The sequence below is a fragment of the Malaclemys terrapin genome, chromosome 13, assembly GCF_027887155.1.
Source record: "Malaclemys terrapin pileata isolate rMalTer1 chromosome 13, rMalTer1.hap1, whole genome shotgun sequence".
Classification (NCBI taxonomy): Eukaryota; Metazoa; Chordata; order Testudines; family Emydidae; genus Malaclemys; species Malaclemys terrapin.
This window is the reverse complement of record NC_071517.1, coordinates 37048306-37120394: the sequence shown is the minus strand read 5'-3', so window position 1 is coordinate 37120394 and position 72089 is coordinate 37048306. Positions and strand designations below refer to the sequence as shown.

The 72089-nt window shown below is 43.8% G+C and overlaps 4 protein-coding genes across 4 annotated transcripts; all 4 read left to right on the top strand.

The window, feature by feature from the left end:
* Positions 1–492: 492 nt before the first annotated feature.
* Positions 493–1428, top strand: LOC128848389 (olfactory receptor 14A16-like). Its single transcript, XM_054048350.1, has one exon. It carries the CDS (start codon positions 493–495, stop codon positions 1426–1428), a length of 936 nt encoding a protein of 311 aa, XP_053904325.1.
* A 19494-nt stretch (positions 1429–20922) lies between these two features.
* On the top strand, positions 20923–21888 carry LOC128848091 (olfactory receptor 14A16-like). Its single transcript, XM_054047864.1, has one exon. The coding sequence runs from the start codon at positions 20929–20931 to the stop codon at positions 21886–21888; it is 960 nt and encodes a 319-aa protein (XP_053903839.1). The 5' UTR covers positions 20923–20928.
* A 14996-nt stretch (positions 21889–36884) lies between these two features.
* On the top strand, positions 36885–37844 carry LOC128848146 (olfactory receptor 14A16-like). Its single transcript, XM_054047945.1, has one exon. It carries the CDS (start codon positions 36885–36887, stop codon positions 37842–37844), a length of 960 nt encoding a protein of 319 aa, XP_053903920.1.
* Positions 37845–54729: 16885 nt separating this feature from the next.
* LOC128848100 (olfactory receptor 14A16-like) lies at positions 54730–55695 on the top strand. The gene has a single exon (XM_054047882.1). The coding sequence runs from the start codon at positions 54736–54738 to the stop codon at positions 55693–55695; it is 960 nt and encodes a 319-aa protein (XP_053903857.1). The 5' UTR covers positions 54730–54735.
* The last annotated feature ends 16394 nt before the right edge of the window (positions 55696–72089 follow it).

The window sequence follows — 72089 nt, the reverse complement described above, 5'->3', positions numbered from 1 at the left end:
AGAGTAAACAATACAACATAGCAGTGATGCAGGGATGCTGCTAGTCTATGCTTTCACACATTTAAAATGTGTTGGCATTTTAGTCTATCCGTTCCATGGCCAAGCTGTGAGCTTGGTGATGGTCGCAACACAAGGACGTCCTCTGGAAGAATTGTTGGATTTGTATTGTACTTTGTTCCATCCTTCATACTGCATTTTAACAGGCCACATCTTGGGCCAAATCCTCAGATGATGGAAAGTAATGAAGCTCCATTTACTTTAAAGAAGCTAACCGAATTACAATAGTGTGATAACGTGACTGAGTGATTGTCAGAGGCGAGGAGTGCTAACAACACCTAATCATTGTAAGTGACAAGTGCTGTGCACCTTTAACATTCATATAATGAGATATTAGACAAAGGGGAATCAGGGCTATTCCCTCTGTCACTCTAATCCTGACCATTGTCTTTCTCATTACTTCCACAGCCATCACACAGTGTAACGAGGAGGAAAATGTCCAACCAAACCACCGTGACCGAGTTCCTTCTCCTGGGATTCTCTGACATTCAGGAACTGCAGATTTTTCACTTTGTGGTGTTTCTAGTTTTTTACCTGATATCCCTGCTGGGGAACCTTCTCATCATCACAGCCATAGCCCTCGACCGCCACCTTCACACCCCCATGTACTTCTTCCTGATGAATCTGTCCATCCTAGATCTCGGATCCATCTCTGTCACCATCCCCAAATCCATGGCCAATTCCCTCATGAATACCAAATCGATTTCTTATTCTGGATGTGTTGCCCAAGTCTTTCTCCTCGTCTTCTTTGCTTCAACAGATTATGCCATACTGACCGTCATGGCGTATGATCGATACGTCGCCATCTGCCAACCACTGCACTATGAGACAGTGATGAACAGAAGAGCTTGTGTCCAAATGGCAGCCAGTGCCTGGATCAGTGTCATTCTCTACTCTGCAGTGCACACTGGAAACACGTTTGCAATATCCTTCTGTGGAGGCAACATGGTGGATCAGTTCTTCTGTGAAATCCCCCAGCTCCTCAAGCTCGCCTGCTCTGACTCAGACCTCAGTGAAGTTGGGTTTCTCATCTTTAGTTTATTCTTATGCTTAAGCTGCTTTGTTTTCATAATTGTGTCATATGTTCAGATCTTCACCACAGTGGTGAGAATTCCCTCTGAGCAGGGCCGGCATAAAGCCTTCTCCACCTGCCTCCCTCACCTCAGTGTGGTCTCCTTGTTTGTTGGCACTGCCACTTTTGCATACCTGGAACCCATCTTCAGCTCTCCATCAGTTCGGAATCTTTTGGTGGCCCTTCTCTATTCTGTGTTGCCACCAATGATGAATCCAATTATCTACAGCATGAGGAACAAGGAGCTCAAAGGTGCACTGAGTAAAATGATAGGTTGGAGGTTATTTATTAAGAATTAAATGTCAATAGTTATCTTTTGATCAAGATTTCATTCTGTGTTTCTTTAGAAATATAATTATCTGATGGAATTATTGTCTTCATGAGAACATAAAATGCTATCTCTTCATGCCCAATTGGGTATTTACACTAGTAAAAATCCAGACAAACTTGACTGAAAAAAACAAAAAAGTGTTATTAAAGGTTTACACCAATGTAAATAAGATCAGAATCTATCTATCTATCTATCTATCTATCTATCTATCTATCTATCTATCTAGTAATTATAAAGGATTACCCATCACCATACTATATGAGCACCTTGCACATAATATCAGTAGCCATACCAAAAGTCTCTAGTGGGGTCTCTGGCTCTTCTTATTTTGGGGGATGAGAATTCTGACTGAGATATCAATGCATTTGTTGTTTGTTTCTCTGTTTTTTTAATTTATTTTTGTTTAGCTGGTTGGTTGGTGGTTGATTTGTTTCTTTGTTCCAGGTGGCTTTGGAGGTGGAAAGGCGTGGGGAGATGGTGAGTGTTTGGTTCGACCTGATTTTCAATATTTGTCCTCTCTTGGGAGTGCCCATATGTCATCTCTTTGATGAGGTTTTTCTGAGCGTGCTGAAAATTTGCTCCCCACACTGATAAAAGGGTGCAAAAGAGGTTTCTTCGTGGTTGAATTCCTGCTGAAATGATTATGTTTATACTATTGGGGTATTATTGTATTATTAATGATGTGTTGGGGAACAAAGAGCCTCAGGGAGGCATCTTTTTATCTTTTTAACTTAAATGATTATGTAAATGCTGTGTCATTGGTGCTCTGGTGGAAAGGCTTTTCTGAAGAGAAACTTTTTCAAGGGTTTCCTAAAGAAAATCTGATTTTGAATAATGAGGCCAAAAACTGGATCCCATTGAAGTCACTAGGGTCTAACCCCTCACTTCTAAGATATCATGATTTGGACAATAGCCAGTGCACATAAGGATCAAGATTTGGCTCACAACACCCTGGAAAAAGTGAAGGTGACAGCGATGTAAGGGTCACATTTTCGAACACAGGTAGACCAGCACCAGTGCAGAGTAGACTCACTGACTGAACCAGTATAATACTGATGTTGTTTTGGCCCAAAGTCCCTGGGATACACTTAGTAGTAATATAAACACTGATGTAAATTAGTTGTCTGGGGTCATTTTGTTCTAACCGTGGTGTATTTCACTAGGGGGGTGGTGAAGCACCGGAATGGATTACCTAGGGAGATGGTGGAATCTCCATCCTTAGAGGTTTTTAAGGCCCGGCTTAACAAAGTCCTGGCTGGGATGATTTAGTTGGTGTTGGTCCTGCTTTGAGCAGGGGATTGGACTAGATGACCTCCTGAGGTCTATTCCAACCCTCATATTTTATGATTCTATGAAAAATGCCATCTGTTGTTCCATATGCAATCCAGTGTAGATCTACCCACATTCAAGCTGAGAAAGAATCTCAGAAATTATTAGTTTTAGAATACCATCTTTGTGCATGGCTGTGAACACTACATATGTGATAGTCAAAGGCAGAGCATGTGATTAGATAGACAGACGTAGAGATAGGACCATTCCCTGTCCTAACACACAACCTCTTTTAGTCATAAAGATGGATTTTTTTTATTGTGAATTATGTTAGATAGATTAGATTAGATAATTTATGAACATTATTGTGTTTCTTTTCCTGTTAATGATTGTCTATGTCCAGAGCATGATTGTCCTATAAGTAGTCCTTATTAAATGTTATTTAGTAAAGATTTTTATGACTACATCTTACACCATCGCTCATTTACAAACAACTCCTCATATGTACTCTGTGTTTGAACTTTTAGCAGTTTTGATTGGATACATTTTTAACATGATCTCCTTCGTTTCTCTGAGTAAATAGAAGTATCACACTCAGGTTCCTTAAGAACGAAGGAGCCAGTTCTCAGCAGGTGTACATGGTTCTAGCTCCTCTGAAGCCAATAGAAATCTGAGAATTTACATCAGCTAAGGATCTGCTCTGAACAAAACTCACTTCCTTTGAAAATTCTGTACAAAGGCCCTGATTCCACAAGCCGCTTCAGCACATTCTTAACATTAAACACATGAGTACGCCCACTGAAGGTTTAAAAATAAAGCCATGTTTAAGTCCCTGTTGTATATGGGTTAGTATTATGGATAGGACTTAAGGCTAATACCAAACGGGTGTCAGACTCTGAGACTTCCTCAGTTTCTCTCCTTTCCAAGTCAAACAAAGCCCTACAATTGATGCACTGAAATTACTCTCCTCTTCTGGAGTCTAGATTATTAATGTAAAATAATAAGTTTATCTCAAAGCCAGAATCTCTGGGTCTTCTTCTCCAGACTCACCAGTCCATTATGTCCTTCATCACCAACCTTTCCCTCCTGGAGGGCCTGCTCACCAGCATACTCATCCCCAAGATGTTGACCAATATGGTGAGTGAGAAGAAGACCATTTCCTTCTCTAGCTGCCATGCCCAGGCCTAGTTCCTCTTCCTGGTGGGCTCCATGGAGTTTTTCCTCCTTGCTGTCATGTCCTTTGACCACTATGTGGTTATCAGATAACCACTGCAATATGCCACCATTGAGAGCACTCATGTCTCCCTCGTGCAGGTGGCTGTTGCATGGAAATGGGGGTTCCTGGCCTTGATTCTGCCCACTCTCTTGGTGGCTTGGCTTCCACACTATGGTCTCAACCTCACTGACCATTTTTTCTGCTACGTGGAGACACTCTCAAGCTCTCCTGCTTCAACACAGCTCTCTCCTGGACAGTCCAAATATATTAAGTCCGTTGTTTCTTTAAGGGAATAATATATCAGCTTATTATTTTAAATAGTTTTGCAGACACTTCAATTTAAATACACTGGATTAGATAAAAAATAAAACAAATTTATTAACTACAAGGAGATAGAGTTGAAATGAGTACCAGTAACGAGGTATAAAAGTTGGAAATGGATACAAGAAAAATAAACATAAAATGCTGCCCAACTTCACAAACTTTATTAAATTTGAAGCAAAGTTTTCTCCTCACATGCTTCCAGCAGTCTGACTGACCAACCCCCTTAAGTCAGGATCCATCCCCCAGAGTCCAACAGCAGCTTCCTTTGTTTCCTTAGGTGCTTTGAATGCTATGAACAGGGAGAGAGAGGTGTCTTGGGGTGTCTGATCCTTCTTTTTATAGTCCTGTCCCCTTTTTGAGAAGCATTTCCAGTCAGGAGCAAGGCAACACGCAGTCTATGTGGAAGGGAACTCCATATTGTTTCTTTGCTAAAATGTAGAATTTTGCCACTGTCTACTTTCCTGCCAAAGCATGGCCACATTTCAGATAATGGCACATCAGCTTTGTTGACACCTGGCTGAGGCATTGGCTTGTTCTTTGTCTTTGAGAAACTGGTTTGGCCACTCCCCAGTCTTATATGGAAAACATCCTTTAAGACATGAGAGATAAAAAGCCATTTTTTAAAAAGTAGTAAATAGAAAGGAGCATAAACACTACCAAATTAAGTGTAAACATGTAATAAGAAAAGACAAAGAGGAGTTTGAAGAATGGCTAGCTAAAAACTCAAAAGGTAATAACAAAATGTTTTTTAAGTATATCGGAAGCAGGAAGCCTGCTAAACATCCAGGGGGGCCACTGGACGATTGAGACACAAAAGGAGCACTTAAAGATGATAAAGTTATTGAGGAGAAACTAAATAAATTCTTTGCTTCAGTCTTCATGGCTGAGGAAGTTATGGAGATTCCCAAATCTGAGCTGACTTTTGTAGGTGACAAATCTGAGGAATTGTCACAGATTAAGGAGTCACAAGAGGAGGTTTTGGAATTAATTGATAAACTTAACGGTAGCAAGTCACTGGGACCAGATGGCATTCACCCAAGACTTCTGAAAGAACTCAAATGTGAAGTTGCAGAACTATTAACTATGGTTTGTAACCTGTCCTTTAAATTGGCTTCTGTACCCAATGACTGGAAGATAGCTAATGTAATGCTAATATTTAAAAAGGGCTCTAGAGGTGATCCCAGCAATTACAAACCGGTAAGTCTAACGTCAGTACCGGGCAAATTAGTTGAAACAACAGTAAAGAATAAAATTGTCAGACACATAGAACATAAATTGTTGGGCAAAAGTCAACATGGTTTCTGTAAAGGGAAATCATGTCTTAGAGTTCATTGAAGGGGTCAACAAACATATGGACAAGGGGGATCCAGTGGACAAAGTGTACTTAGATTTCCAGAAAGCCTTTGACAAGGTCCCTCACCAAAGGCTCTTACGTAAATTAAGTTGTCCTGGGATAAGAGGGAAGGTCCTTTCATGGATTGAGAACTTGTTAAAAGACAGAGAACAAAGAGTAGGAATAAATGGTAAATTCCCAGAATGGAGAGGGGTAACTAGTGGTGTACCCCAAGTGTCAGTCCTAGGACCAATCCTATTCAACTTATTCATAAATGATCTGGAGAAAGAGGTAAAAAGTGAGGTGGCAAAGTTTGCAGCTGATACTAAACTGCTCAAGATAGTTAAGACCAAAAGCAGACTGTGAAGGAACTTCAAAAAGATCTCACAAAACTAAGTGATTGGGCAACAAAATGGCAAATGAAATTTAATGTGGATAAATGTAAAGTAATGCACATTGGAAAAAATAACCCCAACTATACATACAGTATGATGGGGGCAAATTTAGCTACAAGTAATCAGGAAAAAGATCTTGGAGTTCTCTGACGACGTCCACGCAGTGTTCAGCAGCAGTCCAAAAAGAAAACAGGATGTTAGGAATCATTAAAAAGGGGATAGAGAATAAGACTGAGAACATCTTATTGTCCTTATATAAATCCATGGTACGCTCATATCTTGAATACTGCATACAGATGTGGTCTCCTCATCTCAAAAAAGTTATACTGGCATTAGAAAAGGTTCAGAGAAGGGCAACTAAAATGATTAGGGGTTTGGAATGGGTCCCATATGAGGAGAGATTAAAGAGCCTAGGACTTTTCAGCTTGGAAAAGAGGAGACTAAGGGGGGATATGATAGGGGTATATAAAATCATGAGTGGTGTGGAGAAAGTGAATAAGGCAAAGTTATTTACTTGTTCCCATAATATAAGGACTAGGGGCCACCAAATGAAATTAATGGGCAGCAGATTTAAAACAAATAAAAGGAAGTTCTTCTTCACACGGCGCACAGTCAATCTGTGGAACTCCTTGCCTGAGGCTAGTTTAAAAGAGAACTGGATACATTCATGGAAGTTAAGTCCATTAATGGCTAGTAGCCAGGATGGGTAAGAAATGGTGTCCTTAGCCTCTGTTTGTCAGAGGGTGGAGATGGATGGCAGAAGAGAGATCACTTGCTCATTACCTGTTAGGTTCACTCCCTCTGGGGCACCTGGCATTGGCCACTGTCAGTAGACAGGATACTGTGCTAGTTGGACCTTTGGTCTGACCCAGTACAGCCATTCTTATGTTCTTATGAGCTCATCTTATGTTTATAACTTCACATATTACGCTGCTACGTGCATTTTGCCATTATATTATTGGCCATCAGATTATGAGTTTGTAAATGATAACTCTCAAGGCATAACTTGTATGGACTTTATCACAATAGTGTGTAGAGTGTGAACAAAGGGATATATTAAGAACATAATAACAGCCACCCTGGGTCAGACCAAAGGTCCATCAAGCCCAGTATCCTATCCTCTGACAGTGGCCAATGGGAATGAATAGACAGGTTATCATCAAGTGATCCATGCCCTATCACCCAAACCCAGCTCCTGGCAAGCAGAGGCTAGGGACACCATTTCTACCCACCCCGGCTAATAGCCATTGATGGACTTATCTTCCATGAATCTATCTAGCTCCCTTTTCAACCCTGTTATAGTATTGGCCTTCACAACACCCTCTTGCAAGGAGTTCCAGAGGTTGACAGTGCGTTGCGTGAAAAAATACTTTCCTGAAGGAGTAAATAACACTTCCTTATTTACTTTCTCTATACCACTCATGATTTTATAGACTTCTATCATATCACCAATTAGTCACCTCTTTTCCAAGCAGAAAAGTCCCAGTCTTATTAATCTCTCCTCATACGGAAGCCATTCTACACCCCTAATAATTTTTGTTGCCCTTTTCTGAAACTTTTACAATTTCAGTATATCTTTTTTGAGATGAGGTGAACACATTTGCAAACAGTATTCAAGGTGTGGGCGTACTATGGATTTATATAGAGGCAATATGATATTTTCTGTCTTATTATCTATTCCTTACTTAATGATTCCCAAGATTCTGCTCACTTTTTTGACTGCCACTGCACATTGAGTGGATGATTTCAGAGAACTATCCACAATGACCCTTTACGGCTTTAGCTGTCAATTAAGTCAGAGAGCTAGAGCAAATGAGAAAAAAAATCAGTGCAAAACTTTGACTTTGCCTTTGCATCAGATACCCAAAATTAGAAAAAGATTCGGGATTTGGCAATGAAACGTATTTGTTTTTAGCAAAATACTAGTGTTAATTGAAAATGTTACATTCCAACAAAAGAAAATTGAGGTTTTCAGTTTAAAAAAAAATTGTTTCAAGTATAGCAGAAACTTTTCTTGGACATTTTTGCTTAATTTTAAATCCCATTTTGAAAACAAAAATGGGCAGAAAATCTCCAACCGCTTCTAATTGGAAATTGAGCTTTAAACAAAGTTGGGAAACATTATTCTTATATTTAATAATACAGCCATTTCAAACGTGTTTCTTCCATTGCAACCGTGTTTATTTCTGTTTCAAAGAAATAGTTATGGAAAGGTAAAAAAACAGCATAGCAGCAAATCCTGCAGATTGTGTTTTGTACACACTAGCACCTGTAAACTCAGAGTCAGCATTGCACCAGCCACCTGAAGCCTGTCTATCTCAAACCTGCCCAAGAACACAGAGGGGGGACAGAATCAAGATCTCCTGTTCCAGCCCCATATCCTCTGTCCCACACTGGTGCCAGCTGAACACCAATGCTGTAAACAGGTGCACAAAACATACACATAGTAAAACACAGGCCCTCCCTAACTGAGATCACAGTCCTAGTAGACAAGGCAGAGAAAGGGGGAGAAAGGAAACAGAGGCAACTTGCCCAAGATTATCCAGAAGGTCAGTGGCAGAGACAAGAACATAACCCAGGTCTCCTGATTGCCACTGACCTGCACAGCGCAGACATGAAGGTAGAGAGGGAAACGATAAACCATAGCAGTAACAGAGGGATGCTCCTAGCCCATCATTACACAGAGACACAAGTGCAGCAAGTATCAGGGGCCATGAATCTATCTGTAAGCAGGTAGCAGGCCATCTCTGCACAGAACTCAGTGTGGAATCATCATAGACGAGCTGGTGCTAGGGGCGCTGGGTATGTCCATGTCATGTTTCCCTGGGAAAAGGGGATCAGGCTGTGCTGCTGGTTTAGAAGTTTAGTTTCCTGTCCAAGTTGTTTGTCCAAAGGAGAAGTGAGTGGAAGGGACCTGGGTCACCGAGTCCAATCCCCTGCTCTCACTGGCAACCCAGTCATATAATCCCCACCCTAAACCTACACAGCTCCATGTTAACACCAGTTAGGTTGTTTGTCAATGGCTCCTATTGGGAGGCTGCTCTATATCATCCCTGCTCTGATGGGGACAAACTTTCTTCTCATTTCCAAGCTAAATTTACTCCTAAATTTATCCCCATTCTTTCTTGTGCCGACATTCTTCTTTAGCATCAATAGCTCTTCTTCCTCTCTGGTGTTTACCCCCTCGATGTATTTATAGAGAGGGATCATATCCCCTCTCAGCTGACATTTTGCGAAGTTAATTAGCCAAACTCTTTTAGGCTACGACAACTCAGCAAGCTAGGCTGTGATTCACCAGCTTCCATATATGTACTCGTATGCTAGCTTGGTGAGCATAAATAGCAGTATACCTGCAGTAGCCATGCTGAGTATAAACCCACCTGAACCCTGGGGCTATCTATTCAGCACAGTTTCCCCTTATCAAGCCTCATCTTGGACCAGATCCTCAGATGGCAGATACAGACGCCATCTATTGACTGTAAGGGAGCTGTGGCAATTTCCACTGGTGTGACAATGCTTTTCACTAATGGTGTGATTGTCAGAGGTGAGGAGGCAGAAGTGCTCTACCTGACCATTGCCCTTTCCCTTCCTTCCACAGGCAGTCCATGATGTACTAAGAACCACCGTGACCATGTTCCTTCTCCTGGGATTCTCTGAGGTTCGGGAGCTGCAGATTTTACACTCTGTGGTGTTTCTAAGGATTTACCTGGCAGCCCTGGTGGGAAATCTCCTTGTTACCATCCTTTTAGTGCTTGACCACCACCTTCACATCCCCATGTACTTCTTCCTGATGAATCTGTCCATACCAAACCCTGGCATCCATCTCGGTCACCGTCCCCCAGTTCATGGCCAACTCCCTATTGAACACTAGGTTGATTTCTTATGCTGGATGTGTTGCCCAAGTCTTTCTCTTCATTTTCTTCACTGCGGTTGACTTTGCTTTTCTCACCATCATGGCGTACGACCGATATGTCGCCATCTGTCAACCACTGCACTATGAGACTATAATGAACAGGGGAGCTTGTGTTCAAATGGCAGCCAGTGCCTGGATCAGTGGAATTCCCATTTCTACTATGCAGACTGGGAACATATTTGCATTACCTTTTTGTGGTGGTAACAAGGTGGATCAGTTCTTCTGTGAAATCCCCCAGCTTCTCAAGATCACCTGCTCTGACTTATACCTCGGTGAAGTTGTTATTATTTCTTTTCTCTTGTTCTTAGGCTTAAGCTGCTTTGCTTTTATAATTGTGTCATATGTTCAGATCTTCAAAACAGTGCTGAGAATTCCCTCTGAGCAGGGCCGCCATAAAGCCTTCTCCACTTGCCTCCCTCACCTCAGTGTGGTCTCCTTGCTCTTTTGCACTGCACCTTTTCCTACCTGAAACCCACCTCCAGCTCAACATCAGGTCTGGATGTCATGGTGGCTGTTCTTTATTCCGTGATGTCTCCAGTGATTAATCCAGCCATCTACAGCATGAGGAACAAAGAGATCAAAGGTGCCCTGAGGAAACTGACTGAGGGGAAGTTATTCAAAAAGAATAAAATTTCTCCCATAACCATGTTTTCATTCTATGCTTCTTTACAGATATAATCAACTGATGACATTATTGTCTCCATGGGAATGTGAGTTGAGGGTCTTAATGCAAAAATGTTGTGTTCACAATAGTAATAACCCCGACTAAGTTCACTGAAGTCAGTGGAGTTATTCAACTGTGAATTAGATAAGAATCTATCTATCTAAATTTTAGGACATTTCGTTCAATTCTGCATTTCCATGCTAGAAGCATCAGTTTAGCTGAACTTGACCTTCTGGACAGGCACGAGCTGTCACTGGGAAACCTTAACTCTGGGTTAATGAAGTTTTTTGCCATTTTATTTCCTAGTTTTTTAACAGAAAGAAAGCTTGTTGCTCAGGGTTAGTGGTCATTGTGGTGGCTGTAGGTGGCCATGGATATGAAGGATGAGTGAAGTAAAAGGCTCTTTTAACAATCATCACATTTTTCTGAAAAGCAGCTGTATTCTGTTCACTGCTTGGCCAATCTGGGTTCCCCTCACTTCGACCCCTCATCCCCAAATCTCTCAGTAAGTGCAGCACAAAGCTGGACACAGCCATCTGCCACAATACAGGCTCAGAAAGATGTGAAATGGCCTGTTCATCTCATTGAGCTGTTCTCAGCGGAGTGAGAAACACCTGCAGGAGATGGTACAACCTGAAACAATCGCTCGGAGAGGTGTGAACTGCTCCACTCATATCAGTCACCCATGTGCCAGCAGGCTGTTCAGTGTGTTGTGGGTTCATGTCCCCCTTTGCCTCTTCTCAGCTTCACACCCTGATGGATGGCGCTTCCCCAGACCTTGGCATACATTGGGAGGGGTGATTAGGGAGACAGACTCAATTCCCTCTCCTGCCAAAAGGCAAGGAGAAAGCCCCCATAAAGCTGGAGAGGGAGGGGTATCAGACACCCATAGATGCATCGAGAGCCCCCTGATATTGGCACCCATAAGGGAGGGGAATGTGGGACTGTTGGGCACCCTGCCCATTGTTCTAGTTCTGGGTCCAGCAGAGAAGGAGCTAGATACACAGGCACAGAGAGTGCTGATGGAAACGCAGTGGGTGCTGTGCTTGCTTTATTGTTCCTGTTGCAAAACTGAAGCTAACAGGAAAGTGAGGCTTTGCACTGGGGAGCGGAGAGAGCTTAGAGCCCTCTGAACATTGAAAGAGACAGGATATCACACCCCTCTGTTCTCCTAGTCCCACATCACTCACCTTCATGTCCCCTCTTCCCAGTGTGCCACCGCTCCTCATCTTCTGACCCCCAACTCATCTCCTATCTACCCACCCTATTCGTCCCCTTCCCCATAATCCCCCTCTCCTTGCTGCCCCCCAAACCCCACTCCCGCAGTTCCCACCAGGTCTTCCACCCTCATCATCCTTCCCTCCCAGCAGGTAACTGCATTTCAAAATTTGTTTCATCACCTTCTAAATATCCTGCAGTGCCCAGGTGACATTTTCCCACAATTTGAAACCCTCAGACAGAGCCAGGTGCCTCCTTATTCTGAGGTTCAGATTTCGACTCAGGGTTAGATCTGAACTTAAAGTGCCCAGAGGGCATGTGGGTCTGTCAGCCACTACTGGACATTCCCCCTTCAAGGACTAACAGCCTGTGAGCCAGAGGTAGCTTTCAACCAACTCATCCTCTCTCCATGCATGTGTACAGCATAATCCATTTGATGCGACTCCAAGCACTTCGAAAGCTGACGGGCCTAACTGAGAGCTAGACCCTTTGGCTAATAACTGTCTCTTTATTTCCTCCAAAGAGCTGGTGAGTGGCCCTTGAGCACTGGAAAGCTCCCTGCTATGAGGATCTGAGCCCTGGTTTGATCTCTGTCTGTGCACAATAAATCAGCACCAAAACACACCAACATTAAGAAAAGTTAGAAGTAACTCCTTTGGAGTCAATGGGGCTGCTTCCCTCTCACTCACCCTAGTGTAATCATTGGACTCAGTGGGGCTGATTTCCCCCTCACTCACCCCAGGGTAAGTCCATGGTGTGATAATGGAGTATGTCAGGTCTAAGGAAGAGGAGATTCAGGTCCTTTGACTTCAGCCCCTGCTGAGGTGTGGCCCTTCTCTGTGTGGTCCTGAGCCCTTCTGTAGTAGTAGGATTTTATGTTTGTATTAATATAATTTAGAATGAAGGATAACGAATAATAAAGTAGCACATATTAAATGTATTGGTGTATGATTTGATCATATCCTGCCAGCCACCCTTTTGGAATAACAGAAAGGAATGGACTAATGGGCCATTGGTAGAGATACATCAGCCAGAATCTGATTTCAAGGTAGTGACAGACTTTGAGGGTCACTAATTTGTTGTAGGTTTAGCATTTTAAAATAAGTAAAAGAATGCAATAATTGTTTTTCTTTTGTGTTGCAATTTGATGCTCCTGTTCAAAATGTTCTGTGTAAATTAATTCTGTTTTGTGTGTGAATGAAGAATGTATGTGTTAAGAGATAAGTGTGAAGGCCATCACTGAACCAGATGTAATAGGGAGGAACTAGAGACAGATGCAAGGGCGCTAGGAGGCTGCAACACACTCCTATTGAAATGTCAGAGGAGGGCATATTGATGACACTAAAGATGAGACAGGCTCTTATCTATGGGGATGAAATAGCTGTGATAAAGAATGAGAAGGACCATTTAAGAAAACAAGCACTCAACAACCAACAATTGATTACAGCATGATGGAGCAAAACTCATTAGTCCCAATGAAGGAAAATCACAATATAAACAGGTTGCCTTGCCAGGAAACTTTGGGTTTGTCCTGCCAAGACTTCTCCGGAGCATCGTGTCTTGACCGACAGAAACTGGCTCCTCCCTACCCGTGATCAACCTAGCTGGTCATTAGGTTGATCCGGTCTGGTAACTATAACATCGACTGGCAAAACAGTGTGCATGGTATGTGTATGTGTGACTGAAAAGCATATGCTAACTGTTGTATTCTCAATAAATGCGGTATGTTGCCTTCTCCCCTAAAAACGATCTTGTGTGCTTTGTACAAGCATAACACTTCAATCCCAAATCCTCTTGGGGCACAGCCCTTCTTTATGAGTTGTTGGGACCCTCAACCCAGAATCCCCTGGGGCATGGCCCTTCTCTATGGGGTGCTCTGCCCCCCGTCCCTACTGTCCATAGCATCTCCTACCCCATTTTGCTATCCTTCTGCCCCCCCTCTGTAAAACCCACATCTGGCAAAGCTTAACGAAACCCCCCTGATATCAGAGTGCCTACGGTACCACATCAAAGACGGCATGACCAAGCACCAGGAGTGGGGCATGCTGGGTTTCTATGGGTGGGGGAGTTCAGTGACCTGGGTCTGACTGGGGCTAGCAACAGATTCTGCACTAGCCACAGCCTGGAACAATAGGGATGGGATCCGGAGATCTGCCCCCACTGCCGCAGCTGCAGCATAAGAACATAAAAATGGCCCTACTGGCTCTGACCAAAGGTTCATGTAGCCCAATATCCTGTCTTCCGACAGAGGCCAATGCCAGGTGCCCCAGAGGGAATGAACAGAACAGGTAATCATCAAGTGACCCGTCCCCTGTCACTCATTCCCAGCTTCTGGCAAACAGAGGCTAGGGACACCATTCCTGCCCATCCTGGCTAATAGCCATTGATGAACCTATCCTCCATTAATTTATCTACTTCTTTTTTGAACCCTGTTATGGTCTCAGACTTCACAACATCCTCCAGCAAGGAGTTCCACAGTTTGATTGTGCACTGTATGAAGAAATACTTCCTTTTATTTGTTTTAAACCTGCTCCTGATTAATTTCATTTGGTGACTCCTAATTCTTGTGTTATGAGAAGTAGTAAACAACACTTCCTTATCTAATTTCTCTACACCACTCATGATTTTATAGACCTCAAACTTATTCCCCCTTAGCCATCTCTTTTCCAAGCTGAAAAATCCCAATCTTATTAATCTCTCCTCATATGGAAGTTGTTCTATACCCTTAATCATTTTTGTTGCTCTTATCTGAACCTTTTCCAATTCCAATATATATTTTTTTGAGATGGGGTGACCACATGTGCACACAGTATTCAAGATGCTAGCGTATCATGGATTTATATAGAGGCAACATGATATTTTCTGTCTTATTATCTATCCCTTCTTAATTATTCCCATCATTCTGTTCATTTTTTTGACTGCCGCTGCACATTGAGTGTATGTTTTCAGAGAACTATCCACAATGACTCCAAGATCTCTTTCTTGAGTGGTAACAGCTAATTTAGACCCCATCATTTTATATGTATAGTTGTAATTATGCTTTCCAACATTCATCACTTTCTATTTATCAACATTAAATTTCATTTGCCATTTTGTTGCCCAGTCACCCAGTTTTGAGAGATCCTTTTGTAGCTCTTTGCAGTCTGCCTGGGTCTTAACTATCTTTAGTAATTATGTATCATCTGCAAATTTTGCCACCTCACTGTTTATCCATTTTCCCAGCTCATGTATGAATATGTTGAATAGGACAGGTTCCAGAACAGACCACTGGGGGACACTACTATTTTATGCTCTAATAAATTTGTTAGTCTCTAAGGTGCCACAAGTACTCCTGTTCTTTTTGCGGATACAGACTAACACGGCTGCTACTCTGAAAACTACTATTTATCTCTTTCTCCATTCAGTTTTCTATCTTTTAACCAGTTTCCTACCTTTTAACCAGTTACCAATCGATGAGAGGTTTCAGAGTGGTAGCCATGTTAGTCTACCACTTATGCCCAAATTTATTTGGGCATAAGCTTTCATGGGCTAAAACACACTTCCTTAATTTATTAGTCTCGTTTTAGTTGGTATGGCAACACCCATTTTTTCATGTTCTCTGTGTGTATATATCTTCCTATTGTATTTTCCACTGCATGCATCCAATGAAGTGGGTTTTAGCCCATGAAAGCTTATGCCCAAATAAATTTGTTAGTCTCTAATGTGCCACAAATACTCCTCGTTCTTTTTTTCAATCAATGAGAGCACCTTTCCTCTTATCCCATAACAGCTTACTTTGCCTAAGAGCCTTTGGTGAGGGACCTTGTCAAAGGCTTCCTGGAAATCTAAGTATACTATATCCACTGGATCCCCTTGGTCCACATGCTTGTTGACGCCCTCAATGAATTTTAGTAGATTGATGAGGCATGATTTCCCTTTACTAAAACCATGTTGACTTTTCCTCAATAAATTATGTTCATCTATATGTCTGACAATATTGTTCTTTATTACAATTTCAACCAGTTTGCCCAGTACTGAAGTCAGGCTTACAGGCCTGTAATTGTTGGAATCACCTCTGGAGCCCTTTTAAAAATTGGCGTCACATTAGTTATCCTCCAGTCATCTGGTACAGAAGCTGATTTAAATGATAAGTTATAGACTACAGTTAGTAGTTCTTCAATTTCACATTTGAGTTCCTTCAGAACTCTAGGGTGAATACCATCTGGTCCTGGTGACTTATTGCTGTTTAATTTATCAATTTGTTCCAAAAACTCCTCTAATGAAACCTCAATTTGGGACAGTTCCTCAGATCTGTCACCTAAAAAGAATGGCTCAGGTTTGGGAATCTCCCTCACATCCTCATCTGTGAAGACTGATGCTGTCATAAATATAAAGGAAGGGCGAGAACCTTTATGTATGCAGTAACATAAAATCCCTCCTGGCCAGAGTACAGAATCACTTATGTTTAAGGGGTTAATCAGTTCAATTAACCTAGTTGGCACCTGACCAGAAGGACCAATGGGGAAAGAAGATATTTTCAAATCTGCGGGGGTGTGGGCGGTTTTGTTTGTGCTCTCTTTGTTTGTTCTCACTTGGGACACAGAGAGAGAGACAAAGCAGGTAAATCAGCTCCTAAAAAGATACCTGAAATGATGCATGTAAAATTTCAGAAATTGTAAGTAAAGGCAAGGAAATGCATTAGATTATCTTTTGTTTTAGCTTGTGAATTTTCCCTATGCTAAGAGGTAGTTTTATTCCTGTTTTTTGTAACTGTGAAGTTGAGTCCAGAGGGAGTCCTCTGTGTTTTAAATCTTTTATTACCCTCTAAAGTTACTCTCTATCCTGATTTTGCAGGTGTGATTCTTTTACTTTTTTCTTTATAATAAAGCTATTCTTTTAAGAACCTGATTGATTTTTAGTGTCCTAAAAAACAAAGGGTTTGGTCTGTGCTCACTTTGTTAACCTATTGGTTAGTATATTATTCTCAAGCCTCCCCAGGAAAGGGGATCAAGGGGCTTTGGGGGATATTTTGGGAAAATAGAGACTCCAAGTGGTCCTTTTCCAGAATCTTTGTCTAAATCACTTGGTCGTGGAAGCAATACCATCCAAGGACAAGGAAAGGATTTGTGCCTTGGGGAAGTTTTTAATCTAAGCTGGTATTTATAAGCTTAGGGGATCTTTCATGTGGGTCCTCAGATCTGTACCCCAGAGTTCAGAGTGGGGAGGAAACCCTGGCAGATGCAAAGAAAACATTTAGTTTCTCTGCAATGGGCTTAACGTCCTTGAGTGCTCCTTTATTGTCTGCCTGAGTCTGAAGAGAGCCTGAGACAATGGCTCTGGGAGCAGGGAGTGAATTCCCAGCCCCACTGCTCTGGCCGACTCCACCAACCCCACCCCAGCAGGCTGCTCTGTGTGCTGGGGGACAGGAAGAGCACAGCAGTCCCAACCCCCTCACCCAAGCAGAAACACCCTGGCTGGGGAAGTAAGGACTGGGGGGACCATGACTGCCCCCTGGCTTTCTGTGGGCACCTACCTAATCCCAAGGAGTTGGAGGACAGTCACCTGCTCCTCTTCTGGTACTGACCAGGTGTCCCATGCCATTGTTCCAGCCTCTCTTTGAAGCCCCCCAACCCCATGCGTGGCCCTGGAATGTCTGAATCCAGCCCTGAGAGTCAGCAGAGCTTTATGGGACAAAATGTGCCTCTTTCCACAGGCTCCTGGGAACAGCCCAGTTCAGAGCTCTGACTCCTGGAGGGACCAGCACCAACTGCTGAAGAGGAAGGGACAGGGACCCCCCCGCCCCCGCCAGTGGACAATTCTGCACTGACCTCCATGTCAGCGAGGTTTCCTGTGAGTTAATGGCTAGCTGGAGACCTGCACCATGCAGTTTAAAACATTCTCTGATCGAATGTAACCATGAAGGCTATTGTGATCCATGCCAATGTCTCACCCTGCTGGTCATTTTGCCTCTGTAATACCTTGTTGAAGTGAGTTCCCCAGGTTAGCTGTGTGCTGGTTGGCAGTGGGCAGAGGCCACCCTGTAAATACTGTTCAGAAAAGGGGCTGGGCCAGGCAGAGGAAGGAGGAGAGCAGGGATGGAAGGAAGTGGTGGCCAGGGCTTGCCTATGGGGAGAAGGAGAGAATGGACAGGTGTTGGGAGCCTGTGGCTGTTCCCTGGAGCTCAGGCCATGTCAGGGGACTGGGGCTGAGCAGAGGAGAGGATTGGTGGTCAGAAGAGGGGACTGGTGGGCAGAGGGGATAAGCAGGGATCTCTGAGGAAGCTGAGTCAGGAACTCTGGGTGAGGAATTGACTCTCAGCCATGGGAGGGGGAATCTCAAAGAACAGGGGCTGAGAGGGTCTGTGGGGTAGGGATTGTGAGAGGGGTGGGAGAAGATTAAGCGCTGTGGGTGTTTGCTTGGGGGTCTGAGCTAGGTGAGGGAGAGGGAGGGAAACACTCAGGGTCTAGAGTAAGATGGGTTCAGTGAGTGAATCATGGATCATCTCTAAATAAACATTTCTTTATAAATTTTTCATCCAGTCTCAATTATTATCCCTCAGATTTTGGTAAAGAGAGGCACAGAGAGTTGAGGTAACATAGCTGCATATCTGGGCTTAGATCACAGGAGTTCTTAGCATCTTGATCTCCTTTCTCTAGATGCCTGGCTGTACTAGTTATCTTTACAGGCTGGGAATCTCAAGGGCATCTAAGGGAGTTAGGATCCCAAGTTGTGCATGCCTTACTGCCATAGGCTCCTTTGCAAATCCCAGGCACCATTTTCTGAAATTCAGCAGAAGCCCAGGCCTTGGAAGTTAACAAGAGACACAGGGCCAGGATAACAAAGGAGTTTAGGCACCTAAAGAAGGAGATAGAGGCCTATTGGGATTTACAATAGCATCGAAGCAGGTTAAGCTCCTCACTCCCACTGAATGACCATGGGACTTAGCCACCTACCTCATTTAGGAGCATTGATAAATCCCCGTAGGTGCCTGTCTCCATCTTTGTGATCCTGGCCCACAATAATACAGAATCAGGGCTGGAATCAGGGAACGCTGGGGGAGATTGTAGGCCCCGTGCTATGTGAGAGTCAGACTTGAGGGACAGAATGGCTCTTTTGGCTTTATCACCTAGGCATCTATGCACCTGCCTCTGGGCCTATGCTGCTGAGCTGTGCAGGGCTCCAGGGAGTGAGTCCCGCTAGCCCTTATGAAATAGACATGAATAAATCACCTTCCTGCAGCATTAGTCCTTTAATGCCAGCGATGCTCAAGGCCAGCTACACACAGCTCATCTGCAGAGAGCAACAGGTTTGAGACTAGTTCTGGTTGTGCAGTCTCAAAATGAAGGGGGAAAGGATTCTCAGATGCATGTGCCTTTAGCTTCTAGATTCTGGTACATAGATAGATACTGACAAAGGATCCTGTTGCTGGACCAAATGTATCATCGGTTGGGAAAAAATCCACAAAGATCAGTACAGTAAGTTTGCTATTTCAATTAAATATGTTTGGGAATCAATATACAGGGGGAAATTAAGATGAGAAATATGAATTATGGTATGAACTCATTAAGACTTTTACTCTCAATTTTATTGGATACCTGCTGCTGATAGGAATGTTTCCACCCTTCAGGAAAAATTTGACTTTTCACTGAAAACCAAAAATCCATCCCAACCGCCCCCGCCCTGCCCAATTTTTGGCAAATGAAAACTTTCTGCTGAAAAGTGGTGGGTTTTTTAAATCACAAAACCAAAAATGTTTTGTTTTTGAGTTTTCGATTACTTTACAAACCAATCACAAAATGTTTGGAGAAAAGCAGACAGACTCTGAGATTTGTTGTGGTTTAGCTGAAAACCCACTCGCCATTAAAAAGAACACAGCTGAAAATTTCCAACCAGCCTTAAACTTTAAATGAATTGGGGAACATTAATATTGCCTGATAAGACCTTAATTTCAAACCATTTATTCTATTGCATCTGTGTGATTTCTCTTTCAAAGTGATAGTCATGAGGAGGTAACAACTGAATGACCAGTAAAGTTGACAGGGCACAGACTATGTTTTATACAGACTAGCCCCTTTGAACCCTGGGATAGAGTTGAACCAAGCAGCCAAACCCTGTCTATCCTGACACCATTCAAGGACATACAGGAGATCACTAGGAGCAGAACTGAGAGCTCCTCTCCTAGCTCCACACTGCTGCCGACTGAGTGTAAATGGCTGTGTAGAACTTACACGTACCAAGACATGGGGCCATGTTTCCAAATGTATTTAGGTGCCTAGTTGGATTTTCAGAAGCACCTAGGAGCTCACAACTCGTTGATTTGAAGGGGTGTTGACGGCCCTGATGCTATTGAGAATCCCAATGGGTACATCAATACCTTTAAAAATCTGCCCCACAGCCCCTCTCAGAAAGCCCTTACGGTCTTAGTAGACAGAGCAGAGGAAGGGAGGGGAAACAGAGGCAGAAAGAGGGGAAATGTCTCTGCCAGTGACCTGCTGTGTGACCTTAGGCTAGTCAAGAATAGAGTAAAAGTGTCCTGACAACCCCTCCACCGCACAGCACAGAGTAAATGATACAACATAGTGTGACAGAGGGATGCTGCTAGTCCATTGTTACACACAGGCTGAAGTGCAGCTGGGAGTTGGTGCCATAAATCAGTTTGGAAGCAGGCAGCAGGCCATCTAGGCAAAGAGATTAGGGTAGAAAAATCGAAGATGATCTGCTACTTATGATGCTGGGTGAGTCCACATTATATTGCACTGGAAAGTGGGAATCAGGCAGTGTTGGCATTTTAGTCTATCTGTTTCATAGCTGAACTGTGAGCATGGTGATGGTCAAATTATTTGGAAGAATTGTTGGGTTTGGATTGTACTTTGTTCCATCCTTCATATCGCATTTTAACAAGCCACATCTTGGGCCAAATCCTCAGATGGGGTAATTGACTTTAAAGGAGTCTGACTGATTGTCATAACGGGACTGATTGATTGTCAGATGCGAGGAGCACTAACAACACCTAATCACTGGAAGTGATAAGTGCTGTGCACCTTTGACATTCATATAATAAGATATTAGAGAAAGGGGAAACAGGGCCATTCCCTCTGTTGCTCTAATTCTGACTATTGTATCCCTACAGCCAGCACACCGTGTACTGAGGAAGAAAATGTCCAACCGAACCGCGGTGACTGAATTCCTTCTCCTGGGATTCTCTGATGTTGCAGAACTGCAGATTTTACACTTTCTGGTGTTTCTAGTCCTTTACCTGATATCCCTGCTGGGGAACCTTCTCATCATCACAGCCATAACCCTCGACCACCAACTTCACACCCCCATGTACTTCTTCCTGATGAATCTGTCCATCCTAGACCTCGGCTCCATCTCTGTCACCATCCCCAAATCCATGGCCAACTCCCTCATGAACACAAGAGTGATTTCTTACTCTGGATGTGTCACCCAAGTCTTTCTTTTCCTCTTCTTCGCTACAGCAGATTTTGCCATACTGACCATCATGGCGTACGACCGATACGTCGCCATCTGCCAACCACTGCACTATGAGACTATAATGAACAGGAGAGCTTGTGTCCAAATGGCAGCCAGTGCCTGGATCGGTGTTATTCTCTACTCTGCAGTGCACACTGGAAAAACGTTTGCAATATCCTTCTGTGGCGGTAACGTGGTGGATCAGTTCTTCTGTGAAGTCCCCCAGCTACTCAAGCTCGCCTGCTCTGACTCAGACCTCAGTGAAGTTGGGTTTCTCATATTTAGTGTGTGCTTAGGCACAAGCTGCTTTGTTTTCATAATTGTTTCATATGTTCAGATCTTCACCACAGTGCTGAGAATCCCCTCTGAGCAGGGACGCCATAAAGCCTTCTCCACCTGCCTCCCTCACCTCATTGTGGTCTCTGTGTTTATTTGCACTGGGACCTTTGCCTACTTAAAACCCACCTCCAGCTCTCCATCAATTCTAAATCTCTTTGTGGCTGTTCTCTATTCTGTGTTTCCACCAATGATAAATCCAATCATCTACAGCATGAGAAACAAGGAGCTCAAAGGTGCACTGAGTAAACTGATACGTTGGAGGTTATTCTCTAAGAATAAAATGTCCATATTTCTCCTTCAGTAACAATGTCATTCTGTGTTTCTTTATAAATATAATCAGCTGATGACATTATTGCCTCCATGAGAAAATACTGTGCAATTTGTTTATGCAGAATTGGGTATTTACACTAGAAAACTCCAGACAAACGTGACTCAAGAAAAAATAAGTTACTATAGGTTTACACCAATGTAAATAAAATCGGAATCTGTCTATCATATATTGCTACCCATCACCATACTATCTGAGCACCTTGGCCATAAAATCAGTAGCCATAGCAAAGTCTGTAGTGAAATCTCTGGCTCTTCTTATTTTTTTGGGATAAAAAATCTGATTGAGGTATCAATGCATTTTGCTTAACTGGTTGGTTTGTTTCTTTGTTTCAGGAGGTTGTGGAGGTGGGAAGGAATGGGGAGATGGTGAGTATTCGGTTAGACGGGATTTTCAATGTTTGTCCTCTCTTGGAAGTGGCAATATGTCATCTCTCTGATGGGGTTTTCTAAGTGAGCTGAAGGTTTGCTCCCCCTCAATAATAAAAGGGTACAAAAGAGGTTTCTGCGTGTCTGAGTTCCTCCAGAAATGATTATGTGTATACTGTTGGGGTAATATTGCATTATTAATGATATGTTAGAAAAATAACAATCTCAGGTATCTTTTCCATTATTTTTACGTAAATGAATATGTAAACCTGTCATTCTTGCTATGGTGGAAGGGGTATTTTAAAGAGAAACTTTCCCCTGACTTTCCTAAAGAAAATCTGACTCAGGATAATGAGGTCAAATCTGTATTTAGTGGAAGCCACTAGGATTTAGCCCATTATTTCAAGGAGATCAGGATTTGTCCAATAGCCTCTATACACAAGGATTCAGATTTGGCTGACAGCACCCTGGAGAAAGTAAGAGTGACAGAGAGGTAAAGGTCAGATTTCCCAACTCAGCTAGACCAGTAACAATGCAGAGTAGACCCAATAACATCATAAGTTTACTACTAATGAGGTTCTGGCCCAAAGTCATTGGGCAGCACTCAGTAGGGACATGAACACTGGTGTAAGTTTTTTGTCTGGGGTTGTTTTGTTCTAACCTTGTTGTAAGTGGAAAAGTGCCATCCTTGCACTGATCTGGTGTTCCATACACCATCCCGTGTAGATCTATTCACATCCAAACTGAGAAAGCATCTCTGAAGTTGGCCTGTTATTAGTATTAGAATATCATCTTTGTGCATGGTTGAGTACACTACGTATGATAGATAAAAGCAGAGTATGTGACTAGATAGAGAGACAGACAGACAGGACATTTCCTCGTCCTAACACACAACATCATTTAGTCATAATGATAGATTTCTATTTGATTGTGAATTATGTTAACTAGCTCGCTAAATAATGAAATTATTGTGCAAATTATTGTGTTTCTTTTCCTGTTAATGATTGTCTATGTCCAGATCATGATTTTCTTATAAGTACTCCTTATTAAAGATTATTTAACAAAGATTTTTATGGCTATATTTTACTGTGTCATTTACAAACAGTTCATCCTAAAATACTCGGTGTTTGAAATTTGAGCTGTTTTGACTGGATACATTTTTAACATGCTCTCTTCTGCTTCTCTGAACAAATGGAAGTATCATACTTTGGATCCTTAAAAATGGGGAATGATCTCCTGCTCAGTGAAAAGGGAAGAAGTCTAATTTGGTTAAGGCAAATTGTATGGATTGTGAATAGGGAATAAGGAGGAGGGAAGGTCTGTGATTGTTGTCAAGTGCAGAAGACAGGTGGGTGTTGAAGGGCAAAGAGGTCTATGGTTGGTTCTGCTGGAGAATGTTTTGGTGGGTGAATGGAGGATAATCTTATCATTAGTAGAGGGCAGAGGAGTCTATGGGTGGTGAAGGACAGATTTGTCTGGTTAGTGGAGGGCAGAAAAGTCTACAGCTGGTTGAAGGAGGAGAATGGTCTAGTTGAATGATGGGGGAAATTCTGCCATTGGTTAATGGTGAAAAATTATAATGTGTTAATGGGAGAGTTTTATGCTGAAGGAAGGAGAATGTTTCCCAGGATGAATGGGAGAGGATTTGGTGGATGAAGTCAGTGTATTTTGCATATATTCTTACAATACTGGGCAGAGTTCTAGTGTTTGGACTTTCTTACCAGACCAAATGAACAAATAATACAAATATTGCTGTCACTTGAGTTTATAGCATTTCGCATCTGAGAAGTTGCAAGGAGTCTCCAGACTTGAAGCTGTGGGTCTCGCCAGGAACAGCACAAATTCAGATCTTATGTAAACTGGCAGAGCAATGTTACCTACATTAAAGTTGTGCCGTCTGACATCAGTACTGGATTGGAATCCCTGAGTGTTACAGCACCGGTAGTTCCCATTTCAATAGAAGGGGGAATCGTTCTGCCACTCTTGCTGGCTTCTTTCAATAATTAGGATTCTGGGACCTGGTGTGTCAGTGACTTTAGACACCTCACTGATGAATGGAGGAGAGAGAGAGATCATCCTTGATACGGGCTTGCATAGAGAAAGGATCCAGTGCCCCTGTTCATATTGTCAGTGTTAGGGCTGATGTGAGGCTACCACAGTCACTCCATTTGAAGCTGTTCCACTCTGGATAAATAATTATTAGTTTTTTCTGATTTCTTTATGGTGGCCTGTATGAAATACACTGGGGATCTTTGTCCAGTTCCTAGAGGATGTCTCCCCATCGCACTAATATCAACATTACTGGCAATAATTTGCACCCTTGTGGTCCATTACTAAGGAAGCATGCAGGGATATGGAGAAGGGAATCTCCTTTTATGTACAGAAAGGGTCCTTCCAGGGCAGAGTAGAGGCACCTTTCCAGAGACTGTTGAGTGGGGGAAGATTGCAGAGCTGCCACTTCGGCTTCTGTGTGCTTTGTTTTGTTCTATGACCAGAGGAGTGTTAATGTGACACTTCATCTTGAATGGTACCTGGAATATGCGCTAACTACTTATGCTAAACTATCTGTTCTACCTCATATTTAGCTCGACACTGTGGCCTTGTCAACATTACACAGTTTTGTCGACAAAAGGCAGCTTCTGTCAATGAAACAGTGGTGATGTGCACACTGCAATTCTCAGCCCACTGAGTTAACTCTCCTGCTACGCCAGCATAATAAAACCATCTCGGCGAGAGGCGTGGAGTTTTTTGCGACATAGATAGAGCGACACAGCGTCAGTGTAGATCCTACATTCCTTACATCAGCATAAATGGCTTTCAGGAGGTACTCCACAATGCCCACCGTGACTGCTCTATTCACCGTTTTGAACCCTGCTACTCTGCATCCAGCTACACTGGCGTGCGCCTCTTCCTTTTCAAAGCCCCAGGAAGTTTTGAAATTGCTCTTGCTGTTTGCTCGATGTGGAGAGCTCACATAGCTACTGCCCAGCTGAGCATGCTGGCTCCCTGCAGCAAACGCACTCCTGCCTGGACTGCATGGGAGGGGGTGGATCTCCTGGGTTTGTGGGGAGAGAGGGCTGTGGCTGGGTCTGTGGGGATAAATCACTGTAGGGAGGCAGTGGGAGATAATCACATGGACCTCCCTACATTCCCCCACCATTGTTTTCCCCAGGAATTGGGGGTAGGGAGGTTGGAATGTTCGGGGGAGGTGAGGGCAAACAAAGGTTGAGGCTGTGAGTGCACAGGTGGGCTGTATGACAACATAATAAAAACAGAAAAATGTTTCATGACCATTTTATTAGATTTAACTCATGTTTTAAAATCATCATAAACATTAAAGTTGGCTACTCAAGTCTACTAGGAAGCACAGCATCTACATCCATCTTAGTTTTTTGCACTCTTTGGTGTCTTCTTGTGTGTCTGTTACTTCCAGTCCTTCATGACATGCTCATGATCAGGCAGAAGGCGACTTATTTTAGTAAACAAAATTCTATTTAATGAGGAAAAAGAACACTCAACTGTAGCTGTTGTGACTGGGAGTAGAAAGAGATGAATTACTACATCTTTCATCCCAGGAAACATAGCACAAAAATTGGGTCAAACGACTAGTGATGATAAAGAAGTTGAAGTTAAATCTTCATTCATTCGTCGTATCATATTACACTCTGTTTTCAAGTTCTCTATTCTGTCCTGACCACATAGCAACTCCATTGCTGGTAGTGCCTCACTCCACTCAACTGTTGGTGTTTTATAAGACAGGCATCTGCAAAAATGACATGGAGGATGATAGAATCCAGAAATCGCTACTGTAGATTTGTAAGAATCAAGTCTGTGTACTTTTTCAACTGGTTTAACAAAGACTTCTTGTCTCTTCATTTAAGGAGTCAATATAAGTACCTCATTCTTCTTCCAGTACATTTTCAGTGGATATCTGTGACTGATCCAAGCGTAGCTTCTATTGCTGGACAAAGATCTACTACTGTTGCAGCAGATGCCTGGATGTCATTGTATAATGGTGGTTACCAAGTGGTTTTAACAGGAGACTTACAAGAGAGTGAATTGCAATAGTCTTCTCTGAACATAGTAGCAAAAGTAATCCACCAGCCTCACTACTTAGATCCGTCCTATCTTGGTGGATACTTTCCAAAGCCATTAATAACAGTTGCAGTAATTTTAAGACAACAGCCGAGGATCGCTCATGAGAAAGCCAGTAGGTTTTCCCAGGTTGGACTAATTTGAACTTCAATCCCAGTGTATCTTCTCTCTGTTTCCAAGAGGTTCAGTCCTTTTGGACTCTTGCTGAAAAAAAAAGAGTATAAAAAGCCAGCATATTTATTGCTTTTTAATGTCTTTTGAAGATTCTGCAGCTTGTACTAGCACTTGCTGGAGTAGATCGCCTCTGCATTGTGTATAGGAGAGATTAGGGTTACACTTTTCTCTGAGAAAAGCTTGTACTCCACCATGTCTTCCAGAGCTGTTTGTAGCTCCATCAAATGCACAAGCAACCATCTGTTTGAGGTTCAATTTACATGCATTTAACTCTTCTAAGATGTCCCAAATGTAGCTGATGTGTCTTCTATAACCTGAACATCTAGAATGCATCTACTGGCCTACCACAGACATCAATGACATACGCGATGACTTAATACTTCATACATAATACTTGATGCCTATTTGCACTGGTGCATTCATCAACCATGTATTCACATATTTTGAATATGGTGAGAGAGTTCTTCACTTTTTCGACTGCTGAGACTTTCACTGTTGCACCACATGCTTCTAGAGAGTCAGATGAGTTTTTTCAGAAAGATAGTGAGCATTTGCCAGTTTTGTTTGAAACCAGTGTCCAAATTCAGATTAACAAGTGATAATGCACTTAACATTGGCCTCTGATTTGCAGTGTGTGGTATGATGCAACAGCCATGTTGGTTCACATAAACTGAGTTGTGTCTCCAGCATTCTTAACAGCATCAATAAGTTTTTATAAAATTGGCTTTGACAGTGACTGACTTATAAGGCTTTCTGCATGTTGATGCAGTCCAGAGGCATGGTGTTTTGCAGCCTTTTCATACAGATTGCCAGTATTAGTTTATCTGATCAATCTGGCAAACCAAGCTCCTCCACTTGTACTATATAAATCCATGATATGCCCACATCTTGAATATTGTGTGCAGTTCTCGTCACCCCATCTCAAAAAAGATATATTAGAATTGGAAAAGGTATAGAGAAGGGCAACAAAAATGATTAGGGGTATGGAACAGATTCCATATGAAGAGAGATTAATAAGACTGGGACTTTTCAGCTTGGAAAAGAGACGACTAAGAGGGGATATGATAGAGGCTTATAAAATCTTGACTGATGTTGAGAATATGAAAAAGGAAGTGTTATTTAGCACTTCACTTAACACAAGAACCAGGGGTCACCCAATGAAATTAATAGGCAGCAGGTTTAAAATAAACAAAAGGAAGTATTTTTTCACAGAACACACAGTCACCCATGTAACTAATTGCCAGGGATGTTGTGGAGGTCAATATTATAACAGGGTTCAAAAAAGAACTAGATACGTTCATGGAGGTTAAGTCCTTCAATGGCTATTAGCCAGGATGGGCAGGGATGCAAAACCATGCTCTCAGTGCCCCTAGTCTCTGTTTGCCAGAAGCTGGGAATGGACAACAGGGGATGAATCACTCCATGATTCCCTATTCTGTTCATTCCCTCTGAAGCACCTGGAATAGTCACTGTCGGAAGACAGGATACTGGGATAGATGGACCATTGGTCTGACCCAGTATGGCCGTTCTTACATAAAAATAATTATAATAATAAATAATATAATAATAATAAAAAAGTTTAGTACAGAAACACCCCAAGATAATGACCTCTTGAGATAGCGATGTTTTTTAAAAATCTTGGCCTATACTATATATATATATATATATACACACACACACAGAAAGAGAGAGAGAGAGAGAGAGAGAGAGAGAAGTTTCCCAGTCACAAATCCAGCATTCTGGAGTGAAGTCACTAAAACATAGTCCAATGCTCTAGCCGCTGTTGTTTGTCATGCCACCATTCTTTGTACCACTGTGTCCCCAATTGCCCTGCACTGTCACCTTCTGCTGCCACCTGCCTCTGTGATATCTGCAGGTTTCTCGAGGTTCCACCCACCTCTCAGCGTTTTCAGCTCTTAGTGGGGGAACCTTGCTGCCAGATGTAATGGATCCATGGGTGCGGAAGGAATTGGCTGATGTGATTGCAGAGCCATTGGCCAGGGCCTCCCAGAGGATTCAGGGGGCCTGGGGTCTTCGGCGGTGGGGGTCCTTCCACTCTGGGTCTTTGGGGCACTTTGGCGGTGGGTCCCGGAGCGAGTGAATGACCCGCTGCCAAACTACCACGGAAAACCCAGAGCGGAAGGAACCCTCGCTGCCAAATTGCTGCCGAAGTTCTAGAGTGGAAGAAGCCCTCCCTGCTGAATTGCCGCTGAAGACCTGGAGCCGTACAAGCTCCGGGTCTTTGCTCCGGGTGTGCTTGGCGGCACTGAAAGACCTGCCGCCGAAGTCCCGCCGAAAACTCTTGTGAGAGCCCCTGAAAACTCTTGTGGGGGCCCCTACGGGGCCCAGGGCCTGGGGCAAATTGCCCCACTTGCCCCCACCCTGGGCGTTCCTGCCATTGGCCATTATTTTTGAAAATTCATGCTGATTCGGGGAGGTCGAGGACGATTGGCAAAAGGCAAATATAGTGCCCATATTTTAAAAAGGGAAGAAAGAGAACCCAGGGAACTACAGATTGGTCAGCCTCACTTCACTCCCCAGAAAAATCATGGAGCAGGTCCTCAAGGAATCCATTTTGAAGCACTTGGAGGAGCGGAAGGTGATCAGGAACAGTCAACATGGATTCACCAAGGGCAAGTCATGCTTGACCAACCTGATTGCCTTTTATGATGAGATAACTGTCTCTGTGGATATGGGGAAAGCAGTGGACATGATATATCTTGACTTTAGCAAAGCTTTTGATATGGAATCCCACAGTATTCTTGCCATCAAGTTAAAAAAGTATGGATTGGATGAATGGACTCTAAGGTGCATAGAAAGCTGACTAGATTGTTGGGTTCAATGGGCAGTGATCAATGGCTCGATGTCTTGTTGGCAGCCGGTATCAAGCAGAGTTCCCCAGGGGTCAGTCCTGGGGCCGGTTTTCTTTAACATCTTTATTAATGATCTGGATGGTGGGATGAATTGCACCCTCAGCAAGTTTGCAGATGACACTAAGCTGGCGGGGAGAGGTAGATATGCTGGAGGATAGGGATAGGGTCCAGAGTGACCTAGACAAATTGAAGGATTGGGCCAAAACAAATCTGATGAGGTTCAACAAGGACAAGTTCAGAGTTCTGCACTTAGGAAGGAAGAATCCCATGCACCGCTACATGGCTGGGCACCAACTGGCTAAGCAGCAGTTCTGCAGAAAAGGACCTGGGGATTACAGTGGACGAGAAGCTGGATATGAATCCGCAGTGTGCCCTTGTTGCCAAGAAGACCAATGACCTATTGGGCTTTATTTGTAGGAGCATTGCCAACAGATTGAGGGAAGTGATTAGTTCCCTCTATTTGGCACTGGTGAGGCCACATCTGGAGTACTGCATCCAGTTTTGGTCTCCCCACTACAGAAGGTATGTGGAGAAATTGGAGAGAGTCCAGCAGAGGGCAATGAAAATGATTAGGGGGCTGGGGCACATGACTTACTAGGAGAGGCTGAGGGAACTGGGATAATTTAGTCTGCAGAACAGAAGAGTAAGGGGGGATTTGATAGCAGCCTTCAGTTACCTGAAGGGGGGGTTCCATAGAGGATGGAGCTAGGCTGTTCTCAGTGTTGGCAGATAACAGAACAAGAAGCAATGGTCTCAAGTTGCAGTGGGGGAGGTCTAGGTTGGATATTAGGAAAAACTAGGAGGATGGTGAAGCACTGGAATGCGTTATCTAGGGAGGTGGTGGAATCTCCATCCTTAGAGGTTTTTAAGGCCTGGCTTGACAAAGCCTTGGCTGGGATGATTTAGTTGGTGTTGGTCCTGATTTGAGCAGGGGATTGGTCTAAATGACCTCCTGAGGTCTCTTCCAACCCTAATCTTCTATTATTCTAGTGCAGGCTGGGCTGTCTTTTCCACAGAAACACTGTCCCACAGCAGGTCTAAGCTGTCAACTTTCATGGCCCCACTCCTCCAGCATCCGTCTGGCCCCGTTCTCAGATCACCATCTGGTGACCATGACAGCCGCTTTCAGCACGGAGAGGCCAGGGCTGGCCTATTGGCACTTTAATAACAGCTTGCTGGAAGATGTGGGCTTTGTGGCATCCTTCCGAGAGTTCTGGGATTTTCAAAATAAGGCCATCTAACTCCCTTAAGCAGCTTTGAGAACGGCAACTCCCATCACTGTCTTATTGCAACTTAAGATATAGTTTGGGAGAGTCAGATTTCCATTGGTGGTAGCCCATTTGCTGATGGATTTCCTTATGGCCTCATTCACCTCTTTGTTTCTCAGAGGATATATAAGGGATTTAACCATTGGAATTCGGACCAAGTAAAAGAGAGAAAATAATTTGTTGACCTTTATTGAAGGGTTGTCTGATGGCACCATGTAGACTATGATTTATGCTGTGTAGAACCATTGGGAACAATGGCAGTACAGGACAGATTTTTCAAAAACACCTCTGAGGATATGTCTACACAGCTAGCCGCAGTAAGCCTCCCAGCCTGTGTTGACAATTTGCCCTTCTCACAACCAGCCAAAACATCTAAGAACCAAGAAAGCTCACATCCACTCCTCTTTTCTCACCTATGCTAATCTTTCCTAGGCAACTTTCTGCCCAACATATGAAGTTGGTCCATTGTCCATTCTCCTGAAGGGTTAAGAGCTGAGAGTGCAGGAACCCCTGTGGTCAGGGTCACAAACTGAGCCCAACTGAAAGCACTGAAGCAAACTCAAATTGTTCTTCAGCTTCCTCCCACAGAATCACAAGAGCAACACAAAGAAAACTTAAGAGGAACAAGCCTCCGCTGCTTTCATGTACCCCAGCGCCACCCTCTTAGCAGCCTACCTGCATCCTCTTCTGGGAAGGACACTCAGGTGGTAGGAGCTCTGGCATAGAAACTAAAGGAGGGGTGTTGCTCCCCCTTGCTGTGAGCTGATAGCATTCTGACTCCGTGTAATGAGGCTCTGAGCTTTGCCATGTTGTTAGTTCTGTGCCCTCAGGAAGCAGCCAAAGTGCTGAACCCCCACTGCTTCTCTTGGTCTCCTGGGAACATGGTGTTTGCACAGCAGCTGTAAGCCCTTCTTTCCTGTCTTTGTCTTCCTTGGCTACCCAGGCCCCTTCCCCTAAAATGGTTTCATCAGATGCTGGAGGGGCCTGCAGGTTTCCCTCACCCACCTCCTAAGGCAAACAGTCATTTCCTTCTCTGCCATTCCTGGAGCCGCACATCCTTGGAGGAGTTTTACCCCTGGGAGATCTGAATCCCTGCAAAAATATGTGTCTGGCGGTTGGTGGGGGACTGTCTTGTCTGCCCCCTGTTTGGGAGCTGGGATGCTTTTTTGGAATCTCCCTCACTGGATGAGTGCAACAGCACCTCCTCCTGGTGGGAGAATCCTAAATTCCACCCTCCCGCAAAGGTTTTACTGAGCACCTGCTAGATGAACCCCACATCTCTGGTCTAGACACCAGCAGCTAACCAGCCTTGTAACAGCCCTGTTTGCTAGCTGGAGAGCGAAGGAACCAGGAAAGAAGGCAAATGTCAGAAAATTAATCTCAGCTCGCAAAGAAACTCCCTTAGGGCTCCTGCTGCACCATCTGTGCCTTTGCAAAGGCTTTAGGGATGACCTGACTAGCTCAGTTGGTAGAGCATGGGATTCTTAATTTCACAGTTGTTGGTTCAAGCCTCATCCTGGGTGCTTGATCTTGCAGCCTTAGGGTATGTCTACATTACAAAATTAGGTCAAATTAATAGAAGCTGATCTTTAGAAAATGATTTTATACCATCCATTGTGTATGTCCCCACTAAGCACAGTAGGCAGAGGTGAAAGTAAGCTGGTATGGTACGATACGGCGTACCAGGAAGAGCCAGTACGCCGTGCCAGACTGGACCAGCTTCCGTGGAGGTGATTTAAAGGGCCCAGGGCTCCAGCCACTGCGGGGAGCCCCGGGCGCTTTAAAGCACTGCTGGAGCTGAGGCGCTGATTTAAAGGGCCCGGAGCTTCGCGGTGACCGGAGTCCCGGGGCTCAGGGGCGAATTAAAGGGCCCCGGGCTCCCAGCCGCCTCTGCAGCTGGGAGCTCCGGGTGATTTAAAGGCCTGGGGCTCCCAGCCACAGCCAGAGCCCCAGGGTCTTTAAATCTTGAAAGGCCCCACCTCTTCCGGTTGAGGCCATGCCCCAGCGCAGGACTCTGGCATACCGGTAAGTCCTTTAAGTTACTTTCACCCCTGGCAGTAGGTCTGTGGAGTATGTCCTCAATACCATGGTTAGCATCGACTCACGGAGTGGTACACTGTGGGTAGTTATCCCACAGTCCCCGCTGCCCATTGGAATTCTGGGTTAAGCTCCCAATGCCTGATGGAGCAAAAACATTGTTGCGGGTGTTTTGGAGTACATGTCGTCAGGCCACTTTCCTGGAACTTTGTGAGTTGCTTTTCCCCATCCTGAAGTGCAGGAATACCAAGATGAGACCTGCCCTGACAGTTGAGAAGTGAGTGGCGATAGCCCTGTGGAAGCTTGCAAGGTCAGTCGGGAATCAATTCACAGTGGGCAAATCTACTGTGGGGGCTGCTCTGATCCACGTAGCCAAAGCAACCAGTAACCTTCTTCTAACAAGCGTAGTGACTCTGGGAAATGTGCAGGTCATAGTGGATGGCTTTGCTGCAATGGGGTTCCGTAACTGTGATGGGGCAATAGACGGAACACATATCCCTATCTTGGCACCGGACCACCTTGCTTATAAAATCGACCTAACGCAGCTAAATTCAACATAGCTTCATAGTGTAGATTAGCCCCTAGTCCCTTAGAGCTCTGCTTACTCTCAGGGCTGGGTTCAGACACTCCAGGGCCATGCATGGGGCTCAGCACCCTTGACCCTCTGCCCATGTGAAATGTCAGTGGTGGGTGGGATGGTGGAATGGGACCCCTGCTCCTTCCCAGAAGAGGCAGTGGGTGACTCTCCCCCACCCCTTGGGATCAGCGAGGTGCCCACAGACAGGCAGGGGGCAGTCATGGTCCCCCTAGTCCTTACCTTCCCAGCCAGCATGTATCTGCTTGGGTGAGTGGGTCAGAACTACTGTGCTCTTCCCCTCCCCCTGCACACTGAGCTCCCGATGGGGCGGGGTTGTTGGGGTCCTCAGAGACGTGAGGCTGGGAATTCAAACTCCATGGAGATGTGTGGACCAGTTCTGCTCTCCAAGAGCCATTCTCTCAGGCTCTCTGCAGACTCAGGCAGACAATGCTGCAGCTGGTGCCCTGGGGGCAGATCTCCTCACTACCCAAACCTTTGCTCCAGACTGTGGGTGGTGCATGATCTGGGGCTGGCCCCAGTCAGACCCAGGGCACTGGTCTCTGACAATTCCTATGTTCCTGTGGAAAATCAGGAAAATCTGCTTGAAAAAAATAACCTGACAAATATTTCACCCCAGATCTGTGAAAATTCTTTAAAAGCTCAAACAAAACTGAATCATGGATCAGCTCTAAATAAATGATTCTTTATGAATTGTTCTTCCCATCTCAGATAATATTCCCCAGATTAATTGTTTTGGTAAACTGAGGCACAGAGAGTTAAGGTAATATTGTGCATAGCCAGGTTTAGATCACAGAAGCTTCCAGTGTCTTGACCTCCTTTCTCTAGTCACTACTAACTGCTCTACTTGCTATCATTTAAGGTCACGATTCTTAAGGGAGTCTTAGGGAGTTAGAAGCCCAAGATGTACATGTGTTACTCCCTTTCAGGGCCGGCTCTAGGCACCAGCAAAACAAGCTGGTGCTTGAGGCGGCACATTTTTAGGGGCGGCATGGCCGGCGCCAGAATGCCACCCCTAAAAATGTGCCCCGGCCGCCCTAGCTCACCTCCGCTGCTGCCGCTCGCGCGCCGTTACACAAGAAACAGGTGATTCGCGCGCCGCTGCTCACCCTCCCTCCCAAGTTTGAGATCCTGGGAGGGAGGGGGAGACTCTCAATGGCCGCGGCGCGCGCGCCGCTTCTCCCCCTCCCTCCTAGGCTTGAGAGCCTGGGGGGAGGAGGCAGGGCTGGGGATTTGGGGAAGGGGCGGTGCTGAGGTGGGGCCGGGGATGGGGTAAGAAAAAACAGGGGGGGGAGGGGGCGGCGGCCAAAATTGTTTCTGCTTGGGGCGGCAAAAACCCTAGAGCCGGCCCTGCTCCCTTAGGCTCCTTTGCAAATCCCTGCCTTCATTTTCTGAAATTGCAAAGAAGCGCAGGCCTTGGAAGTCAACAGAAAAGTTGCAGTGCTAGGATTACAAAGGGGCTAAGGCACCTAAAGAAGCTGATAGGTGCCTACCGGGATTAACAATAGCACCAACAGTTTAGGCACCGAACTCCCATTGAATGCCCATGGGATTTAGCCACTTAGCTCACATAGGAGCTTTGATAAATCCCAGTCAGTGCCTGTCTCCATCTAATTACATGCCTAAATCCATTTGTAATCCTGGCCTACAGACAACACAGAAGCTGGGTAGGAATCAGGGAACCTGGGGAGATCGTAGGCCCTGTGCTAGGCAGGGGATCAGATTAGAGGATCAGAAGGACACTCTTGGCTTTATCACCTAGGCATCTATGCACTTGCCTCTGGGCCTTTGCTGCTGAGCTGTGAAGGGCTCCTGGGAGTGAGTCCCACTAGCCCTTAGGAAATAGAAGTGGATAAATCACCTTCCTGCAGCATGGGTCCTTTAATGCCAGTGCAAATCAGAGCCAGCTACACACAGATCGCCTGCAAAGAGCAACAGGTCTGAGTCTAGTTCAGTCACAGAGTGAGTGGTGAAATGGCGCTCAGATACCTGGGCCTTTAGCTTCTAGTTTGTGTTATATAGATAGATATTGACCAAAGAATCCTGGTGCTGTATGACTGAATGCGTCATATGTTGGGAAAAAAATCCACAAAGATCAGCACAGTAAGTTTGTTATTTCAATTAACAATATACAGGGGAAATCATACAGGAGGAAATTCAGATGATAAATACGAATTACAATATGAACTCGTTAAGACTTTACTCTCATTTTAATCAATTATCTACTGCTGAGAGGAATTTTTCTGCCTCAGGAAAAAGTTGACATTTCACTGAAAATGCAAAATCAATTTATTTATTTTTTAATTTTTGGCAAATGAAAACTTTCTACTGAAAACTCGATTTTTTTATCACAAAACCAAAAATATTTGTTTTTTCTGAAATTTATTTTTGTTTAGCTAAAAAACCAATGTCTATTATAAAAGATACAACTAAAAATTTCCAACCTGCCTTAAACTTTATATTAATTAGGGAACATTAATATTCTCTGATAAAGCATTAATTTCAAGTCCATTTATTCTATTACATCTGTGTGATTTCTCTTTCAAAGTGATAATTGTAAGAAGGTAACAATTGAATAACTGTGTTTTATACAGACTAGCCCCTTTTAACCCTGGGTTAGAGTTGAACCAAGCAGCCAAACCCTGTCTATCCTGACACCATTCAAGAACATACGGGAAATGACTGGGAGTAGAACTCAGAGCTCCTGACCTAGCTCCACACTGCTGCTGGCTAAGTATAAATGGTGTAAATGGGTGTGCAGAACTTACATATAACAAACATGGGGCCATGTTTCCAAAGTTATTTTGGCACCTAGTGGGATTTTCAAAAGCACCTAGGAGCTTATAACTTGTTAATTTCAAGGGGTGTTGGGGGCCTATATGTTTTGAGAACCTCACTAGGTGCCTCAATACCTTTAAAAATCCAAAAGCCCTTACAGTTCTAGTTGACACTGCAGAGAAAGGCAGAGAGGGGAAACAGAGGCAGAAAGATGGGAAATGACTGGTCAAAGGTCACTGGCAGAGACAAAGTATAGCCCAAGTGTCCTGACAACCCCTGCACTGCACAGCACAGAATAAATGATACAACATAGCGGTGCTGGAGGGATGCTGCTAGTCCATTGTTACACGCATTTAAAATGTGTTGGCATTTTAGTCTATCTGTTTCATAGCCAAGCTGTGAGCTTGGTGATGGTGGCAACAGAGGGACCTCCTTTGGACAATTTTTTGGGTTTGGACTGTACTCTGTTCCAATCTTCAGACTGCATTTTAACAAGCCACATCTTGGGCCAAATCCTCAGATGGGGTACAGTAATGAAGCTCCATTGACTTTAAAGGAGCTGACCCAATTACACTAGTTTGATAACAGGATTGATTGCTTGTCAGAGTTGAGGATCACTAACAACACCTAAACATTGTAAGTGACGAGTGCTGTGCATCTTTGACATTCATATAATGAGATATTAGAGAAAGGGGAATCAGAGCTATTCCCTGTATCACTCTAATCCTGACCATTGTCTTTCTCATTCCTTCCACAGCCGTCACACAGCGTACTGAGGAAGAAAATGTCCAACCAAACCGCCGTGACCGAATTCCTTCTCCTGGAATTCTCTGATGTTCGGGAACTGCAGATTTTACACTTTGTGGTATTTCTAGCGCTTTACCTTTTATCGCTGGTTGGGAATCTTCTCATCTTCATAGCCATAGCCCTCGACCACCACCTTCACACCCCCATGTACTTCTTCCTGATGAATCTGTCCATCCTAGACCTCGGCTCCATCTCTGCAACCATCCCCAAATCCATGGCCAATTCCCTCATGAACACCAGATCGATTTCTTATTCTGCATGTGTTGCCCAAGTCTTTCTCTTTGCCTTCTTTGTTTCAGCAGATTTTGCCATACTGACCATCATGGCGTACGACCGATATGTCGCCATCTGCCAACCACTGCACTATGAGACAGTGATGAACAGAAAAGCTTGTGTCCAAATGGCCGCCAGTGCCTGGATCAGTGTTTTTCTCTACTCTGCAGTGCACACTGGAAACACGTTTGCAATATCCTTCTGTGGAGGCAACGTGGTGGATCAGTTCTTCTGTGAAATCCCCCAGCTCCTCAAGCTCGCCTGCTCTGACTCAGACCTCAGTGAAGTCGGGATTCTCGTCGTTAGTGTGTGCTTAACCTCAAGCTGCTTTGTTTTCATAATTGTGTCATATGTTCAGATCTTCACCACAGTGGTGAGAATCCCCTCTGAGCAGGGCCGGCATAAAGCCTTCTCCACCTGCCTCCCTCACCTCATTTTGGTCTCCTTGTTTATTTGCACAGGGACCTTTGCCTACTTGAAACCCAGCTTCAGCTCAACTTCAGGTCTGGATCTAGTGGTGGCTGTTCTCTATTCTGTGTTGCCTCCAATGATGAATCCGATCATCTACAGCATGAGAAACAAGGAGCTCAAAGGTGCACTGAATAAACTGATAGGTTGGAGGTTATTCTCTAAGAATAAAATGTCCATATTTCTCCTTCATTAACAATTTCATTCTTTGTTTCTTTATATAATCAACTGATGACATTATTGCCTCCATGAGAAAATACTGTTCAATCTGTTTATGCAGAATTGGGTATTTATACTAGTAAAACTCCAGACAAACATGACTCAAGAAAAAAGAAGTTATTATAGGTTTACACCAATGTAAATAAGATCAGAATCTATCTATCATATACTTATACCCAACACCATACTATCTCAACACCTTTCCCATAGAATCAGTAGCCATAGCAAAGTCCCTAGTGAGGATTCTGTCTCTTCTTATTTTTGGGGATAATTTCTGATTGAGGTATCAATGCATTTGTTCTTTGTATTTCTTGTTTACCTGTTTGTCAGATTTTTATCTTTCTTTTTTCTTTGCTTAACTGGTTGGCTGGTGGTTTGGTTTGTTTCTTCGGAGGTGGGAAAGCCTGGAGAGATTGTGAGTGTTTGGTTAAACAGGATTTTCGATGTTTGTCCTCTCTTGGAAGTGCCAATATATCATCACTTTGATGGGGTTTTCTGAGTGAGCTGAAGGCTTGCTCCCCACAATGACAACCTCGTTTACTCATAATGATAGATTTCTATTTGATTGTGAATTATGTTAGCTAGCTAGGTAAATAATGAATAATCTATGGAGATTATTGTGCAAATTATTGTGCTTCTTTTCCTGTTAATGATTGTCTATGTCCAGATCATGATTTTCTTATAAATACTCCTTATTAAACATTATTTAACAACGATTTTTATGGCTATATCTTACTCTATCTGTCATTTACAAACAGTTCATCCTAAAATACTTGGTGTTTGAACTTTGAGCTGTTTTGACAGGATACATTTTTGACATGCTCTCTTTCGTTTCTCTGAACAAATGGAAGTACCACACTCAGGATCCTTAAAAATCAAGGAGCCAGTCCTCAGCTGGTTTAAATTGTCATAGCTCCATTGAAGTCAATAGAATTTTCACCAGCTGAGGATCTACTCAAAACACTCATGATTATGAATTTAAAACTCACTCCCTTTGAATGATTCCACAGCCACTTCAGCACAGTCTTTACTTTAATCGCATGAGTGGCCCCATTGAAGGTTTAAAGGTAAACTCATGCTTAAGTCCCTGTTGGATATGGGTTAGGTTTATGCATAGGGCTTAAGGCTAACAACAAACTGGTGTCAGACCCTGACACTGTCTCCATTTCTCGCCTTTCCCAGTCAAATAAAGCCTTACAATTGGTGCATTGGAATTACTGTCCCCTTCTTGGGTCTGAATTATTAACATAAAATAATTTTTTTATCTCAAAGCCTGAATCTCTGGGCCTTCTTCTCCAGACTTACCAGTCCTTTACGACTTTTCATCATCAACCTCTCCCTCCTGGAAATCCTGCTCACCAGCATGCTCATCACCAAGATGTTGACCAACATGGTGTACAATTGGAAGACTAGTTTCTCCCCTAGCTTCCATGCAAGTGCCATTGCGTGCACTGACCAAAACCCCATCCCATTTGCCAGAACATCACTGTTTCCAGAAACGTTCCTGTTTGCACGGCTGGAATGTTCACACAGGGGCCATCAACTCAGCTGAATCATATTCCCTGAAAAAGCAAAGTTATTATTCACACAAAAAGATTTATCTGTATTCATTCAGTTTTTCCAGTGACACAGAGTAGAAGCTCACTCCAGCTTCTGGCAGAGATATATCACAGGGTAGCTCACAAGTAGAGCTGGATGGAAAATTTCTGATGAAACAGAGATTTGTCCAAAAATTCTGATTCATAGAACCCAAAATGATTCACAGAAAAATCTCAGGTTTGATGGACTTTCAGGGAAGCAAGGTCAGATTGGCAATGGATTGCCTGCCTGCCAAGCTGAGCTGCTAAGGAGCTGGAAGTTTGAAGACCCTGGTATGGGCTCCCAGAGGCCGTGGCTCTAGGGAAATCTCAGCATGCAAACAGCCCTGGCCCAGAAACACCAGGACTTCCAGACTTCCAGGGCAGCTGGATTCCTAAAATGGCCACTGAGTCACATAGTCTGGGCAACCAGCTGGCCTGGGAACCTGGAATCAGCTGTTGAGTGAGAGAAACTCAGATTCTGCTCCTATTAGCAGCCATGAAACTCACAAGAATGTCAATTTCACTCAGCAGATGCCGGGGTCCTGTGGAGCAAATTTTGTTTCTGAAGCACCATGTGTTGGTGTTTGTAAAACATCCCCCCCGACCCCCAGAGTTTTCAGTTAGAGGGAAATTTTGAAATAGGAACATTTCCCACAAAGCGGAAATCCCATGTTTTGGCCAGCTCTACTTTCAAGCTTTGTTTGTTGTTATGGACTCATTGGAAAACATCAAGGTACAGTGTCCCTCCTCTCATCCTAATGTAGACACCAAGGCAACAGTAATCTGCTGAGTCACATGAACAAACCAATGATGCTTCATTGAGAGTGGAATTGTCTTCTGAAGTTGCAAACCAAGTCTGTTGACCTTCAAGATGTGCTGCTGGCCTACCTATTCTCCCAAGCTTTCCTTGAGGGCTTGGCTGGGTTGATGGGAAAATTATATGGAAGTTTCATTGGTTGAGGAGGGAGAATGTTAAAGTCAATGAATGGGGAATGATCTACTGGTCAGTGAAAAGGGAAGAAGTCTTGTTTGGTTAGGTCGAATTGTATGGATGGTGAATAGGGAATAAGGAGGAGGTAAGGTCTGTGATTGTTGTCAAGTGCAGAAGACTATGGGTGATGAAGGGCAAAGAGGTCTATGGTTGGTTCTGCTGGAGAATGTTTTGGTGGGTGAATGGAGGATAATCTCATAATTGGTAGGGGGCAGAGGAGTCTATGGGTGGTGAAGGACAGATTTGTCTGGTTAGTGGAGGGCAGAGAAGTCTACTGCTGGTTGAAGGAGGAAAATATTCTAGTTGACTGATGGGGGAAATTTTGCCATTGGTTAATGGTGAAAAATTACAGTCAGTTAATGGGAGAGTTTTATGCTGAAGGAAGGAGAATGTTTCCCAGGATGAATGGGTGAGGATTTGGTGGACCAAGTCAGTGTATTTTACATATATTCTTACAATACTGGGCAGAGGTCTAGCGTTTGGGCTTTCTTATGAGTCCAAAAGAACAAATGACACAGATATTGCTGTCACTTGATTTTACGGAATTTCTGAGAATTTGCAAGGAGTCTCCAGACTTGAAGCTGTGGGTCTCATGAGGGACAGCACAAATTCAACTCTTATGTAACCTGGCAGGGCAATGTTAACTACATTAAGGTCATGCCCTCTGACACCAGTACTGGATTTGAATCACTGAGGCCTGATCTACACTAACCCCCCAATTCGAACTAAGGTACGCAACTTCAGCTACATGAATAACGTAGCTGAAGTTCGAAGTACCTTAATTCGAACTTACCTCGGTCCAGACGCGGCAGGCAGGCTCCCCCGTCAACTTCGCGGTACTCCTCTCGCCGAGCTGGAGTACCGAAGTCGATGGCGAGCACTTCCGGGTTCGACTTATCTCGTACACACAAGACACGATAAGTCGAACCCAGAAGTTCGATTTGCTTGCCGCCATACTACTGGGTAGTGTAGACCTAACCTTATTGTTCCAGCACCGGTAGTACTCCATTTCAGTAGAAGGGGGAATCGTTCTGCCACTCTTGCTGGCTTCTTTCAATAATTAGGTTTCCAGGACCTGGTGTGTCAGTGACTTTAGACACCTCACTGATGAATGGAGGAGAGAGAGAGATCATCCTTGATACGGGCTTGCATAGAGAAAGGATTCACTGTCCCTGTTCACATTGTCAGTGTTAGGGGTGTTCTGATGTGAGGCTCCCACAGTCACTCCATTTGAAGCTGTTCCACTCTGGATAAATAATGGTTAGTTCTTCCCAATTTCTTTATGGTGGCCTGTACAAAATGCACTGGGCATCTTTATCCAGTTCCTAGAAGATGTCTCCCTATCACACTAATATCAACATTACTGGCCATAATTTGCACCCTTGTGGTCCATTACTAAGGAAGCATACAAGGATATGGAGAAGGGAATCTCTTTTTATGTAAAGAAAGGGTCCTTCCAGGGCAGAGTAGAGGCACATTTCCAAAGACTGTTGAGTGGGGGAAGATTGCAGAGCTGCCACTTGGGCTTCTGTGTGCTTTGTTTTGTTCTACTACTGGAGGAGTGTTAACGGGACACTTCATCTTGAATGGTTCCTTGGAATATGTGCTAACTATTTATGCTAAACTATCTGTTCTACCTCATATGTAGCCGTGACACTGTGGCCTTGTCTACATTGCACAGTTTGTTGAGTAAAGGCAGCTTCTGTCAACAAAACAGTGGTGGTGTACCCACTGCAATTCTCAGCCCACTGATTTAACTCTCCTGCTACACCAACATAATAAAACCACCTCGATGAGAGGCGTAGAGTTTTTTGCAACATAGATAGAGCGACACAGTTATTGTAGATTTGTAAGAATCAAGTCTGTGTACTTTTTCAGCTGGCTTAACAAACACTTCTTGTCCTCTTCACTTAAGGAGTCAATATATTAAGTTACCTTCATTAGTCAACTTCTGAACTGGTGTCTTTGCTTCTTCCAGTACATTTTCAATGGACATCTCTGACTAATCCAAGTCTAGCTTCTATTTCTGGACAAAGATCTTCTACTGTTCCAGCAGATGCCTGGATGACATTGTACAATGACCCAAGTGGTTTCATCCTAGACCTCGGCTCCATCAGTGCTATTCTCTACTGTGCAGTGCATACTGGAAACACGTTTGCAATACCTTTCTGTGGAGGTAACATGGTGGATCAGTTTTTCTGTGAAATTCCCCAGCTCCTCAAAATCACCTGCTCTGACTCAGACCTCAGTGAAGATGGTGTCAGATGGGTAGCCGTGTTAGTCTGAATCTGTAAAAAGCAACAGAGGGTCCTGTGGCACCTTTGTTAGTCTCAAAGGTGCCACAGGACCCTCTGTTGCTTTTTACAGTGAAGATGGGTTTCTCATCTTTAGTTTATTCTTATGCTTAAGCTGCTTTGTTTTCATAATTGTGTCATATGTTCAGATCTTCACCACACTGGTGAGAATCCCCTCTGAGCAGGGCTGGCATAAAGCCTTCTCCACCTGCCTTCCTCACCTCATTGTGGTCTCCTTGTTACTTTTCACTACCACTTTTGCGTATCTGAAACCCATCTCCAGCCCTCCATCGGTTCTGAATCTCTTGGTGGCCGTTCTCTATTCTGTGTTGCCACCAATGATGAATCCAATCATCTACAGCATGAGGAACAAGGAGCTCAAATGTGCACTGAGGAAACTGAGAGGTTGGAGGTACCCTATTATAGGTTTACATCAATGTAAATAAAATTAGAATCTATCTATCTATCTATCAAGCAATTATATAACGTTACCCATCACCATGCTATATGAGCATCTTGCACATAATATCAGTAGCCGTAGCAAAAGTTCCTTGTGGGGTTTATGGCTCTTCTTATTTTGGGGGATGATAAATCTGATTGAGGTATTAATGCATTTGTTATTTGTTTCTCTGTTTTTTAATGTATTTTTGTTTAGCTGGTTGGTTGGTGGTTTGATTTGTTTCTTTGTTCCAGGTGGTTTTGGAGGTGGAAAGGCCCGGGGAGATGGTGAGTGTTTGGTTTAACAGGATTTTCAATGTTTATCCTCTCTCGAGAGTGCACATACATCATCTCTTTGATGAGGTTTTTCTGAGCGCACTGAAGGTTTGCTCCCCACAATGATAAAAAGGTGCAAAAGAAGTTTCTGCATGGCTGAGTACCTGCTGAAATGATTATGTATATACTGTTGGGGTATTATTGTATTATTAATGATGTGTTGGGGAACAAAGAGCCTCAGGGAGGCATCTTTTTATGATTTTAACTTAAATGATTATGTAAAAGCTGTGTCATTGGTGCTGTGGTGGAAAGGCTGTTCTGAAGAGAAACTTTTTCCAGGGTTTCCTAAAGAAAATCTGATTTGGGATAATAAGGCCAAAACTGGATCCCATTGAAGTCACTGGGTCTAGCCCCTCACTTCTAAGAGATCAGGATTTGGCCAATGGCCACTGCACACAAGGATCCAGATTTGGCTGACAGCACCCTGCTAAAAGTGAGGGTGACAGAGATGTAAGGGTCACATTTTCCAACTCAGCTAGACCAGCACCAATGCAGAGTAGATCCACTGACATCACCAGTATAATACTGATGTTGTTCTGGCCCAAAGTCTCTGGGTTACACTCAGTAGTAATATAAACACTGATGTAAGTTACTTGTCTGGGGTCCTTTTGTTCTAACCTTTCACTAGGAGGGTGGTGAAGCATTGGAATGGGTTACCTAGGGAGGTGGACAAAGCCTTGGTTGGGATGATTTATTCTTCTACGTAAAAGAATAAATGGACACAAATTGGACATCACCAATGGTAACATACAAAAGCCAGTAGGGGAACACTTCAATCTTCCTGAATATTCTATAACAGATTTAGAAGTAGGCACAGTTGAACAAAAGAACTTCAGAAACAGACTTCAAAGAGAAACTGCAGAACTAAAATTCATTTGCAAATTTAACACCATTAATTTGAGCTTGAATAGGGACTGGGAGTGGCTGGCTCACTACAAAAGCAGCTTTGCCTCTCCTGGAATGGACACCTCCTCATCAATTATTGGGAATGGACTACATCAACCCTGATCGAATTAGCCCTATCAACACTGGTTCTCCACTTGTGAGGTAACTCCCTTCTCTTCATGTGACAGTATAATAATGCCTGCATCTGTAACTTTCTCTCCAGCTATCTGAAGAAGTGGGTTTTTTTACGCATAAAAGCTATGCCCAAATAAATCTGTTAGTCTTTAAGTTGCCACCAGAATCCTTGTTGTTTTTGTGGATGCAGACTAACACGGCTTCCCCCTGATACTTGACACTACATCCACTCGATCTCCTTTGTTCGCATGCTTGTTGACCCCCTCAAAGTATTCTAGTAGATTGGTGAGGCATGATTTCCCTTTACAAAAACCATTTTGACTATTTCCAAACAAATTATGTTCATCTATGTGTTTGACAATTTTGTTCTTTACGATACTTTCACCCAATTTGCCCGGTACTGAAGTGAGGCTTACTGGCCTGCAGTTGCCAGGGTCACCTCTGGAGCCCTTTTTAAAAATTGGCGGCATATTAGCCATCCTCCAGTAATTTGGTACAGAAGCTGATTTAAATGATAGGCTACAGATGACAGTTAGTAGTCTTGCAATTTCACATTTGAGTTTCTTCAGAACTCTTGGGTGAATACCATCAGGTCCTGGAGATTTATTACTGTTTAGTTTATCAATTTGTTCCAAAACCTTCTCTAATAACACCTTAGTTTGGGACATTTCCTCAGATCTGTCACCCAGAAAGAATGGCTTAGGTCTGGGAATCTCCCTCACATCCTCAACAGTGAAGACCGATGCAAAGAATTCATTTAGTTTCTCTGCAATGGCCATATCGTCTTTGAGTGCTCTTTTAGATTCTTGATCGGTCAGTGGCCCCCATGTTTGTTTAGCAGGCTTTCTGCTTCTGATGTATTTGAAATTGTTTTTGCTATTGCTTTTGGAGTCTTTGGCTAGCTGTTCTTGAAATTCTTTTTTGGTCTTTTTAATTATATTTGTAAACTTCATTTGCCAGAGTTTATGCTCTTTTCTATTTTCCTGGTGCTGGAAGATCGAATATATCACAAGTTGGGGAAAAATCCACAGTGTCCAGCACAGTAAATTCACTATTTCAATTAAATATAGCAGTGGCTTAATATACAGAACAAATGTAAGCCCCTAAACATAAATGATCATTTGGACCCTTTAAGGCTTTTGCTTAAGTCAGAGAGCTAGAGCCGGTCAGAGAAAAAATCAGTGCAAAACTTTGACTTTGCATCAGATACCCCAAATCAGAAAAAAATCAGGATGTGGCAACCAAACATGTATTTGTTTTTAGCAAAATACCAGTGTTAAGTGAAAATATTATGTTGCCAACAAAAGAAAATTGAGGTTTTCAGTTAAAAAAAACCATTTCATGTATAGCAGAAATTTTACCCAGACATTTTTTTTAGTTTTAAATCCCTTTTTAAAAACAAAAATGGGCAGAAAATCTCCGACCGCCCCTAACTGGAAATTGAACTTTAAACAAAGTTGGGAAACATTATTTTTATATTTAATAATACAGCCATTCCAAACCTATTTGTTCTATTGCAACCGTGTTTATTTTTGTTTCAAAGGAATACTGATGGAAAGGTAAAAAAACAATATAGCAGCAAAGCCTGCAGATTGTGTTTTGTACACACTAACACCTGTAAACTCAGAGTCAGTGTTGCACCAGCCACCTGAAAGCGGTCTATTTCAATCCTGCCCAAACAGAATCAAAATCTCCTGCTCTAGCCCCATATCCTCTGTCCCACACTGCTGCCAACAGAACACCAATGCTGTAAACAGGTGCACAGAACATACACATAGTAAAACACAGCCCCTCCCTAACCAAGATCATAGTCCTAGTAGACAAGGCAGAGAAAGTGGGGGAGAGGAAACAGAGGCACAGAAAGGGGAAGCGACTTGCCCAAGGTCACCCAGAAGGTCAGTGGCAGAGACAAGAACATAACCCAGGTCTCCTCATTGCCACTGACCTGCACAGCACAGACATGAAGGTAGAGAAGGAAACGATAAACAATTGCAGTAACAGAGGGATGCTCCTAGCCCATCATTACACAGAGACACAAGTGCAGCAGGTATCAGGGGCCATGAATCAATCTGCAATCAGGTAGCAGGCCGTTTCTGCACAGAACTCAGTGTGGAATCATCACAGACGAGCTGGCGCTCGGGGCACTGGGTATGTCCTTGTTGTGTTTCCCTGGGTAGAGGGGATCAGGCTGTGCCGCTGGTTTAGAAGTTTAGTTACCTGTCCAAGTTGTTAGCCTGCTGTTTGTCCTAAGAAGAAATGAGTGGAAGGGACCTGGGTCACCGAGTCCAATCCCCTGCTCTCACTGCCAACCCAATCATATAATCCCCACCCTAAACCTACACAGCTCCATGTTAACACCAGTTAGGTTGTTTGTCAATGGCTCCTATTGGGAGGCTGCTCTATATCGTCCCTCCTCTGATGGGGACAAACTTTCTTCTCATTTCCAAGCAAAATTTATTCCTGGACAATTTATCCCCATTCCTTCTTGTGCCGACATTGTCCTTTCGCATCAATAGCTCTTCTTCCTCTCTGGTGTTTACCCCCTGGATGTGTTTATAGAGAGTGATCATATCCCCTCTAAGCTGACATTTTGCAAAGTTAATTAGCCAAACGCTTTTAGGCTACATCCACTCAGCAAGCTAGTTCTGTGATTCACCAGCTTGCATAGACATACTCATGTGCTAGCTTCATGAGCATAAATAGCAGTGTACCTGCACTAGCCATGCTGAATTCAAACCCACCTGAACCCTGGGGCTATGTATTCAGTAGAGTTTCCCCTTCTGCTATGGCTATACTACTTTTTAGACTTGTGCTAGCCATGCTCGAGCTATTGCAAGTAGTGTATGTGATCTGGGAATCACTCCCCTGGCTAGTAGTGTAGATGTAGCCTTCCTCTTCTTTCCTAAACTAGCTCTCCATTGTTGCAATAGGATGACCATTATTCCTAAGATTGTTGGGTTTGGGTTTTAACTTGTTTCATATTTACACTGCATTTTATCAAGCCTCATCTTGGACCAGATCCTCAGATGGAGGAAACAGAGGCCATCCATTAACTGTAAGGGAACTGTGGCAATTTACAGTGGTGTGACAATGCTCCTCACTAGTGCTGTGCTTGTCAGAGGTGAGGAGATGGAAGGACTCTAACCTGACCACTGCCCTTGCCCTTCCTTCCACAGACAGTTCATGATGTATTGAGAAAGAAAATGTCCAACTGGACCACTGTGACTGAGTTCCTTCTCCTGGGATTCTCTGAGGTTCGGAAACTGCAGATTTTACACTCTGTGGTGTTTCTAGGGATTTATCTGGCAGCCCTGGTGGGAAATAACCTTGTTATCATCCTTGTAGTGGTCGACCACCACCTTCACAACCCCATGTACTTCTTCCTGATGAATTTGTCCATACTAGACCTCGGCTCCATCTCCGTCACTGTCCCCAAGTCCATGGCCAACTCCCTATTGAACACAAGGTCGATTTCTTATTCTTTCTTTTCATTTTCCTCACTACGGTTGACTTTGCTTTTCTCACCATCATGGCGTACGACCGATAAGTCGACATTTGCCAACCACTGCACTATGAGACTATAATGAACAGGGAAGCTTCTGTCCAAATGGCAGCCAGTGCCTGGATCAGTGGAATTCCGGTTTCTACTATGCAGACTGGGAATATATTTCCATTACCTTTTTGTGGTGGTAACAAGCTGGATCAGTTCTTCTGTGAAATCCCCCAGCTGCTCAAGATCACCTGCAATGACTCATACCTCAGTGAAGATGTTATTACTTCTTTTTTCTTCTTCTTAGGCTTAAGCTGCTTTGCTTTTATAATTGTGTCATATGTTTATATATTCAAATCAGTGCTGAGAATCCCCTCTGAGCAGGGCCGGCATAAAACTTTCTCTACCTGCCTCCCTCACCTCAGTGTGGTCTCCTTGTTTGTTTTGTGATGGGGCAAGGCCAGATGGCTACAGCAAAATAGTGAGGAACAGGTATGTTAGCCCCAGGCTAAACAAATCCCTGGTACCATGGTAACCAAATGGCAGTTGCTCCATACCAATCAAGACACCTGGGGCCAATTAAGATCCTTCTAGAAGGCAGGAGAGACAGCTAGATTGTTTGGAACACCTGAAGCCAATCAAGGACTGGCTGGAACTAGTTAAAAGCCTCCCAGTTAGTCAGTGTGGTGTGGGTGTCAGGAGCTATAGGAGGGATCTGTGCTGTTGGAGGAATGAAGTAGTACGAATCCATATCAGGTGCAAGCAAGGAGGCCGTGAGGTAATTGTGAAGAAGATATTGAGTGGGGGCTGCTGTGGGGAAGTAGCCCAGGGAATTGTACACGCCCTATTTCCAAAAAGTCAGCTTTCATAGCTGCTAAGTTTAGTGTCCCTGGGCTGGAGCCCGGAGTAGAGGACGGGCTCGGGCTCCACCCTCCCCTCCCTGATTAATCACTGATACTGGGAGACAACAGACATGGTGTGAGGGAGGGTTGTTTCTCCTCACCTCCCTTGCTGGCTTATGATGAATATGGCTCAGAAGACTGTGACCCTTGCCTCTAGAGAGAGAAGGGCTATGTGGAAGGGTCACAGTGAGCCTCTGAGGCTAGCAAAAATCCGTCAGGAAACGTTAGACCCTCAGAGTCAAGGACAGAACTTTGTCACAGTTTGCACTGCCACCTTTGCCTACCTGAAACCCATCTCCAGCTCAATATCAGGTCTTGATTTAACGGTGGCTGTTCTTTATTCCGTGGTGCCTCCAGTGATGAATCCAGCCATCTACAGCATGAGGAACAAGGAGATCAAAGGTGCCCTAGGAAACTGACTGAGGGGAAGTTATTCAAAAAGAATAAAATTTCCAGATTTCTCCCATGACCATGTTTTCATTCTGTGCTTCTTTACAGATATAATCAACTGATGACATTATTGATTCCATGGGAATGTGATGTTCAGGCTCTTTAGGCAAAAATGTTGTGTTCACAGTAGGAATAATCCAGACTAAGTTCACTGAAGTCAGTGGGGTTACTCTACTGTGAATTAGATAAGAAACTATCTATCTATCTATCAGCCTGAAACAATCGCTCAGAGACGTTTGAACTGCTTCACTCATATCAGTCACCCAGGTGCCAGCAGGCTGTTGTGTGTGTTGTGGGATCATGTGCCCCTTTGCCTCTTTTCAGTTTCACAACCTGAGGGGCAGCGCGTCCCCAGACCTTGGCAAACATCGGGAGAGGTGATTAGGAAGACAGGCTCAGTCCCCCCTCCCACCAAAAGCCAAGGCGAAAGCCCCCAAGATCACAAAAGGGGGAGAAGGAGGGGTATCGGACACCCATAGATACATCAAGAGCCCTCTGATATTGGGACACACAAGGGAGGGGAATGTGGGGCTGTCAGGCATCCTGCCCCTTGTTCTAGTTCTGGATCCATCAGAGAAGGAGATAGACACACAGGCACAGAGAGCACTGATGGAAAAACAGCTGGGTGCTGTGCTCACTTTATTGTTACCGCTGCAAAACTGAAACTAACAGGAAAGTGAGGCTTTGAACTTGGGAGGGGAGAGAGCAGAGAGTCCTCTGAACATTGAAAGAGACAGGACATCACAACCCTCTGTTCTCCCAGCCCCCTGTCACTCACCCTCATGTCCTCACTTCCCAGTGTCCCACCCCTCCTCATCTCCTGACCCAAACTCATCTCCTACCCACACACCCTATTCATCCCCTTCCCCATAACCCTCCTCCCCTCGCTGCCCTTCAAACCCACTCCCACAATTCCCACCAGCTCTTCCACCCTCATCATCCTCCCCTCCCAGCGGGTAAGTGTATTTCAAAAATTGTTTCATCACCTTCTAAATATCCTGCAGTGCCCAGGTGACATTTCCCCACACTTCGAAACCCTTAGACAGAGCCAGGTGCCTCCTTATTCTTAGGCTCAGATTTTGGCTCAGGGTTAGATCTGAACTCAGAGTGCCCAGATGGCATGTGGGTTTGTCAGCCACTACTGGACATTCCCCCTTCACGGACACACAGCCTGTGAGCCAGAGGTAGCTTTCAACCAGCTCATCCTCCCTCCATGCACGTGCTCAGCGTAATCCATTTCGTGCGACTCCAAGCAGTTCGAAGGCTGACGGGCCTAACTGAGAGCTAGACCCTTTGGCTAATAACGCTGTCACTTTATTTCCTTCAAAAAGCTGGTGAGTGGCCCTTGAGCACTGGAAACGCTCCCTGCTGTGAGGATCTGAGCCCTGGTTTGATTTCTGTCTGTGCACAATAAATCAGCACCAAAATACACCAATGTTAAGAAAAGTTAGAAGTAACTTCTTTGGAGTCAATGGGGCTGATTCCCTCTCACTCACCCTGGTGTAAATCAGGAGAAACTTCTTTGGAGTCAATGGGGCTGATTTCCCCCTCACTCACCCCAGGGTAAGTCCATGGTGTTACAATGGAGTATCTCTGGTGTAAGGAAGAGGAGATTCAAGTCCCTTGACTCCAGCCCCTGCTGAGGTGTGGCCCTTCTGTGTGTGGTCCTGGGCCCTTCAATCCTAAATCCCCTATGGCACAGCCCTTCTCTATGAGGTGTTGGGACCCTCAATCCCAGAATCCCCTGGAGCAAGGCCCTTCTCTATGGGCTGCTCTGCCCCCCAGCCCCTCACTGACCATAGCATCTCCTACTCCATTTCTCAATCTCTCTGCCCCCCTCTGCAAACCCCCCACCTGGTGAATCTCAATGAGAACATCCTGATATAAGAGCACCTGCTGTACCACATCAAAAATGGCATGACTAGACACCAGGAATGGGGCATGATGGGGTACTATGGGTGGGGGTATCCACTAACCTGTGTCTGAGTGGGGCCAGCAACAGATGCTGCACTACCCACAGTAATGGAACAATAGGGGTAGGATGGGGAGATCTGCTCCCACTGCAACAGGTGCAGCATTGCCTGCCTGAGTCTGAAGAGGGCCTGAAACAATGGCTCTGGGAGAAGGGAAGTGCCCCAGGCATCTGCATGGGGTTTGAACTCGCAGCACCACTGCTCTGGAGCTCCCCACCAACCCCACCCCAGCAGGGGGCTCTCTGTGCAGGGGAGGGGAAGAGCACAGCAGTCCCGACCCCCTCACCCAAGTAGACACACCCTGTCTGGGGAGGTAAGGACTGGGGGGACCATGACTGCCCTCTGCCTGTCTGTGGGCACCTACCTGTTCCCAAGGGGTTGGGCGAGAGTCACCTGCTCCTCTTCTGGGACAGAGCAGGGGTCCCATGCCACTGTCCCAGCCTACCTTTGGAGCCCCCACCGCCCACTCCATGCATGGCCCTGGAGTGTCTGAATCCAGCCCTGAGAGTCAGCAGAGATTTATGGGACTAAATGTTCCTCTTTCCACAGGCTCCTGAGAACAGCCCAGCTCAGAGCTGTGACTCTTGGAGGGACCACCACCAGCTGCTGAAGTTAGAGGGACAGCGACCCCGGCCCCCAATGGACAATTCTGCACTGACCTCCATTTCAGGGAGGTTCTCTGTGCATTAATGGCTCACTGGAGTCCTGCACCATGGCAGTTTAATTCAATCTCTTAATAATACCTTGTGGAAGTGAGTTCCCCAGGTTAGCTGTGTGCTGGTTGGCAGAGGGGTTAAGCAGGGATCTCTGAGGAAGCTGAGTCAGGAACTCTGGGTGAGGAATTGACTCTCGGCCATGGGAGGGGAACTCTCAAAGAACAGGGGCTGAGAGGGTCTGTGGGGTGGGGACTGTGAGAGGGGTGGGAGAAGATTAGGGGCTGTGGGTGTTTGCTTGGGGGTCTGGGTTAGGTGAGGGAGAGGAAGGGAAACACTCAAGGTCTAGAGTAAGATGGGTTCAGTAGGTGAATCATGGATCATCTCTAAATAAACGTTTCATTATAAGATTTTCATTCACTCTCAATTATTATCCCTCAGATTTTGGTAAACAGAGGCACAGATAGTTGAGGTAACATAGTTGTATAGCTGGGCTTAGGTAACAGGGGTTCTTAACATCTCTACTTTTTTTCTCTAGATGCCTGGCTGTACTAGTTATCATTTCAGGCTGGGATTCTCAAGGGCATCTAAGGGATTTAGGAGCTCAGGATGTACATGCCTTACTGCCACAGGCACCTTTGCAAATCCCAGGCACCATTTTCTGAAATTCAGGAGAAGCCCAGGCCTTGGAAGTTAAAGAGAGACACAGGGCCAGGATTACAAAAGGGTTTAGGTACCTAAAGCAGGAGATGGCTGCCTATTGGGGTTTACAGTAGCATTTAAGCAGGTTAAGCTCCTCACTCCCACTGAATGACCATGGGACTTAGCCACCTAGCTCATTTAGGAGCATTGATAAATCGTCTTAGGTGCCTGACTCCATCTTTGTGATCCTGGCCCACAGATAACACAGAAGCTGGGCTGCAATGAGGGAATGCTGGGGGAGATTGTAGGCCCCGTGCTATGTGAGGGCAGGTCTACTCTACCCGCCTGAATCGGCGGGTAGAAATCGATCTCTCCGGGATCGAATTATCGCGTCTCGTCGGGACGTGACAATCAATCCCCGAATCGACGCTTGTACTGCAGCAGTGGAGGTAGGAGTAAGCGCCGTCAACGGGGGAGCCGCAGAGCTTGATTTGCCGCCGTCCTAACAGTGGGGTAAGTCGGCTCCAATATGTCAAATTCAGCTACGCTTTTCGTATAGATGAATTTGCGTATCTTAAATCGAACCCTCCTCCCCCGTAGTGAGGAAGGAGCCTGAGAGTCAAACTAGAGCATCAGAATGGCACTTTTGGCTTTATCATCTAGGCATCTATGCACTTGCCTCTGGGCCTCTGCTGCTGAGCGGTGCAGGGCTCCAGGGAGTGAGTCCCGCTAGCCCTTATTAAATAGACATGAATAAATCACGTTCCCGCAGCATTAGTCCTTTAATGCCAGTGATGCTCAACGCCAGCTACACGCAGCTCATCTGCAGAGAGCAACAGGTTTGAGTCTAGTTCTGGCACTGCACTCTCAAAATAAAGGGGGATTGTCAGATGCCTGTGCCTTTAGCTTCTAGATTCTGGTACATAGATAGATATTGACCAAAGAATCCTGGTGCTGATGACTGAATGGATCATACGTTGGGAAAAAATCCACAAAGATCAGTACAGTAAGTTTCTATTTCAATTAAATATGTTTGGGGATCAACATACAGGGAAAAATTAAGATGATAAATATGAATTACAATATGAACTTGTTAAGACTTTTACTCTCAATTTATTCAGATATCTACTGCTGATTGTAATCTTTCCACCCTTCAGGAAAATTTTGACTTTTCACTGAAAATCCCAAATCCATTTTTTCCCCCCGTTTTTGGCAAATGAAAACGTTGATTTCAAGGGGTGTTGAGGTCCCTGATACTTTTGAGAATCCCACTAGTTTCAGCAATACCTTTAAAAATCTGCCTCACAGCACCGCTCCGAAAGACTTTACAGTCCTAGTAGACATGGCAGAGAAAGGAAGGGAGGGGAAAAGGGCAGAAACAAGGGAAATGACTGGCCTAAGGTCACACAGCTGGTCACTGGCAGAGACAAGAGTAGAGCCCAAGTGGCCTGACAACCCCTGCACCACACAGCACAGAGTAAACGATACAACATAGCGGTGATGGAGGGATGCTGCTAGTCCACTGTTAAACGCAGGCCGAAGTGCTGCTGGGAGTTGGTGCCATAAATCAATTTGGAAGCAGGCAGCAGGTCATCTAGGCACAGAGCTTGGGGTAGAAAAATCACAGATGAGCTGCTACTTAGATGCTGGGTGAGTCTACATGGGAATCAGGCTGTGTTGGCATTTTAGTCTATCCGTTTCATGGACAAGCTGTGAGCTTGGTGATGGTCGCAAGAGAGGGACTTGCTTTGGAAGAATTGTTGGGTTTGGATTGTAGTTTGTTCCATCCTTCATACTGCATTTTAACAAGCCGCATCTTGGGCCAAATCCTCAGATGGGGTAAAGTAACAAACGTCTATTGACTTTAAATGAGCCAACCCAATTTACACTACTGTGATAATGTGACTGATTGATTGTCAGAGTTGAGGAGCACTAACAAAACCTCGTCATTGCAAGTGACGAGTGCTGTGCACCTTTGACTTTTAAATAATGAGATATTAGAGAAAAGGGAATCAGGGCCATCCCCACTGTCGCTCTAATCCTGACCATTGTCTTTCTCATTCCCCCTACAGCCATCACAGAAAGGACTGAGGAAGAAAATGTCCAACCAAACCACCATGACTGAATTCCTTCTCCTGGGATTCTCTGATGTTCCGGAACTGCAGATTTTACACTTTGTGGTGTTTCTACTGCTTTACCTGGCATCCCTGCTGGGGAACCTTCTCATCATCACAGCCATAACCCTCGACCACCAACTTCACACCCCCATGTACTTCTTCCTGATGAATCTTTCCATCCTAGACCTCGGGTCCATCTCTGTCACCATCCCCAAATCCATGGCCAACTCCCTCATGAACACAAGAGTGATTTCTTACTCTGGATGTGTCACCCAAGTCTTTCTTTTCCTCTTCTTCGCTACAGCAGATTTTGCCATACTGACCATCATGGCGTACGACCGATATGTCGCCATCTGCCAACCACTGCACTATGAGACTATAATGAACAGGAGAGCTTGTGTCCAAATGGCAGCCAGTGCCTGGATCGGTGTTATTCTCTACTGTGCAGTGCACACTGGAAACACATTTGCAATATCCTTCTGTGGCGGTAACGTGGTGGATCAGTTCTTCTGTGAAATCCCCCAGCTCCTCAAGCTCGCCTGCTCTGACTCAGACCTCAGTGAAGTCGGGTTTCTCATCTTTAGTGTGTGCTTAGCCTCAAGCTTCTTTGTTTTCATAATTGTGTCATATGTTCAGATCTTCACCACAGTGGTGAGAATCCCCTCTGAGCATGGCCGACATAAAGCCTTCTCCACGTGCCTCCCTCACCTCATTGTTGTCTCATTGTTTATTTGCACTGCGATCTTTGCCTATTTGAAACCCACCTCCAGCTCTACCTCAGGTCTGGATCTAGTAGTGGCTGTTCTCTATTCTGTGTTGCCACCAATGATGAATCCGATCATCTACAGCATGAGAAACAAGGAGCTCAAAGGTGCACTGAGTAAACTGATAGGTTGGAGGTTATTCTCTAAGAATAAAATGTCCATATTTCTCCTTCAGTAACAATTTCATTCTGTGTTTCTTTATATAATCAGCTGATGACATTATTGCCTCAATGAGAAAATACTGTTCAATCTGTTTATGCACAATTGGGTATTTATACTAGTAAAACTCCAGACAAACATGACTCAAGAAAAAGGAAGTTATTATAGGTTTACACCAGTGTAAATAAGATCAGAATCTATCTATCATACACTGCTACCCATCACCATACTATCTGAGCACCTTGCCCATAGAATCAGTTGCCATAGCAAAGTCCCTAGTGAGGTCTCTGGCTCTTCTTATTTTTGGGGATAATTTCTGATTGAGGTATCAATGCATTTGTTCTTTGTATTTCTTGTTTACTTGTTTGTCAGATTTTTATCTTTATTTTTTCTTTGTTTAACTGGTTGGCTGGTGGTTTGGTTTGTTTCTGTGGAGGTGGGAAAGCCTGGGGAGATGGTGAGTGTTTGGTTAGACAGGATTTTTGATGTTTGTTCTCTCTTGGAAGTGCCAATATGTCATCATTTTGATGGGGTTTTCTGAGTGAGCTGAAGGTTTGCTCCCCACAATGAGAACCTCATTTAGTCATAATGATAGATTTCTATTTGACTGTGAATTATGTTAGCTAGCAAGGTAAATAATGAATAATCTATGGAGATTTTTGTGCAAATTATTGTGCTTCTTTTCCTGTTAATGATTGTCTATGTCCAGATCATGATTTTCTTATAAATACTCCTTATTAAACATTATTTAACAATGATTTTTATGGCTATATCTTACTCTATCTGTCATTTACAAACAGTTCATCCTAAAATACTTGTTGGGTCTGAATTATTAACATAAAATAATTTTTTTATCTCAAAGCCTGAATCTCTGGGCCTTCTTCTCCAGACTTACCAGTCCTTTACGACTTTTCATCATCAACCTCTCCCTCCTGGAAATCCTGCTCACCAGCATGCTCATCACCAAGATGTTGACCAACATGGTGTACAATTGGAAGACTAGTTTCTCCCCTAGCTTCCATGCAAGTGCCATTGCGTGCACTGACCAAAACCCCATCCCATTTGCCAGAACATCACTGTTTCCAGAAACGTTCCTGTTTGCACGGCTGGAATGTTCACACAGGGGCCATCAACTCAGCTGAATCATATTCCCTGAAAAAGCAAAGTTATTATTCACACAAAAAGATTTATCTGTATTCATTCAGTTTTTCCAGTGACACAGAGTAGGAGCTCACTCCAGCTTCTGGCAGAGATATATCACAGGGTAGCTCACAAGTAGAGCTGGATGGAAAATTTCTGATGAAACAGAGATTTGTCCAAAAATTCTGATTCATAGAACCCAAAATGATTCACAGAAAAATCTCAGGTTTGATGGACTTTCAGGGAAGCAAGGTCAGATTGGCAATGGATTGCCTGCCTGCCAAGCTGAGCTGCTAAGGAGCTGGAAGTTTGAAGACCCTGGTATGGGCTCCCAGAGGCCGTGGCTCTAGGGAAATCTCAGCATGCAAACAGCCCTGGCCCAGAAACACCAGGACTTCCAGACTTCCAGGGCAGCTGGATTCCTAAAATGGCCACTGAGTCACATAGTCTGGGCAACCAGCTGGCCTGGGAACCTGGAATCAGCTGTTGAGTGAGAGAAACTCAGATTCTGCTCCTATTAGCAGCCATGAAACTCACAAGAATGTCAATTTCACTCAGCAGATGCCGGGGTCCTGTGGAGCAAATTTTGTTTCTGAAGCACCATGTGTTGGTGTTTGTAAAACATCCCCCCCGACCCCCAGAGTTTTCAGTTAGAGGGAAATTTTGAAATAGGAACATTTCCCACAAAGCGGAAATCCCATGTTTTGGCCAGCTCTACTTTCAAGCTTTGTTTGTTGTTATGGACTCATTGGAAAACATCAAGGTACAGTGTCCCTCCTCTCATCCTAATGTAGACACCAGGGCAACAGTAATCTGCTGAGTCACATGAACAAACCAATGATGCTTCATTGAGAGTGGAATTGTCTTCTGAAGTTGCAAACCAAGTCTGTTGACCTTCAAGATGTGCTGCTGGCCTACCTATTCTCCCAAGCTTTCCTTGAGGGCTTGGCTGGGTTGATGGGAAAATTATATGGAAGTTTCATTGGTTGAGGAGGGAGAATGTTAAAGTCAATGAATGGGGAATGATCTACTGGTCAGTGAAAAGGGAAGAAGTCTTGTTTGGTTAGGTCGAATTGTATGGATGGTGAATAGGGAATAAGGAGGAGGTAAGGTCTGTGATTGTTGTCAAGTGCAGAAGACTATGGGTGATGAAGGGCAAAGAGGTCTATGGTTGGTTCTGCTGGAGAATGTTTTGGTGGGTGAATGGAGGATAATCTCATAATTGGTAGGGGGCAGAGGAGTCTATGGGTGGTGAAGGACAGATTTGTCTGGTTAGTGGAGGGCAGAGAAGTCTACTGCTGGTTGAAGGAGGAAAATATTCTAGTTGACGAACATGGTGTGCAACTGGAAGGAGGAAAATATTCTATGTTGACGAACATGGTGTGCAACTGGAAGACCAGTTTCTTTGCTAGCTTCCATACACGTGCCATTGTGTGCACTGACCAAAACCCCATCCCATTTGCCTAAATGTCACTGTTTCCATAAACGATCCTGTTTGCATGGCTGGAATGTTCACACAGGGGCCATCAACTCAGCTGAATCACATTTCCTGAAAAAGCAAAGTTATTATTCATACAAAAAGATTTATCTGTATTCATTCAGATTTTCCAGTGACACAGAGTAGGAGCTTCTGTCAGAGGTAAATCACAGGGTAGCTAACAAGTAGAGCTGGATGGAAAATTTCTGCTGAAACAGAGTTTTGTCCAAAAATGCTGATTCATAGAACCCAAAATGATTCACAGAAACATCTCAAGTTTGATGAACTTTCAGGGAAGCAAGGTCAGATTGGCAATGGATTGCCTGCCTGCCAAGCTGAGCTGCTAAGGAGCAGGAAGTTTGAAGACCCTGCTATGGGTTCCAAGAGGCCGTGGCTCTAGGGAAATCTCAGCATGCAAACAGCCCTGGCCCAGGAACACCAGGGCTTCCAGTCTTCCGGGCCAGCTGGCTTCCCAAAATGGCCACAGAGTCACATAGTCTGGGCAACCAGCTGGCCTGGGAACCTGTAATCAGCTGTTGAGTGAAACTCACATTCTGCTCCTATTAGCAGCCATGAAACTCACAAGAATGTCAATTTCACTCAGCAGATGCCGGGGTCCTGTGGAGCAAATTTTGTTTCTGAAGCACCATGTGTTGGTGTTTGTAAAACATTCCCCCCCCCTCCCGACCCCCAGAGTTTTCATTTAGAGGGAAATTTTGAAATAGCAACATTTCCCACAAAGCGGAAATCCCATGTTTTGGCCAGCTCTGCTTTCAAGCTTTGTTTGTTGTTATGGCCTCATTGGAAAACATCAAGGTACAGTGTCCCTCCTCTCATCCTAATGTAGACACCAGGGCAACAGTAATCTGCTGAGGCACCTGAACAAACCAATGACTCTTCATTGAGAGTGGAATTGTCTTCTGAAGTTGCAAACCAAGTCTGTTGACCTTCAAGATGTGCTGCTGACCTACGTATTCTCCCAATGAACCTTGAGGGCTTGGCTGGGTTGATGGGAAAATTATATGGAAGTTTCATTGGTTGAGGAGGGAGAATGTTAAAGTCAATGAATGGGGAATGATCCCCTGGTCAGTGAAAAGGGAAGAAGTCTAGTTTGGTTAAGTCGAATTGTATGGATTGTGAATAGGGAATAAGGAGGAGGGAAGGTCTGTGATTGTTGTCAAGTGTAGAAGACTATGGGTGATGAAGGGAAAAGAGGTCTATGGCTGGTTCTGCTGAAGAATGTTTTGGTTGGTGAATGGAGGATAATCTAATAATTGGTAGGGCGCAGAGGAGTCTATGGGTGGTGAAGGACAGATTTGTCTGGTTAGTGGAGGGCAGAGAAGTCTACTGCTGGTTGAAGAAGGAAAATATTCTCGTTGACTGATGGGGGAAATTTTGCCATTGGTTAATGGTGAAAAAAGAGTTTTATGCTGAAGGAAGGAGAATGTTTCCCAGGATGAATGGGTGAGGATTTGGTGGACCAAGTCAGTGTATTTTACATATATTCTTACAATACTGGGCAGAGGTCTAGCGTTTGGGCTTTCTTATGAGTCCAAAAGAACAAATAACACAAATATTGCTGTCACTTGATTTTATGGCATTTCACATCTGAGAACTTGCAAGGAGTCTCCAGACTTGAAACTGTGGGTCTCGTGAGAAACAGCACAAATTCAGATCTTATGTAATCTGGCAGGGCAATGTTAACTACATTAAGGTCATGCCCTCTGACACCAGTACTGGATTTGAATCCCTGAGTGTTACAGCACCGGTAGTACCCCATTTCAATAGAAGGGGGAATTGTTCTGTCACTCTTGCTGGCTTCTTTCAATAATTAGGATTCTGGGACCTGGTGTGTCAGTGACTTTAGACACCTCACTGATGAATGGAGGAGAGAGAGAGATCATCCCTGATACGGGCTTGCATAGAGAAAGGAGCTAGTGCCCCTGTTCACGTTGTCAGTGTTAGGGGTATTCTGATGTGAGGCTCCCACAGTCACTCCATTTGAAGCTGTTCCCCTCTGGATAAATAATGGTTAGTTCTTCCCAATTTCTTTATGTTGACCTGTACAAAATGCACTGGGGATCCTTGTCCAGTTCCTAGAAGATGTCTCCCCATCACACTAATATCAACATTACTGGCCATTATTTGCACTCATGTGGTCCATTAGTAAGGAAGCATACAAGGATATGGAGAAGGGAATCTCTTTTTATGTACAGAAAGGGTCCTTCCAGGGCAGAGTAGAGGCACATTTCCAAAGTCTGTTGAGTGGGGGAAGATTGCAGAGCTGCCACTTGGGCTTCTGTGTGCTTTGTTTTGTTCTACTACTGGAGGAGTGTTAACGGGACACTTCATCTTGAATGGTCCCTTGGAATATGCGCTAACTACTTATGCTAAACTATCTGTTCTACCTCGTATTTAGCTGTGACACTGTGGCCTTGTCAACATTACACAGTTTTGTCGACTAAAGGCAGCTTCTGTCAACAAAACAGTGGTGGTGTACACACTGCAATTCTCAGTTAACTCTCCTGCTACACCAACATAATAACACCACCTCGATGAGAGGCGTAGAGTTTTTTGCAACATAGATAGAGCGACACAGCGTCAGTGTTGACACTGAGTTACTTACATCACCCCACAATGCCTACTGTGACCGCTCTGGTCACCGTTTTGAACTCTGCTGCCCTGCATCCAGCTACACAGGCATGCTCCCCTCCTCTTTCAAAGCCCCAGGAAGTTTTGAAATTGCTCTTCCTGTTTGCTCGGTGTGGAGAGTTCACATAGCTACTCTCCAGCTGAGCATGCTGGCTCACTGCAGCAAACACATTCCTGCCTGGACTGCATGGGAGGGGGTGGATCTCCTGGGTTTGTGGGGAGAGGAGGCTGTGGGTCTGTGGCTGGGTCTGTGGGGAGAAATCACTGTAGGGAGGCAGTGGGAGATAATCACATGGACCTTCCTACACTGTGTTTTCCCGAGGAATTGAAATTAGGGAGGGTGTTGGAATATTTGGGGCGGGGGGAGAGGGCAAAAAAAGGTTGAGACTGTGAGTGCACAGGTGGCAACATAGTAAGAACTGAAAAATGTTTCATGACCATTTTATTAAATTGAACTCATGCTTTAAAATCATCATAAAAATTAAAGTTGGCTACTCAAGCCTACTAGGAAGCACAGCATCTACATCCGTCTTGGTTTCTTGCACTCTTTGGTGTCTTCTTGTGTGTCTGTTACTTCTAGTCCTTCATGACATGCTGATGATTCTTTTAGAAAATAAAATGAGGAGAAGGAACACTCAACTATAGCTGTTGTGACTGGGAATAGAAAGAGATGAATTCCTGTATCTTTCATCCCAGGAAACATAGCACAAAAATTGGGTCAAACCACTAGTGATGATAAAGAAGTTGAAGTTAAATCTTCATTCGTTCATTGTATGATATTACACTATGTGTTCAAATTCTCTTTTCTGTCCTGATCACATGGCCACCCCATTGCTGGTAGTGCCTTATTCCACTCATGTCTCAGTGTTTTATAAGACAGGAATCTCTAAACATGGTGTGGACATTGATAGAATCCAGAAATCGCTATTGTAGATTTGTAAGAATCAAGTCTGAGTAGTTTTTCAGCTGGCTTAACAAACACTTCTTGTGCTCTTCACTTAAGGAGTCAATATATTAAGTTACCTTCATTAGTCAACTTCTGAACTGGTGTCTTTGCTTCTTCCAGTACATTTTCAATGGATATCTCTGACTAATCCAAGGCTAGCTTCTATTGCTGGACAAAGATCTTCTACTGTTCCAGCAGATGCCTGGATGACATTGTATAATGACCCAAGTGGTTTCAACAGGAGAGTTACGAGAGAGAGAATGGCAATAGTCTTCTCTGAACATAGTAGCAAAAGTAATCCACCAGCCTCACTACTTAGATCTGTCCTATCTTGGTGGATACTTTCCAAAGCCAGTAATAACAGGTGCAGTAATTTTAAGACAAGAGCCAAGGATCATTCATGAGAAAGCCAGCAGGATTTCCCAGGTTGGATTAATTTAATCTTCAATCCCTGTGTATATTTTATTTGTTTCCAAGAGGTTCAGTCCTTTTGGACTCTTGCTGGAAAAAGAGTATAAAAACCATTACATGTTTGCCTTTTTAATGTCTTTTGAAGATTCTGCAGCTTGTACTAGCACTTGCTGGAGTAGATCGCCTCTGCAGTGTGTATAGGAGAGATTAGGGTTACACTTTTCTCTGAGCAAAGCTTGTACTCCACTATGTCTTACAGAGATGTTTGTAGCTCCATCAAATGCACAAGCAGCCATCTGTTTGGGGTTCAATTTATGTGCATTTAACTCTTCTAAGATGTCACAGATACAGCTGATGTGTCTTCTATAAACTGAACGCCTGAAATGAGTCTACTGGCCTACCACAAACATCAGTGACATACACAATGACTTAATACTTGATACTTAATACTTGATGCCTATTTGCACTGGTGCATTCATCAGCCATGTATGAACATGTTTTGAATATGGTGAGAGAGTTCTTCACTTTTCCAACTGCTGAGTCTTTCACTGTTGCACCACATGCTTCTGGAGAGTCAGTTGAGTTTTTTCAGAAAGATAGTGAGCATTTGCCAGTCTTGTTCAAAACCAGTCTCCAAGTTCAGGATTAACAAGTGACAATGCACTTAACATTGGCCTCTTGTTTGTTGTGTGTTGTATGATGCAACAGCCATGTTGGTTCACATAAACTGAGTTGTGTCTCCAGCATTCTTAACAGCCTCAGTAAGTTCCTATAAAATTGGATTTGACAGTGACTGCCTTATAAGGCTTTCTGCATGTTGATGCAGTCCAGAGGCATGGTGTTTTGCAGGCTTTTCATACAGGTTGCCAGTATTAGTTTAGCTGATCAATCTGGCAAACCAGGCTCCTCCACTTGTACTATATAAATCCATGATATGCCCACATCTGGAATACTGCATGCAGTTCTGGTCACCCGATCTCAAAAAAAGATATATTAGAATTGGAAAAGATATAGAGAAGGGCAGCAAAAATGATTAGGGGTACGGAACAGATTCCATGTAAGGAGAGATTAATAAGACTGGGAGTTTTCAGTTTGGAAAAGAGACGACTAAGAGGGTATATGATAGAGGCTTATAAAATCTTGACTGATCTTGAGAAAATGAATAAGGAAGGGTTATTTACCTCTTCACTTAACACAAGAACCAGGGGTCACCAATGAAATTAATAGGCAGCAGGTTTAAAATAAAGAAAAGGAAGTATTTTTTCACACAACACACAGGCACCCATGTAACTAATTGCCAGGGATGTTGTGGAGGCCAAATTTATAACAGGATTCAAAAAAGAACTAGATACGTTCATGGAGGTTAAGTCCTTCAATGGCCATTAGCCAGGATGGCCACGGATGCAAAACAATGCTCTGAGTGCCCCTAGCCTCTGTTTGCCAGAAGCTGGGAATGGGCAACAGGGGATGAATCACTCCATGATTCCCTATTCTGTTCATTCCCTCTGAAGCACCTGGAATAGTCACTGTTGGAAGACAGGATACTGGGATAGATGGACCATTGGTCTGATCCAGTATAGCAGATCTTACATAAAAAATAATTATAATAATAAAAAAGTTTAGTACAGAAACTCTCCAAAATAATGACCTCTTGAGATAGCGATGTTGTGAGATAATGACGTTGGCAAATAATGCATTTTAAAAATCTTGGCCTATACTATATATATACAGAGAGAGAGAGAGAGAGAGAAAGAGAAACAGAGAGCGAGAGAAGTTTCCTAGTCACAAATCCAGCATTCTGGAGTGAAGTCACTAAAACATAGTCCAATGCTCTAGACGCTGTTATTTGTCATGCCATCATTCTGTCTACCACTCCGTCCCAAATAGCCCTGCACTGTCACCTTCTGCTGCCACCTGCCTCTGTGATTTCTCAGGCTCTCTGCAGACTCAGGCAGACAATGCTGCAGCTGCTGCCCTGGGGGCAGATCACCTCACTACCCAAACCTTTGCTCCAGACTGTGGGTGGTGCATGATCTGGGGCTGGCCCCAGTCAGACCCAGGGCACTGGTCTCTGACAATTCCTATGTTCCTGTGGAAAATAAAGAAAATCTGCTTGAAAAAAATAACTTGACAAATATTTCACCCCAGATCTGTGAAAATTCATTAAAAGCTCAAACAAAACTGAATCATGGATCAGCTCTAAATAAATGATTCTTCATGAATTGTTCTTCCCATCTCAGATAATATTTCACAGATTAATTGTTTTGGTAAACGGAGGCACAGAGAATTGAGGTAATATAGTGCATAGCCAGGCTTAGATCACAGAAACTTCCAGTGTCTTGACCTCATTTCTCTAGCCACTGCTGACTGCTGTACTTGCTATCATTTAAGGTCACGATTCTTAAGGGAGTCTTAGGGAGTTAGAAGCCCAAGATGCACATGCCTTATTCTCTTAGGCTCCTTGGCAAATCCTGCCATCATTTTCTGGAATTGCAGAGAAGCCCAGGCCTTGGAAGTCAACAGAAAAGTTGCAGCGCCAGGATTACAAAGGGGCTTAGGCACCTAAAGAAGCTGATAGGTGACTACTGGGATTAACAATAGAACCAACAGTCTAGGCACCCAACTCCCATTGAATGCCCATGGGATTTAGCCACTTAGCTCACATAGGAGCTTTGATAAATCCCAGTCAGTGCCTGTCTCCATCTAATTACATGCCTAAATCCATTTGTAATCCTGGCCTACAGACAACACAGAAACTGGGCAGGAATCAGGGAACCTGGGGAGATTGTAGACCCTGTGCTAGGCAGGGGATCAGATTAGAGGATCAGAAGGACACTTTTGGCTTTATCACCTAGGCATCTATGCGCTTGCCTCTGGGCCTTTGCTGCTGAGCTGTGCAGGGCTCCTGGGAGTGAGTCCCACTAACCTTTAGGAAATAGAAGTGGATAAATCACCTTCCTGCAGCATGGGTCCTTTAATGCCAGTGCAAATCAAAGCCAGCTACACACAGATCGCCTGCAAAGAGCAACACGTCTGAGTCTAGTTCAGTCACAGAGTGAGTGATGAAATGGCGCACAGATCCCAGTGCCTTTAGCTTCTAGTTTGTGTTATATAGATAGATATTGACCAAAGAAACCTGGTGCTGGATGACTGAATGTGTCATATGTTGGGAAAAAAATCCACAAAGATCAGCACAGTAAGTTTGTTATTTTAATTAACAATATACAGGGGAAATCATACAGGGGGAAATTCAGATGATAAATATGAATTACAATATGAACTCGTTAAGACTTTGCTCTCAGTTTAATCAATTATCTACTGCTGATAGGAATTTTCCGCCTCTCAGGAAAAGGTTGACTTTTCACTGAAAATGCAAAATCAATTTATTTATTTTTTAATTTTTGGCAAATGAAAACTTTCTACTGAAAACTTGATTTTATCACAAAACCAAAAAATGTTTCTTTTTGAGTTTTCATATTCTTTACACAATAATCCCCAAATGTTCGAGAAAAGCAGACAGATTCTGAAATTTGTTGTTGTTTAGCTAAAAAACCAACATCCATTATAAAAGATACAGCTAAAAATTTCCAACCTGCCTTAAACTTTACATAAGTTGGGGAACATTAATATTCTCTGATAAAGCATTAATTTCAAGTCCATTTATTCTGTTACATCTGTGTGATATCTCTTTCAAAGTGATAGTTGTAAGAAGGTAACAATTGAATAACTGTGTTTTATACAGACTAGCCCCTTTTAACCCTGGGTTAGAGTTGAACCAAGCAGCCAAACCCTGTGTATCCTGACACCGTTCAAGAACATACGGGAAATGACTGGGAGTAGAACTCAGAGCTCCTGACCTAGCTCCACACTGCTGCTGGCTAAGTATAAATGGTGTAAATGGGTTTGCAGAACGTACACATAACAACACATGGGGCCATGTTTCCAGAGGTCTTCTGGCACCTAGTGGGATTTTCACAAGCACCTAGGAGCTTATAACTTGTTAATTTCAAGGGGTGTTGGGGGCCTATATGTTTTGAGAACCTCACTAGGTGCCTCAATGCCTTTAAAAATCTGCCCCACAGCCTCTCTCCAAAAGCCCTTACAGTTCTAGTTGACACTGCAGAGAAAGACAGAGAGGGGAAACAGAGGCAGAAAGATGGGAAATGACTGGCCAAAGGTCACTGGCAGTGACCAAAGTATAGCCCAAGTGTCCTGACAACCCCTGCACTGCACAGCACAGAATAAATGATACAAAATAGAGATGATGGAGGGATGCTGCTAGTCCATTGTTACACGCATTTAAAATGTGTTGGCATTTTAGTCTATCTGTTTCATAGCCAAGCTGTGAGCTTGGTGATGGTCGCAACAGAGGGACCTCCTTTGGATGATTTTTTGGGTTTGGACTGTACTCTGTTCCATTCTTCATACTGCATTTTAACAAGCCACATCTTGGGCCAAATCCTCAGATGGGGTAAAGTAATGAAGCTCCATTGACTTTAAAGGAGCTGACCCAATTACACTAGTTTGATAACAGGACTGATTGCTTGTCAGATGCGAGAGCACTAACAACACCTAAACATTGTATGTGACGAGTGCTGTGCATCTTTGACATTCATATAATGAGATAATAGAGAAAGGGGAATCAGGGCTATTCCCTGTATCACTGTAATCCTGACCATTGTCCTTCTCACTCCTTCCACAGCTATCACACAGCGTACTGAGGAAGAAAATGTCCAACCAAACCGCTGGAAACACGTTTGCAATACCTTTCTGTGGAGTTAACATGGTGGATCAGTTTTTCTGTGAAATTCCCCAGCTCCTCAAAATCACCTGCTCTGACTCAGACCTCAGTGAAGTTGGGTTTCTCATCTTTAGTTTATTCTTATGCTTAAGCTGCTTTGTTTTCATAACTGTGTCATATGTTCAGATCTTCACCAAAGTGGTGAGAATCCCCTCTGAGCAGGGCTGGCATAAAGCCTTCTCCACGTGCCTTCCTCACCTCATTTTGGTCTCCTTGTTACTTTTCACTACCACTTTTGCATATCTGAAACCCATCTCCAGCCCTCCATCGGTTCTGAATCTCTTGGTGGCCATTCTCTATTCTGTGTTGCCACCAATGATGAATCCAATCATCTACAGCATGAGGAACAAGGAGCTCAAATGTGCACTGAGGAAACTGATAGGTTGGAGGTTATTCATGAAGAATGAGAAGTCCATATTTATTCTTGAGCATGATTTCATTCTGTGTTTCTTTAGAAATATAATTAATTTATCATATTATTGTCTCCATGAGAATATTCCGTGATATCTGTTTATGCAGAATTGGGTATTTACACTAGTAATAATCCAGATAAACTTGACTGAAGGAAAAAAAAGAGTTATTATAAGAATATAAGAACATAAGAATATGGCCATTCTTATGTTCTTATAAGAATGGCCATACTGGGTCAGACCAAAGGTCCATCCAGCCCAGTATCCTGTCTATTGGCAGTGGCCCATGCCAGGTGCCCCAGAGGGCATGAAGCTAACAGATAGTGATCAAGTGATTAATGGATAATCAGGCCAAAACTGGATCCCATTGAAGTCACTGGGTCTAGCCCCTCACTTCTAAGAGATCAGGATTTGGCCTATGGCCAGTGCACACAAGGATCCAGATTTGTCTGACAGCACCCTGGAAAAAGTGAGGGTGACGGAGATGTAAGGGTCACATTTTCCAACTCCGCTAAACCAACACCAATGCAGAGTAGATCCACTGACATCACCAGTATAATACTGATGTTGTTCTAGCCCAAAGTCTCTGGGTTACACTCAGTAGTAATAAACACTGATGTAAGTTACTTGTCTGGGGTCCTTTTGTTCTAACCTTGGTGTATTTCACTAGGAGGGTGGTGAAGCATTGGAATGGGTTACCTAGGGAGGTGGACAAAGCCTTGGTTGGGATGATTTATTCTTCTACTTAAAAGAATAAATGGATACAAACTGGACATCAGCAATGGTAACATACAAAAGCCAGTAGGGGAACACTTCAATCTTCCTGAATATTCTATAACAGATTTAGAAGTAGGCATAGTTGAACAAAAGAACTTCAGAAACAGACTTCAAAGAGAAACTGCAGAACTAAAATTCATTTGCAAATTTAACACCATTAATTTGGGCTTGAATAGGGACTGGGAGTGGCTGGCTCACTACAAAAGCAGCTTTGCCTCTCCTGGAATGGACACCTCCTCATCAATTATTGGGAATGGACTACATCAACCCTGATCGAATTAGCCCTATCAACACTGGTTCTCCACTTGTGAGGTAACTCCCTTCTCTTCATGTGACAGTATAATAATGCCTGCATCTGTAACTTTCTCTCCATGCATCTGAAGAAGTGGGTTTTTTACGCATAAAAGCTTATGCCCAATTAAATCTGTTAGTCTTTAAGTTGCCACCAGACTCCTTGTTGTTTTTGTGGATGCAGACTAACACGGCTTCCCCCTGATACTTGACACTACATCTACTGGATCTCCTTTGTTTGCATGCTTGTTGACCCCCCTCAAAGAATTCTAGTAGATTGGTGAGGCATGATTTCCCTTTACAAAAACCATGATGACTATTTCCAAACAAATTATGTTCATCTATGTGTTTGACAATTTTGTTCTTTACGATACTTTCACCCAATTTGCCCGGTACTGAAGTGAGGCTTACCGGCCTGTAATTGCCAGGGTCACCACTGGAGCCCTTTTTAAAAATTGGCGGCATAGTAGCCATCCTTCAGTAATTTGGTACAGAACCTGATTTAAATGATAGGTTACAGATGACAGTTAGTAGTCTGGCAATTTCACAGTTGAGTTCCTTCAGAACTCTTGGGTGAATACCATCAGGTCCTGGAGATTTATTACTGTTTAGTTTATCAATTTGTTCCAAAACCTCCTCTAATGACACCTCAGTTTGGGACAGTTCCTCAGATCTGTCACCCAGAAAGAATGGCTCAGGTCTGGGAATCTCCCTCACATCCTCAACAGTGAAGACCGATGCAAAGAATTCATTTAGTTTCTCTGCAATAGCCATATCGTCTTTGAGTGCTCTTTTAGCTTCTCGATCGGTCAGTGGCCCCCATGTTTGTTTAGCAGGCTTTCTGCTTCTGATATATTTGAAATTTTTTTTTGCTATTGCTTTTGGAGCCTTTGGCTAGCTGTTCTTGAAATTCTTTTTTGGTCTTTTTAATTATATTTGTAAACTTAATTTGCCAGAGTTTATTCTCTTTTCTATTTTCCTCATTAGGATTTATCTTCCACTTTTTAAAGGATTTATTTTTGCCTCTCACTGCTTCTTTTACTTTGTTGTTTAATTTCGGTGGATCTTTTTCGGTTCTCTTACTATGTTTTTTAAATTGGGGTATACATTTAAGTTGAGCCTGTATTATGGTGTCTTTAAAAAGTTTCCACACAGTTTGCAGAGATTTTATGTTTGGTACTGTATCTTTTAATTTCTGTTTCACTAACCTCCTCATTTTTGTGTAGTTCCCCTTTCTGAAATTAACGGCTACAGTGTATTCTGTCACACTTACCCCTTAGGCCAGAATTTTCAGAATAACTCAGTTCCCATTCAGGCACCAAATTAACTGGTGCCCAGGAATGAATTTCTAACTGAGGGAACCATCATAACTCAATGCTAAAGCTGACCAGGAAAAAAAGTCCCATTATTCACCATTCCATCTATCTAGAGTATGTCTACCTGCCTGCCATGACAGCAGTATCTGCGCCAGGAGTGCTCAAAAATGTTCCATCAAAACCTTTTCCAATAGAAAATTGCAGGGTTCACTGAAAAAAAAATCACACAAAGTCTCTACTGTACTTGCAATTTTTCAGTTTTTCTTCAAAAAAAAAAAAAAGAAATCTGGAAAAAGAAACATTTTGGCTGAAAATTGAATTTTTTAAGTTTAATTTAATAGTTTCTAGCAATTTTCAGAAAAAAATGTTCAGTTTTAGAATTATTTTGAGAAAAAGTCAAAATTACCATAAAGTACAAATATTTCCAACCACCTCTGTTTTAACCCCTACCTCTTTACTGTATTTATCCTCACCCCATCCCTATAAGGCAGGGCCGTGTTATTATACCTATGTTACAGAGGGGAACTGAGGCCCAGAGAGAGAGCAATGTCCCAAAGATCATACAGGAAATCTGTTGCTGTCATAACTATAAAGGGAAGGGTAACAGCCCTCCTGTGTACAATACTATAAAATCCCTCCTGGCCAGAGACTCCAAAATCCTTTTACCTGTAAAGGGTTAAGAAGCTTAACCTGGCTGGCATCTGACCCAAAGGACCAATAAGGGGACAAGATACTTTCAAATCTTGAGGGGGGGGAAAGGCTTTTGTTTGTGCTCTTTTTTGGGGGAGTTGGTTCGCTCTTGGGACTGAGAGGGACCAGACATCAATCCAGGTTCTGCCCATCTTTCTAAACAAGTCTCTCCTATTTCAAACTTGTAAGTAAATAGCCAGGCAAGGGGTGTTAGTTTTCCTTTGTTATCTCAACTTTGTAAATGTACCTTTTACTAGAATGTTTATCTTTGTTTGCTGTACTTTGAACCTAAGACTAGAGGGGAGTCCTCTGAGCTCTTTAAGTTTGATTACCCTGTAAAGTTATTTTCCATACTGATTTTACAGAGATGATTTTTACCTTTTTCTTTAATTAAAAACCTTCTTTTTAAGAACCTGATTGATTTTTTCCTTGTTTTAGATCCAAGGGGGTTGGATCTGTATTCACCAAGAGTTGGTGGGAGGAAGGAGGGGAATGGTTAATTTCTCCTTGTTTTAAGATCCAAGGGGTTTGGATCTGTATTCACCAGGGAATTGGTGAAAGGTTTCTCAAGGCTTCCCAGGGAGGGAATCCATTGGGACGGTGGCAGCGGACCAGAGCTAAGCTGGTAGTTAAGCTTAGAAGTTTTCATGCAGGCCCCTACATTTGTACCCTAAAGTTCAAAGTGGGGATACAGCCTTGACAGTGGCAAAGCAGGAATCTGAGCTGGGTCTTCTAGGTTAGTATCATAGAATATCATGGTTGGAAGGGACCTCAGGAGGTCATCTAATCCAACCCCCTGCTCAAAGCAGGACCACTCCACAACTAAATCATCCCAGCCCGAGCTTTGTCAAGCCTGACCTTAAAAACTTCTAAGGAAGGAGCTTCCACCACCTCCTTAGGTAACCCATTCCAGTGCTTCACCACCCTCATAGTGAAAAAGTTTTTCCTAGTATCCAATCTAAACCTCCCCCACTGCAACTTGAGACCATTACTCCTTGTGTTGTCATCTGCTACCATTGAGAACCATCTAGATCCATCCTCTTTGGAACCCTCTTTCAAGTAGTTGAAGGCAGCTATCAAATCCCCCCCCCACCATTCTTCTCTTTGGCAGACTAAACAATCCCAGTTCCCTCAGCCTCTCCTCATAAGTCATGTGCTCCAGCCCCCTAATTATTTTTGTTGCCCTCTCCTGGACTCTTTCCAATTTTTCCACATCCTTCTTGTAGTGTGGAGGCCAAAACTGTACATATGAGGTCTCACCAATGTTGAATAGAGGGGAATGATCACGTCCCTTGATCTGCTGGCAATGCCCCTACTTATACAGCCCAAAATGCCATTAGCCTTCTTGGCAACAAGGGCACACTGTCGATTCACATCCAGCTTCTCATCCACTGTAACCCTTTCGTCCTTTTCTGCAGAATTGCTGCCTAGCCATTCAGATCACTTTCACATGCAAAGAATATAGATTTGATACTCTGTGGTGGGCCAGATCCCCAGCCTAT

Coding starts and splice junctions, on each gene's coding strand:
- LOC128848389 (XM_054048350.1), top strand. CDS start 493: ATGTCCAACCAAACCACCGTGACCGAGTTCCTTCTCCTGGGATTCTCT.
- LOC128848091 (XM_054047864.1), top strand. CDS start 20,929: ATGTCCAACCGAACCGCGGTGACTGAATTCCTTCTCCTGGGATTCTCT.
- LOC128848146 (XM_054047945.1), top strand. CDS start 36,885: ATGTCCAACCAAACCGCCGTGACCGAATTCCTTCTCCTGGAATTCTCT.
- LOC128848100 (XM_054047882.1), top strand. CDS start 54,736: ATGTCCAACCAAACCACCATGACTGAATTCCTTCTCCTGGGATTCTCT.